The following is a 72089-nucleotide window of genomic DNA, read 5'->3' on the forward strand; positions in this document are numbered from 1 at the left end:
GTGAGAGGAAACTGGAGCACCTGAAGGAAACGCACGCAGACACGGGGAGAACGTACAAACTCCACACAGACAGTGTCCCGAGGTGGGAATTGAACTCGGCTCCCTGGCACTGTGAGACAGCAGTGCTAACCACTGTGCCACCGTGCTGCCCACTGGTTCACTTAAATGTATTAATGGATATGGCAGATGGACTCAAGGAGCCAAATGACCTACTCCCATTTCAATATTCCTCTGCATGTTGTGTATATGTACAACACATGTATACACGTATTGCATGCATCTGTAGGTGTGTTTGCTGTGTTGGATGGTGCATGATTGGGGTTTGCTGTCTTTCATACACTTAGCAGACGTGACAGCTTAGCGCTTTTTGATGGGAACCCAAAATAATTTGTGCTAGCAACAAATTAAAAATCAAAAGGTGACTGATATGTTTGAGATGCTGTCAATGCCTAATATTTATCTTCAACCTGCTGGAGTAAATCTGACGTGTTCTGAGAGTAATGGCCATCCGTGCCACAAAACAACAGTAATCTATTTTTAAAATTCATTCATGGGACATGGGCATTGCTGGCTGGCCAGAATTAACTGCCCATCCCTAGTTGCCCTTGTTCAGAGTCAACCACATTGCTGTGGCTCTGAAGTCATATGTTGGCCAGACCAGGTAAGGACGGCAGATTTCCTTCGCTAAAGGAATGGGTTTTTCCAACAATCGACAATGGTTTCATGGTCATCAGTAGATTTTTAATTCTAGATATTTTTTATTGAATTCAAATTCCACCATCTGCCGTGGCGGGATTCGAACCAGGGCCCCAAGATCATTTAGCTGAGCTTCTGGATTAAGAGTCTCATGATGATACCAGTAGGCTATCGCTTCCCTGTAAATGTGGGACATTGAAACAGAAGGAGGCCATTCAACTTCTGTTCTACTATTTAGAGAATGAGATCATGGCTTCCTATGACCTCACTCTAAGGTATGGAAGCTAGAACTGTTCACATTACTCCAGCTGTGGTCTGACCAGGGTTTGGCATCTCTAAAGCGTAACCTCTTGTATTTTATACCACTAGGCCATCACCGCCCCACAGAGATAACCATCACAGATCTAACCACCCTGAGAGAAAATCTAGGCTGATTGCTTTTCCAATACTTGTTCTTGGGATGTGGGCAACACAGATAGTCATTGCCCATCCCATGTTGCACTGAGAACATGTTTGATAAAATCTGAACGGCTTGCTAGGCCAATGGGGCGGGCAGACATGTTGGAGTGGGACTACCAGGCGTCTGTCGATCCTACCAGATAAAGGTAGCAGCTTATTTTTTCCCTATCGGACATTGGCGAGCTAGCCAGGTTTATTTTAAACAACAAACTGACAGCTGCATCAGTCACTTTTACTGAAAATGGCTTCCTAATTCCAGGCTTTGCATTGAGAATCAAATTCAAATTCTGAAAACCCATCTTCATCTGAACTCACCTTCATTGCATTATGAGTTCAAAACATCTGGACTACTAATCCAGCAGCATAACTGCTAGATGACTGCATCCTAATACCGAGTACAGGGGTGAAGTGGCCACTCCCTCTGCCACACTGTCAGCTAATTCAGCATAGTCCTGGATCCTTAATATCCAGATAGCTCAACACCATATAGCATATCAGCCAAAGTAGGTCAGGAAGCAAGGGGTGAAAATAGATATCCCTGCCTCTAATTACAACCTAGGGTTTGCTTAAAACTTACCAACTACTAATGTTCAAAAGACATTTTATTTACATGGTTGTGTAATGGCAATGGTTCACATGGTAAATTTTCTTTATCATTAATTATTTATGTACAATTAAAAACTGAAATGATGCAAAGCCTCTAAAAACCACTGGCTGGGCCTCATCTGAAGGATTGCATCCAATTCCAGGGCTTCACATGTCAGGAGGGATGTCAAACCCTTGGAAAAAGTGCAGAGAAGATTTATTAAGGTTGCACAAAGAAAGGTGGACTTCCGTCATGTGAAGAGGCGAGGGAAGCTGGGACCATCTTCCTTTTGAGCAGAGTTTTTTTCATTTTAAAAAAAAAAATCAGGTTTATGTTAACATTGCAATGAAGTTACTGTGAAAATCCCCTCATCGCCACACTCCGGGGCCTGTTCGGGTGCACTGAGGGAAAATTTAGCACGGCCAATGCATCTAACCGGCACGCCTTTCGGACTGTGGGAGGAAATCGGAGCACCCGGAGGAAACCCACACAGAGAACGTGTAGACACCGTACAGACAGTGACCCAAACCGGGAATCAAACCCAGGTCTCTGGTGCTGTGAGGCAGCAGTGCTAACCACTGTGCCACCGTGCCGCCCAACAATAGACGGGAAAAGAGGTGAACAAAACGAAAGGTTCTGGTGAAGCAAAATAAGGAGAGGCTGGTTCCAGGGATAGGTGATTTGACAACCGGAAGGGAGCAATTTAAAATGATTGGTCAAAGAAGGAGAGGAGGAGGTGGGGGAGGGGGGGGGGGGGGGGAATGTTTTAAAGCTGCTCGTTGTTACGATCTGAAATGCATTGTGTGAAAGGGCAATGGAAGCAAATTTAATCGTCACTCCCCTAAGGGAATTGGACAAATAAAAAGAAAAAGAAAATCATTGGATGGTGACAACAGAGCAGGTGAGTAGGACTAATTGGATAACTTTTTCAAAGAGCTACCGCAGGCAAGATGGGCCGAATGGCCTCCTTCTGCGCTGTATGGTTTTATGAAGCCACTTGAGAGAGGGAGATTTTTTTTCAAAATCGCTGCTTGCAATGCAAATTACCTACTTTGTAAAATCAAGTTTGGTTAGTAAAATAATTAGGATTAATAACTGTATAAAATGCATCAGTCGATATTATCTGACTCCTAAATTTGACTGTCATGTTAATATAGAAAAGGCTTCAAGTCCCATTTTCTATAGCTTACAGCTTGTTGTTAATTGCAAGAGCACCCATTGTTCACTGACGGCACCCTTGCTCTACCTATAATGATCCAGGGGTCACGGAGGAGTTCACTATGAACGGGCTCGACCACAATAGGATTCGTCGCCGAGGCAGTTTTTCACTGAACATTAGAGTCAAGATTTCTCTTTCACTTCAGGCAATGACCATTAGAGAGAGACAAATGGCATTTGCCTTTGCAGGATCCCGGGTACTGGTGAGTGGCGTGCTTTTCCTAATCTTTTCCTAACCTCCTGTCGGAGCCGGCGGTGATGGAAGGCGGCTCATTGCTTGAAACGCTCAGCGGTTATTTCCCATGGAGCACCAATCTGAAATCCACGTGCCTCCTTTTAAGACACAAGTCAACAAAGAAATGCATACTACCAATATCGAAGAGGAACTTTGGAGGGAAATCCTTCGATAGAACGTCGAAGCAATATTTTGTGCGTCCGTTTTTCCGCAATGCTTCGCAGGGTGATCTTCAAACTGGGCATTGTCCACTGCACACGGAAAGGCAGTTCCTTGGGCATTTACTGAAGAAAAAAAAACAATTTGAAGGAAATTCTCCTTTAAAAAACGTGAACATAGGTTACCTTTGAGTCGCTGCCCAGCAGGTTCTTTGCAGTGCATTTGTAGAAGCCAGTGTCTTTGTTGGTCGGGTTTTGTAAGATGAGTAACCCCTGAGGGTCGAGGTATTTGTTGCCAATCAGGCGAGGCTGGTTCACTGCAGTGAGTCGAGTCTTGTCCGGCAGCTCCCAGCTTATCTCCGCTTTCGGGATGCCCATGGACATGCAGCTCAGCTGGACCGAGACGCCGCGCCTGGTGTACGTCACGGGCGTCGGGCCGTTCGTGATGCGCGGTGGGTAGGCTATGACAATCACGGCCACGCTCATGAAACTGAGGCCCAGCTCGCTCACCGCTTTGCAGGAGTAAGTGCCTCTGTCGTACACAGAGGCGTCACGAACCACGAGGGAGCCGTTCTGCAAGAGGGAGAATCGGCCCAGGCTCTGCGGTCTGTTCATCACCACCCCACTGGGTAAGACCCAGGATAACTGAGGCTGCGGATTGCCCCCTATCATACAGTCCAGCCTCATCCTTTCCCCCGGCAGAATCCTGACCAGGTTTGTGTAGCGATTGCGTATCTCTGGTTTGTGGCCAATCTCCAAGGTGACCAGCCTCTCGGTGGAGCCCACCGTGTTCCTGGCGATGCAGCGATAGGCTCCAGCCTCTGCGGCGGAAGGGCTGGTGATGTGCAAGGTGCCGTCACTCCTGTGGTACATCTTTGACAACCGCTGGCCGCTCAGGAGCCTGCTTCCGTCCGGAAGGATCCAGGTTGTTTCCGGAGTGGGGTTCCCTCTGGAGGAGCAGTTCAGGTTCACACTGTTACCAATCACGATCGCGACGCCCGCATTGAGTGGGTTGGTAAACGAAGGCTTCTCCAGGTTGTCCAGCACTTTGAGGTGCACAGTGAGCCTGGCTTCCCCTCCGTCACTGTGAGCTATACACATTAACTGCTCTGCATCCGAGCTCCTCACGCTCCGAATGTCAAGTGTCCCATTGCGATGTACCTGAATTCTATTTCCATGATATGGGGCTGTTACAACTACATTTTCTGACAGCACCCACATGACCCGGGGAGGGGGTACCCCTTCTGCTTTGCAGTCTATTTGCTTACGGCCTTCCCTCATTGCTGTTTCCTTTATTACTGTATTTGCACCCTTCTGTCCATTAATACTCGGTGCTTCAATGTTCACCTGCACGGTGATGACTCTTTTGTTCTCTCCTGCCGTGTTTCTTGCAATGCAGGTGTAGTTTCCGCTGTCTGATCTCTGTACCTTGTGTATAAGAAGAGTTCCATCAGTCGTGACCTGGTACTTGGGTGAAGGCGGGATGAACCCGTTGGTTGGAGAATACCAGCTGATCCTGGGAGTTGGCTCTCCTTTGGCTTCACATTTTAAGGTACAGGTCTCACCGTACGCCACCTGAACAAGGGAGGGAGCATCGCTTTGGAAAGTTGGGGGTTCTGCTACCACTTTCACATTGACTTTCATCTCGTCCTTGCCGATCTGATTCACCGCATAGCAAGTGTAGTCACCCTCGTCTTTCAGCCCGACCTCGTTGAAGTACAGGGTGCCGTTATCAAACACAACATACCTCCGCGTTCGGGTCCCGCTGTCATCGGACTGCATGACACTGTTGACCATGGTGCCATCCGGCAGTCCCCACGAGATCTCTGGGTCTGGCAATCCTGATGCTATGCAGTCTACTTTGAGGTCTTTTCCATACATGACCTTATGCTTGGCATCTTGCTTGTATTCAATCTTTGCCGGCTTCATCATCACGTTGACCTTGAGCACCATGAAGTCATCGCCCATCTTGTTTCTGGCCACACAGAGGTAGTCGCCTGCGTCTTTGTCTGTCACTGATTGGACCACGAGAGTGCCATTGTTGTACACTTTGATTCTCTTGCTGTAACTGAAAAACAAAACGTAATCAGAGTTCAGCGGCCAACAGTTGAAGAGTCGCTAGAACTTATATATATATAAAGTTTATTTATTAGTCACAAGTAAGGCTTACATTAACACTGCAATGAAGTTACTGTGAAATTCCCCGAGTCGCCACATTCTGGTGCCTGTTCGGGTCAATGCATCTAACCAGCACGTCTTTCAGACTGTGGGAGGAAACCGGAGCCCTTGGTGAAAACCCACGCAGACACGGGGAGAATGTGCAAACTCCACACAGACAGTGACCCAAGCCGGGAATTGAGCCCAGGTCCCTGGCGCTGAGAGGCAGCAGTCCTAACCACTGTGCCACCCTTATGTATACATACATATCTCCATGACATTCTAAGAAGTCTCACAACACCAGGTTAAAGTCCAACAGGTTTATTTGGTATCGCAAGCTGTCGGAGCACTGCTCTTTCACCAGTGAGTGGAGACCCACTCACCTGATGAAGGGGCAGCGTTCCGAAAGCTCGTGATACCAAATAAACCTGTTAGACTTTCACCTGGTGTTGTGAGACTTCTTAGTGTGCCCACCCCAGTCCAATGCAACTGTACCTGAAAACATTAAAGGCTTGACCAATAATTTGCTCTTGTGACTCTTCTTGAGGTAGCAGATCTCAGCTGGCCCATTTGAGCATGTGTGAGCAATGTGGCACACAGTCGTTACCACTGCTGCCTCACAGCACCGGAGACCCGGGTTCAATTCCCGGCTTGGGTCACTGTCTGTGCACAGTCTGAATGTTCTCCCCATATCTGCATGGGTTTCCTCTGGGTGTTCCGGTTTTCTCCCACAGTCCGAAAGACATGCTGGTTAGGTGCATTGGCCATGCTAAATTCTCCCTCAGTGTACCCGAATAGAAATCATAGAAAGCCTACAGTGCAGAAGGAGGCCATTCGGCCCATCGAGTCTGCACCGACCACAATCCCACCCAGGCCCTACCCCCACATATTTTACCCGCTAATCCCTCTAACCTACACATCCCAGGACTCTAAGGGGCAATTTTTAACCTGGCCAATCAACCTAACCCGCACATCTTTGGACTGTGGGAGGAAACCGGAGCACCCGGAGGAAACCCACGCAGACACGAGGAGAATGTGCAAACTCCACACAGACAGTGACCCGATCCAGGAATCGAACCCGGGACCCTGGAGCTGTGAAGCAGCAGTGCTAACCACTGTGCTACCGTGGCGCCAGGGTGTGGCGACTTGGGGATTTTCACTGTAACTTCATTGCAATGTTAATGTAAGTCTACTTGTGACACTAATAAATAAACTTTATGAGGGGTGGGCTTGGAATTGGAGATGTTAGAGCCGGCATAAGTGAGTCTCAATAGTAAGCTTTGCTACTTGAATGTGCTGCAACCTAGTTCGTGCCTTGGACCAAAAGAGAAAATGCTGGAAAATCTCAGCAGGTCTGGCAGCATCTGTAAGGAGAGAAAAGACCTGACGTTTCGAGTCCAGATGACTCTTTGTCAAAGCATTTTGGGAGTACAGTACTTGTGGAACTGTACTCCCAAAATGCATCACGACTTCCAAGAGAGGAAGGAGGAAAATCAGAACATGAGAAATGAATAAAAACCTTTTAATAACAGGCTGAGTTTTGCTATTCCTCTGATTCAACATTAGGACAAAATAAAACTTGGTTCAGGATGTAGCCAAATACTAAGGGCGCGATCTTGCCTCCTGTTCATGCCATGCTCGTAGCGAGGTCAAAGAATTTGGTGGGACTTAGGAGGGCAAAAGATACTTGTAGAAAAGGACAGAAGTAGTCTCAGAATGAAAGTACTACAGGGGGGGAAGGCTAACTACGACAGAATTAGGCAGGAGCTAGGGAATGCGGACTGGGGGTGACTGAGGGTAAATCCACATCCAAATTGTGGAGTCTTTTAAAAGTCAGCTGTTAACAATTCAGGACAAGTATGTCCCTGTAAAAATGAAGGATAAAGATGGCAAGATTCGGGAACCTTGGATGAAAAGAGAGATTGTGGGCTGTGAGAAAAAGAAGAAGGAGGCATACATGAATTTCAGGAAATTGAAAACTGATACGGCTCTTGAGGAATACAAAGATAGCAGGAAAGAGCTTAAACAGGGACTTAGGAGGGAAAAAAGGGTCCATGAAATGTCCTTTGTAGGCAGGATTAAAGAGAATCCCAAGGCTCTTTATGCATATACAAGGAGGAAGAGGATAGCTAAGGAAAGGGTAGGTCCATTCAAGGACAGTAGAGGGAATTTGTGTGTGGAGCCAGATGAGGTGGTGAGGTCCTTAATGAGTACTTTGCATCAGTATTCACAAAGGAGAAAGATGTGGAGTGTAGAAAGGAGGATGTTGACATTCTTGGACATGTTGAGATAAAAAGGGTGGAGGTAGTGGGGGTTTTGAAAAACATTAAGGTGGACAAGTCCCCAGGGCCAGATAGGGTCTATCCCAGAATACTGAGGGAGGCAAGGGAAGAAATTGCTGATGCTATGGCCAAATCTTTGTATCCTCTTTAGGCATGGGTGAGGTACCAGAGGATTGGAGTGTAGCTAACATTGTTCCTCTGTTTTAGAAGGGCAGAAGAGATAATTGGGGAATTGCTCTGCCCAAGACCGCAAGAAGCTACAAATGGTTGTGAATGTCAGCCAATCCATCTCGCAAACCAGCCTCCCATCCATTGACTCTGTCTACACTTCCCGCTGCCTCGGAAAAGCAGACAGCATAATCAAGGACCCCACACACCCCGGACATTCTTCCACCTTCTTCCATCGGGATAAAGATACAAAAGTCTGAGGGCACGTACCAACTGACTCAAGAACAGCTTCTTCCCTGCTGCTGTCAGACTTTTGAATGGACCTACCTCGCATTAAGTTGATCTTTCTCTCCACCCTAGCTATGACTGTAACACTACATTCTGCACTCTCTCCTTTTCTTCTCTATGAACGGTATGCTTTGTCTGTATAGCGCGCAAGAAACAATACTTTTCACTGTATATTAGTACATGTGGCAATAATAAATCAAATCAAAGCACATCAAAATTACAGGCCTGTGAGCCTTACATCAGTGGTGGGGAAATTATTGGAGAAGATTCTTAGGGATTGGATGCACTCACATCTGGAAGAGAATAGGCTTATTAGCGATAGGCAGCATGGTTTTGTGAAGGGGAGGTCGTGTCTCACAAACTTGATTGAGTTCTTTGAGGAAGTGACAAGAAAGATTGACAGGACAAGGCAGTGGATGTTGTGTACATGGACTTTGGTAAAGTCTTCGATAAGGTTCCTCATGGCAGGCTGAAGGTGAAGTCACATGGGATCCAAGGTGAGCTGGTAAGATGGATACAAAACTGGCTTGGCCATAAAAAGCAGAGTAGCAGTGGAAGGGTACTTTACTAACTGAAGATCTGCGACAAGCGGTGTTCCACAAGGATCAGTGCTGGGGTCTTTGTTGTTTGTAATATATATAAAAATGATTTGGAGGAAAAAGTAGGTGGTCTGATTAGTAATTTTGCAGATGATAAAGAAATTGGGGGAGTAGCAGATAGTGAGGAGGATTGTCGGAGGATACAGCAGGATATAAATCAGCTGGAGACCTGGGTCAAAAGATGGCAAATGGAATTAAACCCGAACAAATGTGAGGTGATGCAAGTTAGAAGGTCTACTGCAGCAGGAAAGTACACAGTAATTGGTAGTGCCCTTAGAAATATTAACATATAGATGGATCTAAGCGTGCAGATCCACAGTTCCCTCAAGATGGCAACTCAGGTTGACAAGGTGGTCCGGAAAGCGTATGGCATGCTGGCCTTCATCGGTCCAGGCGTTGAGTATAGGAATTGGAAAAGTATGTTGCAGCTGTATAAGACTTTGGTTAGGCCACATGTGGAGTATTGTGTACAATTCTGGTGGCCACACTAACGGAAGGATGTTGATGCATTGGAAAGGGTGCAGAAGAGATTTACCAGGATGTTGCTTGGTTTTATGAATATGGACTGTGAAGAAACTTGGATTGTTTTCACTGGAGCGTCGGAGGATGAAGGGGTACCTGATAGAGGTTTACAAGATTATGACAGGCTTGGATAGAGTGGATAGTCAGAGTCTTTTTCCCAGGGTCGAAGGGTCAATTACTCAGGGGCGTAGGTTGAGAGTGAGAGGGGGAAAGTTTAAAGGAGATGTAAGGGGCAAGTTTTTCACACAGAGGGTGGTGAATGCCTGGAACGCGCTGCCAGAGGAGGTGGTGGAAGCAGATTCTATAACAACATTCAAGAGGCATCTGGACAGATATATGAATAGTCAGGGAATAGAGGGATATGGACCACACAGAGGCAAGAAAATACTAGATTAGAGAGGCATCTGTGTCGGCACAGACTTGGTGGGCCGAAGGGCCTGTTCCTGTGCTGTACTGCTCTTTGTTCTCTTTGTTCAGAGGGGAACACTTTTGTTTATAGTCACTGACCCACTGGTATCTCCTTATTGGTTAATTCAGAAAAAGTGAAAGGAGGTTGTGGTGACATTATTATATCAGAAACAGCAGATTTAGACACTACTTAAAACAGATAACAAGTTATGCAGTATCTTACCAAAATATTATAGACATGGAGTGATCTGAGGTTTACCGCTGCAACAAGAAGGAACAGAATCCAGATCCTTCCTACCAATTCTCATAGGGAGGGAGGAAGGGAGGGAGTAAAGATTTACCTTCACATGTATCTCTGCCTATCTACTTTGTAGAATCATAGAATCCTACAGTGCAGAAGGAGGCCTTTCGGCCCACCGTGTCTGCACCGACCACAATCCCACCCGGCCCTATCTCCATAACCCCATGCATTTACCCTTCCTAGTCCCCCTGACACTAAGGGACAATTTAGCACGGCCAATCCACCTAACCTGCACATCTTTGGACTGTGGGAGGAAACCGGAGCACTCGGAGGAAACCCACGCAGACACGGGGAGAATGTGCAAACTCCACACAGACAGTGACCCAAGCCGGGAATCGAACCCGGGCTCCTGGCACTGTGAGGCAGCAGTGCTAACTCTAAGGAAGGCATAAAGGAGGACAGATAGATTCCCCGCGGACTTGGTTGCCTAATGTCATGGAGGCAGGAATTTATTTGTGAACAGCATATCAAATCATTGCAGCCGTCAGTGTGTACATCAGTTGGAGTTCCACTCATTGATCCCCAATTAATTCGCCTCTGCTCATCCAGAAATGGGGAACGGCACTTATAGGAATGAGGACAAAGTCATTTTTATCTTTTATTAGGACAATCCTTAAAACCTAACCAAGCTTTTGGTCATCTGAACTAATATTTCCTTGTGTGGCCCAGTGTCACCTTTTCTTTGATAATGCTACTGCAAAGCACCTTGGGACATTTTATTACTTTAAAGCCACTCTGATAAACCTCAACTGTTGCTGTTGCTGTACTGAAATGATCTGGTTTCAGTGTTGGAGGTCATTGCTGGGGTGATGAGAAGAGGGCTTGAGCAGTAGGCTAAGCCTGAATGGCACGGCATGGTGGCACAATGGTTAGCGCTGCTGCCTCACAGCGCCAGGGACCCGGGTTCGATTCCTGGCTTGGGTCACTGTCTGTGTGGAGTTTGCACATTCTCCCCATGTCTGCGTGGGTTTCCTCTGGGTGCTCTGGTTTCCTCCCACACGCCAAAGATGTGCAAGTTAGATGGATTGGCAATGCTAAATTGCCCCTTAGTGTCAGGGAGATTAACAGGGTAAATATGCGAAGTTACAGGGATAGGGCCTCGATGGGCTGAATGGCCTCCTCCTGCACTTTAGGGATTCTATAATTCTGAGCTGCTCGCTACTAATCGGCCTGCTGCCCTTACAGCCCAAAATGGATTTCAATCTGGGTGACGCCATGTCACACTTCAGATTAAAGTCACCTCTGCTGTCAGATTCCTAATCCCCTCACCGATCTATTCAAATGAATATGTCATGCAGTGAAGAGTTAATCCCCAGCTGAATTCACTTAATCATTATTGCAAAACAAAGCAATTCATTGTCAAATCGCAACTGCACAGTCCAGCTTCCATTGAATATACAATAGAAAGTCTTACACTTACACAGCACCTTTTAAAATGTCAGAATGTGCCTGTGAAGCATTAACAGCCATTAAACTACTGATGAATTGTTGTAATAGAAACAAAAAACTGGGCAACAAAGAGATGGCAGACCAGCTGAAAAAATACTTTGGATCTGTCTTCACTAAGGAGGACACAAATAACCTTCCAGAAATACTAGGGAACAGAGGATCTAACCTGAAGGAGGAACTGAAGGAAATCCTTATTAGTCAGGAAATCATACTGGGGAAATTGCTGTGATTAAAACCCGATAAATCCCCAGGGCCTGATTCTCTGCATCCCAGTGTACTCAAGGAAATGGCCCTAGAAATAGTGGATGCATTGGTAATCATTTTTCAGCATTCTATAGACTCTGGAAGAGTTCCAGTGGATTGGAGGGTAGCTAATGTAACCCCAATTTTCAAAAAAGAGGAAGAGAGGAAACAAGGAACTATAGACCGGTTAGACTGACTTTCATGGTGGGGAAAATGCAATTATTAAGGATGTAATAACTGAGCATTTGGAAAGTGGTGACAGGATCAGTCCAAGTCAGCACGGATTCACTAAAGGGAAATCGTGCTTGACAAATCTTCTGGAATTTATTTGAGGATGTGACCAGTAGAGTGGACAAGGGTGAACCAGTGGATGTTGTGTATTTGGACTTTCAAAAGGCTTTTGACAAGATCGCGCACAAGAGATTAGTGAGTAAAATTAAAGTTCATGGTATTGGGGGTAATGTTTTGATGTGGATAGAGAACTGGTTGGCAGACAGGAAGCAGAGAGTGGCAGGCAGTGACTATTGGTATACCGCAGGGCTCAGTGCTAGGACCCCAGTTGTTCACAATATACATTAATGATTTGGATGAAGGAATTGAAGGCAATATCTCCAAATGTGCAGATGCTACTAAGCTGGGTGACAGTGTGTGCTGTGGGGAGGACGCTAAGAGGCTGCAGGGTGACTTGGATAGGCTGACTGAATGGGTAAATACTTGGTAAATGTAACATAACATGGATAAATGTGAGGTTATCCACTTTGGTGACAAAAACAGGAAGGAAGATTATTATCTGAATGATAGTTTAGGAAAAGGGGAAGTGCAATGTGACCTGGGTGTCATGGTGAAACAGTCGCTGGAGGTTGGCATGCAGGTACAGTAGGTGGTGAGGAAAGCTAATGGCATTCTGGCATTCATAGCAAGAGGATTTGAGTATGGGGTAAGGAAGTCTTACTGCAGTTATACAGAGCCTTGAGTATTGTGTGCAGTTCTGGTATCCTAGTCTGAGGAAGGACAGTCTTGCTATTGAGGGAATTCAGCAAAGCTTCACCAGACTGATTCCTGGAATGACAGGACTGACATATGAAGAGAGACTGGATCGACTGGGCTTGTACTCGCTGGAATTTAGAAGAATGAGAGGGGATCTCATCGAAACATATACAATCCTGATGGGACAGGACAGGCTAAATATGGGAAGAATGTTCCTGATGTTGGGGAAGTCCAGAACTAGGGGTCACAGTCTAAGAATAAGGGATGTGCCATTCGGGACTGAGATGAGGAAGAACTTCTTCACTCAGAGAGTTGTGAACCTGTGGAATTCTCTACCACAGAAAGCTGTTGGGGCCAGTTCATTAGATATGTTCAAGAGGGAGCTGGACGTGGCCCTTGCAGATAAAGGGATCAAGGGGTATGGAGAGAAAGTGGGAGTGGGATACTGAAAGTGCATGATCAGCCATGATCATATTGAATGGTGGTGCAGGCTCAAAGGGCTGAATGGCCTCCTCCTGCACCTATTTTCTATGTTTCTATATTTAAGATGCATGGCAGTGAAAAATCAGATAGTCTGCCTTTTTGTTTTGTGATGTTGGTTGAGGGATAACTATATAACCATGAGATCAGGAAGAATTTCTCTCTGTCTTTAGGATGAGAAGTTGGATCAAGGTCCCATCTTCCTGCTCAGGTCTAAGTAAAAGATCCCACGGCACTATCTTGGTAAGGAGCAGAGAAGTTCTCCCCTTTGTCCTAGCCGATACTTACCCTTGAGTCAACATCATACAGCATAAATCTCATCCTACTTCCAGTTTTTTTCAGCTCTGATGAAGGGTCATCCAGACTCAAAGCGTTGGCTCTATTCTCTCTCCACAGATGCTGTTGGACCTGCTGAGATTTTCCAGCATTTGATGGGAGTTTGCCACACACATCTTGGCTGCTGCATTCCTGACATTACAACAGTGACTTCAATTTGAGAATACTTCATTGGCTGTAAAGAGCTTTGGGACATATGATGGTCATGGAAAAGGCGATGTCATCACAAGTCTTTTCATTCTTTCGAAATCATAGAATCCCTACAGTACAGAAGAGGCCATTCAGCCCATTGAGCCTGCACTGACTTTCTGACAGGGTATCTTACCCCAGGCCCTTTCCACCCCCCGCCCCATCCTTATAACCCCCACACATTTCCCATGGGTAACCTCCCTCACCTACATATTTAGGGCCACTAATGAGCAATTTATCATGGCCAATCCACCTAACCAGCACATCCTTAGACTGTGGGAGGAAACCGGAGTATCCGGAGGAAACCCACGCACCCACAGGGAGAATGTGCAAACTCCACACAGGCAGTGACCCAAACCGGGAATCGAACCTGGGTCCCTGGCGCTGTGAAGCAGCAGTGCTAATCACTGTACCACCTTGCCGTCCCCATGAATTAGTGCCATGGGATTTTACAGAGCCACACGAGAGGGCTGATGACATTTCCAGCAATGCAGGACTCCGAGGCTGATGTGTCGGCCTGGAATTCAGCATTGGTGTTGCTGGAGAGAGACTCGAACACATTCTGACGGAAAGCACAAGTGCATGTCCAACCGACCACAGCTGACCGTCACATTTGCGAGCCACTACCTTCTCAAGGGCAATTAGGGATGGGCAGTAAAAGCTGGCCAAGCCAGCAAGGCCCACATCCCCTGAATGAATAAAAAATTGAAGGAATTAGCAAAGATGCTATAATCAGTCTCAGTGTGTTGGGGACTAAGGATCGTCCAGGTTTTACAGAGTTATTATGGCACAGAAGGAGGCCATTCACCCCATCAAGTCCTGCCGGTTCTATGTAGAACAATCCAATCAGCACCAAACCCCCACTCTGGGGACAATTTTCCCATCCCGCTGCGCTAAGTGGACTGGGAGAATCCTGCAGCAGCCGATTCGCGTTCCCGCCGCGATGGCATCCCCCAGCGCCGGATTTCCGGCGGCATCTGCTCTTTGCTGGAAATTGGTGGAGAGGCAGGGTAAGGCTCAGTAACACACTTGCGCATTTACCCATCGAGCCTCTGCTGTCAAGGTCCCCTGTAAGTATTAATTACCTGTAGCGCGAATCCACCAGCAATTTTGAAGGGAGCCTCCAGAGTATTCGGGGCCCTGGGTCTCCTGCGGCAACACAGTCCAGGCGTAGAGCGCTTCCATAGCTGACGTCCACTCTCTGGGGAGATGACACGGTAATCTTGGCAGTAGCCGAATGCTTTTGAAGGTTTAGGCTCACCGTTCTCCTTGCCACACCGACTACATTGGTTGCCACGCATTCATAGTTCCCGACATATCGCTCCGACAGTTTCCGGATGTAGAGGGTCCCGTTGGGAAAAACAAACAGGTTGCCGTTGATAAATTGAGAGGGTCGGATCTGTGTCCCATCGAAAAGGACCCAGCGGATGTTTGCCGGGGGTGCAGCTTTGGCAGTGCAGTGGACGTGAGCGCCCTGCCCCAGGACGACCGAGACGCTCTCGGTCCTTGCCTGTTGGATCATAGGAGGCAGCGCCGCGATGTGCAGTCTCACCGTCACGGTGTCCGCTCCCACGGCGTTGCTGGCGATGCACTTGTAAACCCCCCTGTCCGAGAAGGCTGTCTCCCTGATGGACAGGGTCCCGTTCTGCAGCAGCGTCAGGCTGCTCCCGGTGCTGCCCGGCCTCTGCACGAGCTTCCGGCCTGGCAACAGCCACGAAACCTGGGGGCTGGGCATCCCGTCGGCCTTGCACTCCGCCAGGAAGGGCTCTCCGAGGTACACGGTGGTGTCTCTGTAGCGGGCTCCGACGATTCGCGGAGGCTGGGCCAACACAATCAGGGTGATCACCATCTTGTCCGTGCCGTGCTGGTTCCGTGCTGTGCACAGGTACTGCCCACGGTCCTGGACCTGGACATTGTGAATGCCAAAGGTTCCATTCTCAAAGACTTCAAATCGTAATGCTTTGCTACTTGCCATCATCACAGCCCCTGTATGAACAAAGAGCAAGAAGCACAATAATTGTAATGTTCATAGAATCATAGAATCCTTACAGTGCAGAAGTGGCCTTTCCGCCCATCAAGTCTGTACCGACAACAATCCCACCCAGGCCCTGTTTGACACCCACAATTCTATAGCACAGTGAGGCGGGAGAATCCTGCAATGGCCGATTCGCTGGGTTCGGGCGTGTATTCCCGCCGCAATAGCGTCTCCCAGCACCGGATATCCTGAGGCATCTGCTCCATGCCGGAAATCAGCAGGGAGACAGGGTAAGTATTTAAATCCTAATTTTAATCTAATTTAAATATGATTAGCAGGCCCGGAACTGAAGTCTCTGGGAATGATCAGGGGGGCTCGCGATTGGGCCGTCGGGGGGGACGGAGAGCCGGCGTGGTGGGGGTCGCAGAGCTGGCCAGCTATCGGGAGGTTATAAGTCTTGCTGGACTTGGAGGGAGTGCAGAAAAGGTTTACCAGGATGATGCCTGGTATGGAGGGTATTAGCTATGAGGAGAGATTGAATAAACTGGGATTGCTCTCCCTGTAAAGACAGAGGCTGAGGGGCGACCTCAGAAGTTTATAAAATTATGAGGGATATGGATAGGGTGAACAGTTGGAAGCTTTTTCCCAGGGCAGAAATGACAATTACAAGGGGACACAAGTTCAAGGTAAGGGAAGGTTCAGTGGTGATGTGCGGGGGGAGTTTTTTTTACACAGAGGATGGTGGGAGCCTGTAATGCGCTGCCAAGTGAGGTGGTTACATTACGTTAGCCACATTTAAGACTTATCTGGATAGGCACATGAACAGGCGGGGTATCGAGGGATACAGGCGGTTGGTCTCGGTGGGACAACATTATTGGCGCAGGCTTGGTGGGCCGAAGGGCCTGTTCCTGTGCTGTACTGTTCTTTATTCTTTGACTTCAAATCAAAGTTGTGTGAATACATTGTAGTTGAGTGCACAGCTGTGGAGAATGGACCCTCCCACCACCACCCACCACCACCCCCCCCCTCATGAAATTGATATCTCTCTGTCAGAGGACTTCAAAGGGGTTTGCTTTCACCTGCAGCCCCTGAGCAGGGAGAAAGGAAACTCTCTGCTGCAGGATGAAGTGCTGCAGTGATTTAAAACCCTGCCACATGACCAGGGGACATGGGGATTAAGATGTCCTGGCCACTTTAACATTTTTACAGCTGACAGGCAGGAATGAAAATGTTGATCACGTGGATGCCTGAAATCACCATGCCAGGGCTGATCTTCAGGTCTGCCATGGCTAAAAGGGGCTGTCCAACCACCAGAACACCATCCCATGCAAGAGTGGCAAGATGAACTCCTTGCCCCAGCCCGAGCCCACCCAACCCCCCAAGACCCTTGAGGGCCTCTTCCTCTGCAGCCTGGCAGTGGCAGAGGGGCAAGTGGTCACTGGGACCTACCTCTTTGACCACCTCGGGCCAAAGGCGCCAGGCCAGGGTGTCAGTGCCAGGATGCCAGGGGCAATGCATCATTGGCATTGCCAAGGTGCGTGGCCTGAAAGGGAACCTAAAGGGGGCACAGGCTGAGCGTCGTCTGAGGGGGAGGAGGGTTGAGTGGTGGTCTGAGGGGGGAGGAGGGAGAGGGCTGTGGGGGTACTGAGAGGGGAGGGGTCTCAGGGGTGGTTAGGTCACTCCCATACCGGCATGGCGTAGGGAGGGAGGGGGTTACCCTGATTTGCAGGGTAGGGGTGAGGACCTCCCTTGTTTCTGAGTAGTAGGTGGTCCTCCCTGATCCCTCAGGGTCCAGCATACCATGTCCACGCTGGTGATTACCATTGCCAAGGCCTGCCCAGTGCAGTTGCCGCTGGGGGTGGGGGGGTGCTGCCCAGGTGAATGGGGGGGTGGTTGGGGCGGTGAATGGGCCATTAAACCTGTTAATTGTATTACAATTATCGATTTGCCACCCGCTCTGGGCGGGGACTGGATCCGGGCCGATGGGCCGGTCCGGTGAATTCCGATAGCCACTGGATTTACTTTGCCATTGAAATGGGCCAATGTCTATTGGTTCCGAAACACCAACCCCAAGTTGTCATCCCTTACCACTGACTTGGATCCCACGGACCAGGGAAGTGATGCCATGGCCACTTCAAACACAGCCCCAAAATCAAAATAGAGGGACAACACTCTGCCGGAGCGTTGATAAGTCATCATGGCTCCAGGGCTCACCGAAGCATTTAGTTGGGCATTCCAAGAGGAGAATGAGGCCAAGAAAATTCCCAACAGCCATAGTCCTCCTACATTAATGTTGTTCCTTTTTCAGAAATCATGGGCAGCACGGTGGCATAGTGGTTAGCACTGCTGCCTCACAGCGCCAGGGACCCGGGTTCAATCCTGGCCTCGGGTGACTGTGTGATGTCTGCACGTTTTCCCTGTAACTGCGTGGGTTTCCTCCGGGTGCTCCGGTTTCCTCCCACAGTCCTCCAAAGATGTGCAGGTTAGGTGCGGGTTGGCCATGTTAAATTGTCCCTTAGCGTCATGGGGATTAGCAGGGTGAATACCTGGGGTTACGGGGATCGGGCCTGGGTGGGATTGTTATCTGAGCAGGGTCGATAGACCGAATGGCCTTCTTCTATAGTTAGGGATTCTATGATTCATATGGACACTGCTGCCCCCTATTGGTTTTAGAGAGATAAGGAGCAATTTCTTCAGCCAGAGGGTGATAATCTGTGTAATTCATTGCCACAGAAGGCCTTTGAGGCCAGGTTATTGAGTGTATTTAAGACAGAGATAGATAGGTTCTTGATTGGTAAGGGGATCAAAGGTTACAGGAAAAAAGTGGGATAATGGGGTTGAGAAACTTACCAGACATGATTGAATGGCGAAGCAGACTTGATGGGTCGAATGGCCTAATTCTGCTCCTAAATCTTATGGTCTTATACTCATTATCCCTACTCTCTGTCATTGGTCACTAAGGCAAAGTCCAAACCAGGTTAATAGTTTGTTAAGAATTCCATGAGTTTCAATTTTAGCAAACAGACATTCATAAGAAACTTCAACAAATGTTTAGAAATCCACACAAATAATGTACATAGAGATAGAATCAGAGAATCATACAGTGCAGAGGAGGTCCTTCGGTCCATTGAGTACCTGACCTCCCACCTAATCCCATTTACCAGCACTTGGCTCGTAGCCTTGAATGTTGATACCGGAGATGAGGGGTTTGGATTATGAGGAGAGGCTGAGGAGATTGGGTTTGTACTCGTTGGAGTTTAGAAGGATGAGGGGGGATCTTATGGAGACTTATAAGATAATGCGGGGGCTGGATAGAGTGGAGGCGGAGAGATTCTTTCCACTTAGTAAGGAAGTTAAAACTAGAGGACACAGCCTCAAAATAAAGGGGGGTCGGTTTAAGACAGAGTTGAGGAGGAACTTCTTCTCCCAGAGGGTGGTGAATCTCTGGAATTCTCTGCCCACTGAGGTGGTGGAGGCTACCTCACTGAATATGTTTAAGGCGCGGATGGATGGATTCCTGATCGGTAAGGGAATTAAGGGTTATGGGGATCAGGCGGGTAAGTGGTACTGATCCACGTCAGATCAGCCATGATCTTATTGAATGGCGGGGCAGGCTCGAGGGGCTAGATGGCCTACTCCTGTTCCTATTTCTTATGTTCTTATGTTCTTAATGTTATGATATGCCAAGTGCTCATCCAGGTACTTTTTAAAGGATGCGAGGCAGCTTCCCTCCACTACCATGTGCGATATTAAGATAGAAATCACTTTAAGTAGCACTTTGGACAGCCCAATGTGCTTCATGTACAATGAACAGCAATTTAAAGGTTATAATTGGGTTACTCCAAATTTTGCCTCAGGATCTTTTAAACCTGCTTAAGTTTCTCACCAAGGAGCCAACAGATTTTATAGCGCAACACTCCTTTAATCCCACACAGATGTATCAATCTTGATCCATAGTGGGACTTGAATCTAGACCCTTCTGCCTCACAGCTTTGTGTAAAACCATGTAGCCAGCATTGCACCTGTTCAAGAATTGCCCCAGAGTACCCCAGGAAGTAAGGACTAATCCCCAGGACATGGCTATGAGCGATCCTGGAAGAAAACCATCGGGATAATTTTTTAAAAAGCTCTTTCGTCATTTTTGTTTGCTCGTTGTAAAGTTATTGGACATGCAATAATGGACTGACCAATGGTCATGAACCAAAGTTAAAGTTTATTGATTAGTCACAAGTAAGGCTTGCATTAACACTGCAATGAAGTTATTGTGAAATTCCCCTAGTTGTCACAGTCTGGCCAACGCCTGTTCGGGTCAATGCACCCAACCAGCACGTCTTTCAGAATGTGGGAGGAAACCAGAGCACCCGGAGGAAATCCATGCAGACACAGGGAGAATGTCCAAACTCCACACAGACAGTGACCCAGGCCGGGAATCGAACCTGGGTCCCTGGCGCTGTGAAGCAGCAATGCTAACCACTGTGCTACCATCCGATCGTTTAATGAAGGATCCATTAATTTCATTTCACTCCAAAGACATGTGGGTTAGGTTGATTAGCCATGCTAAATTGACCCTTAGTGTCAGGGGTATTAGCAGGGTAAATACGTGGGGTTACGGGGATAGGGCCTAGGTGGGATTGTTATCGGTGCAGACTCGATGGGCCAAATAACCTCCTGCTGCACTGTAGGGATTCTATGATATTTCCAATTTGCTTGGGAAGGCGATGCACCACTAGTATGGACACCTTTGTCGAAATTTTACCAGCACACCCACTCCGGAATCGGGGCGGGTGAGGCTCACACAACACCATTCTCCGTTGGCCTCGGGCGGGATCTTACGAGCTTCGGGCGGGCAAGGCGGTAAAATTCCAGCACTTGTGTATTCGGATAATTGCGAGACTGTGAGAGTGAGGTAGTTGAAAGCAGGAGGTCAGGTGATGACACCTCCAAGAACATGTCCAATCAGAGTTGGCAACCCAACACTGAGCTAATGTAACACTTGTACCAAAGAAATGTGACATCTGATTGAGTGGGTACCTTGACTAACTCATATGGAATAAATGTTCATGTTGACATTTAGTATTGCTGCCCATTACTGAAACCATCACAATTTTCCTTCTAATTGATAAAACACTTCATTTCTTTTTAGTTTACTGACAATAAGGCTCTCAAGCAGATGTTGTCAATGGATCACTTACCTGTTGACACCTTTGTCCAAAACACAAAAGGCTTGGGGTCCCCGACTGTGTCACAAGGTAGATAAACATCCATCTCTGCTTTTACTGACATCGTCAGAGGATTCCTAGTAACTATTCTTGGCTTTCCTTTGGTTGCCCTGATATTGGGCCAGAGTTGTGCAGTATCGGATGAATTCCCTCCTCGCTTTGGAAAGATTGGGGTATGAGGTAACCTTTTGTTCAATGAGGTATTGCCAAGCAATTGAGCAGCGCGAGTTGTTGTGGGTAGAGTTGGAGGGGTATTCGTGGGCACTGTCACTGCGGGCACGGTCGTCTTGGGGATAGTTGTTGAGGTTTTCTCTTTAGTAAATAGGATTGGGGTCTGTGCCTGAGGTCGCCATTGATTACCTTGATTTGCGGTAGGCGTTTGGACAACGGAATGTCTCGGTGATGGTATGTAATTTGTTTTAGCTGTTTTTGAATTTGCATCTAAATCAGCATTGACTACTTTGTTGACTATCACTGGGCTTGTTCTGAATGGGGTTGCTGATATTGCAGTAGACGACTTGATGAAAGGTTCATCAGGTTTTGCTATGGTTTGCATTGTCCTAGTTGGAAATGCTCCCCATTCAGGCTTGGCAGTATCTCCTGACCATACTCCAGCTGCAAAACTGTGGGGCCAAACCCTTGTTGTAGGTGTCAGCGGCTTTTCCGTTACTCCTACAGGAATATATTTGGGAGATTTCGGCCTAGAGCCTTGGTGTGGAATGGATATTCTGCTGAGATTTGCATCTGGCTTCCATTTGTGCTTTGAAATCCAAGTTAAGTTGTTCGACAGTTCCGTGTACGTTTCTTTAACTTGTTGTCTGACTCGTGTAGTTACTGAGTGCTTCCTCGAATGGACGCTATCTGGTTTATTATTACTTTCAGATGTTGTCTTGCTTTCCAGTCGATCTTGATTCTTTGCTCCCATTCCAGCAGCTTTCGGAGTGGGCAAAGCACCTTGTGGAGAAAGAAGTGCAGGCAGGTTTGCTTTGCCCACTGAAACTGTGGCTTGAGAAGGCAAAAGAGGGACATGTGTGAAGGTTACATTGGTCATTTGGGCTTCTGGCACATTTTCTTCTGTTGCTTCACTAGATGGGGCAATGTCCTGGTTGGGAAATTGTGAAGGAGCTATCGTTACGTCAGGAGAAGAAGCTAGTTTTGACGGACTATCACTTCTATTTTGTTGAAGTGTGGAAATTCTGTCAGAAGTTTCGACCTCTGGTGATTTAGTCTCTATTTCCAAAGGTGGCACAGTGTTTGATTCTGGAGTTTCCCTAGATCCCTGTACATTAGAAGCAGTGCTTGTGGTTAATATTTCTAAGTAATTCACTGCAGATTTTGATGTCAAAGTAATTGTTGTGGGAATGGGAAGTGCAGTAATTGGGACAAGTGGATTTAAGATCATATCTGCCGTTTTTCCGCTGTCCTGTACTCCCTTCAATTTCCCAGATCCCATTGGAATAACTGAAGCTGTGGTTGAAACGTGTCTATCACTTGACTCCAGAGATTGTGAGTGAGTAGTGAGATCTGGAGGTTTACCAAAGGTATTGGATGTCAGAGGTGATACAGTTGTAGCGTCAAGTTTTGTACCATTGTGCAATTTATAATCCCTTTGAACATATGGAGCTTCTGTAGTTTCAAGTATTGTCTGAGTTGTAGCTAATGGTTTTGGTTGATGTGACTTCGGAGGCTGTGGCCCTTGAGTGGTAGGTGTACCTGAAGGTTTGGTTGTGGATGGAGAATGTATCAAGACATCCACTGATATTAATTTTGCTTCCTTCGTTGTGAGTTGCTCTAAAGGAGGCAAATTTAATTGGCTAGAAGCTATGGTTGCTAACTTTGAATCTGGCTCTTTTTCTGATATAATGTTGACTTTGATTTGGCCAGCTTCAGAATGGCTCATGTCTATTGGAACAGACGTCACAGTTGACTGGGTGGCTGGCGTCACATTTACCCTGGTTGGTTTTATTTCTTTGGCCCTGGCTATTGGGTATAAATGTTGCCTTTGTCTGTACCTATTAGGCCGAAACCTCCTTCTGCCAGGGAGCCTTCTCCTTGGATGATTTCGCGAAGCAACAACAGACGTATTTTTGCTTTGGCCAGCCCTTGCATTAACATTCACAACAGTGGCCACTTTTGCCATGGTTATGGGTACCGTGGCTTCCGTTGTAGTAGATTTGGCTGCAGGGGTGGGAGGACTGGTAGCAGTAGTTGTGATAATAGTTGGTCTAGTTATGGTGTTGGGGACCAACGTTGTAAGGGTAGCTGCTTCAGTGGCGGAGGCCAAGGCAGTGGTCGTTCTAGTTTTCTTTGACGAGGTAGGGGGGCTAGTGGTGGTTGAAGTTGCTTCAGTTGCGGCCAAAGTGGGGACTGTTTCGCTCGCTAAGACTGGACCTCCTCTGATAAACGCGCTGTCTGTTTCATTGTTAGAATTTGTATCTGCAATATCAATGACGGAGTCCTTTCCAAGAGGCTTCCTTGCTGGATCTATAACAGCTTTAGTCATCCAAGGTTCTGCTAACTCCTGACGTGCAACGGTTTTTGGAGCATTAATTTTGCTTCCAATGACAGATACATCATCATCATCTCCTGGTTCCCCCGGAGTTGGCTGTATCTTAATCATTTCTCTTCTTGGCTCAGTACTGACCTGTTCCGAGGCTGTTGGCAATTCCCAAATCTCTGACTCATGCCTTGGTTTTGAAAGGAACTTGGCCACAGTGCTGGACTCAGTAGCGCTTTGGAGAATGGGGTCAGTATGAGAAGCACTAGAGATTTGGTTTTTGGCAGGATTAGTATCACCTCTCACTCTTTGCTGCAAAAAATGTTCCCGGTGTTTGAGAACAAGAGGTTTGTTAAGTGTAGTGTTCTCCGGCATATCGTATTCTTTCGTTATTGTACTATGAGGTGAGGTTACATGTATTAATTCATCCTCTGAAAAGTTTACATCACTAGTACCTGATGATTCCTCCACGCCAGACTCTTCTTCTGAGGCTGGATTGAGCCCATTGGGCATTTGGCTTTCATTCCTTGCTGGAGATATGGTGGTGGGTTTATAGATTTGGAACAAGGGGTTTGCCGTCACTTTAGGAATAGTTTTGGCTCTCACCTTTGCCAAGATGTCCGCCCACTTTTGTGGGTCAATCTTTTTATTGGACATATTAACTCTTCTGCGAGAATCCCATCTTCTCCTGCCTTCTGTGGCTGTCTTCCCCCTGCCCCGCTGTGGCCCTGGTCTCAGCTTGACGTTCCTGTTCGATCCTACTTGGGAACCGTCATGGGTGTCATCAGCATGAAGACGTTTTCGCCCAATGGATGCGCTGCCAGTGTATTTATTGTAGGTGACCTGCTTCTGACTTTCATATGCTGTGTCTCTCCCTGAGCCCTCCTGTTCCTGAGTCACTGGATCCTCTTTTCTTATAAAGAGGTTGGGGATTGGCGCTCTACTGCCTTTCCCCTTTTTGGCTGATTGGCCGTGCAGCTTCTTAATGACGGCCACGTTAACCGTCAGCGAATCGATGCCGTACTGGTTGATGGCGAGGCATCTGTAATGCCCACTGTTGCGAACGTGACTAGATTTGATGACCAAAGTTCCATTCTCCATAACAAATCCACCAGTGGTGTTTGATGGGGCCCTGAGCACATTGTTACTTGGAAGGATCCAGTTCAGCTGGGCGCTCGGTACTGCGGAGGCAGTGCACAGCAGAGAGATGGTATCTCCAGAATGCACAGTGACGCCACTTTCTTCCACTTGACTTGCATGGACTCTGGTGGGTTGCACAGCAACCCGATAGGTCATTGTATCAGAGTCATCCTTAATAGTCGCGATGCACTGATATGGGCCTGAATCATAATAACCTACAGCCTTCACTATTAATTTCCCAGTGCTAGAGACAGAAATACGGTTATCCTCACTCGTGTACGGAGCTTCCAAACGGGAGCCATTGGGTAAGACCCATTGTACTGACGGACTCGCTGAGGCAAGAATTGGACAGTTTAGCTGCAGCATAGTCCCCGTAACTAAAACATGGTCCGTCCTTGCCCCCTCCTCTTCTTTTATTAATACCCAGCTGGTCTTGGTTTTTGGGGCATTGCTGATTGGAAAGTGCTGTGACAGGTACATTGAGAACAGAAGGATGACATGGCTCGCTGTAGTTTGCCTTCTGTCAAGCTGTATGTTGATGTAATGTTGCATTAACCATGAGGGCTCAGCCATAACATTTGCTTTCACACCGGTGTAATAGTAAGCATCATTATCGACAGCTTGTTTATATCGATAGCTAAGTTTGGGTTCTTTGGACAACATCAAGCCTCTTTCTAACCTTACAGGTGTCTCACTGTAGTAGGCAATGAGTTTCCAAAGCCTCTCCATCTTTTTTTGATCCATGTGGCACATAAGAGTTGCTGAAAGGGTCAGATTGACTGCAATTTCTTGCTCGCTTGGACGATGCCATTGAATCGTCGTATCGTTCCTCAGTTTGTTGAGGTGGCAGACTAAGTGGTTGTGGTTCCCTTGCTGGTCAGTTAAGTTCAAAGTCATGCTTCCAAATGGCTTTTGATGATTTTGATTGGACAGATCTTCACCTTCGTCATCTTCCCATCCACTAACGTTACTCTTCTTCAATGGGGATACAATTGTTGGCTTTGTACAGGTGAGGGCATTGGAATCCAACTTAAAAAGCTCCTTCTTGGTGAATTGTTCGGGTTGGGAGCACAGTGAGCACAGCCGCCCTCCTGGATATGTTCTGTCCTTTTTACATTTTACGACACCTGCGAAAGGTAAGAAAAGAACCATCAAAGTATTTGACAGAGATCTCTTTCTTTTACTCAATCCTTCTCTTTTTTTCTCCACGTTTCTTCTGAGTATGCTGCGAGCTGTTAGGGTACAGTTAAAAAGGATTAATCAAGTAAACGTAGACCAAATGTTTTCTCGTATGGGGCAATCTCAAACAAGAGGTCACAGGTCGAGGTTGCAAGGCAGTAGATTTAAAACTGAGATGAGGAGGAACTACTTCTCACAGAGGGTGGTGAATTTGTGGAACTTGCTGCCCCATAGCGCGGTGAAGTCTGAATCATTGAAGGGTTTCAAAAAGGAGATAGATATATTTCTGATACAAAATGTGATAATGGGACATGGGGAAAAGGTGGGGAGGTGGACTTGAGACCAGGGAGAGATTAGCCATGATCTGATTGAATGGTGGAGCAGGCTCGTAGGGCTGAATTTGCCTACTTCTGCTCCTAATTCCTATGTTCCTACAGCTCTGTTGGCACATGATGCCATATCATATTTCTCCCAAGAGATGGCTGATTCCAGGACAGTTGCTGGATCATAGATTGTAGAAACCCTACAGTGCAGATGGAGGCCATTCGGCCCATCGAGTCTGCACCGACCACATCTTTGCCAGTGAGAGTGAAGTCTCGCTGCCAGAACCAGAAGTGGGATCCTAACCCATGGGGACTCCCTCAACAGCAGCAGAATCCCAATGGGGGTGCAAAGTGGCTCGCCACTGAATTGAATTAATTGGCCATCCCAACTCCTGTCGGAAGGGCGGTTGCACTACCGTCATTCCCACTCTGGTAATATCTCATGATAAAGTTTAAAGTTTATCGGTTATTCGAACCAGGGTCCCTGGCACAGTGAGGTAGCAGTGCTAACCATTGTGCCACCATGCCTAGTTTTGAAGGAAGTTTCTGATTCCTGTTACACGTCACTTGAAGATGTGTTTTCTGGCCTCAACATTGATTTGGTTTGCAATGATGTTGCACTCCTGTCATTGTGAGGCCAGTGCAATCCTTGCATTGAAGAATGTGGTTGTCAACACAACTCACATTCCTTTATTTGTAAGATAACCATGAAAGCCACAAGAAATGTGCCACTTCAAGTGGTTGCATGACTATATATTGATTAATTTTAGAGTCATACTCCAGAATTTTACCGTCCCGCCCACCACAGAAATCAGACTGGGCGAGGGGCGGAGCATGGGAAGGTCCGTCAACCTCGGGTGGGTTTTATAGTTTCAGGATGAGCAAGGCCGTAAAATCCTGTCCATAGGGTGGCACGGTGGCACAGTGGTTAGCACTGCTGCCTCACAGCGCCAGGGACCCGGGTTCAATTCCAGCCTCGGGTCACTGTCTTTGTGGAACAGACAAAGAACAATACAGCACAGGAACAGGCCCTTCGGCCCTCCAAGCCCGCGCCGCTCCCTGGTCCAAACTAGACCATTCTTTTGTATCCCTCCATTCCCACTCCGTTCATATGGCTGTCTAGATAAGTCTTAAACATTCCCAGTGTGTCCGCCTCCACCACCTTGCCTGGCAGTGCATTCCAGGCCCCCACCACCCTCTGTGTAAAATATGTCCTTCTGATATCTGTGTTAAACCTCCCCCCCTTCACCTTGAACCTATGACTCCTCGTGAACGTCACCACTGACCTGGGGAAAAACTTCCCACCATTCGCCCTATCTATGCCTTTCATAATTTTATACACCTCTATTAAGTCTCCGCTCATCCTCCGTCTTTCCAAGGAGAACAACCTCAGTTTACCCAATCTCTCCTCATAACTAAGCCCCTCCATACCAGGCAACATCCTGGTAAACCTCCTCTGTACTCTCTCCAAAGCCTCCACGTCCTTCTGGTAGTGTGGCGACCAGAACTGGACGCAGTATTCCAAATGCGGCCGAACCAACGTTCTATACATCTGCAACATCAGACCCCAAACTTTCATACTCTATGCCCCGTCCTATAAAGGCAAGCATGCCATATGCCTTCTTCACCACCTTCTCCACCTGTGACGTCACCTTCAAGGATCTGTGGACTTGCACACCCAGGTCCCTCTGCGTATCTACACCCTTTATGGTTCTGCCATTTATCGTATAGCTCCTCCCTACATTATTTCTACCAAAATGCATCACTTCACATTTATCAGGATTGAACTCCATCTGCCATTTCTTTGCCCAAATTTCCAGCCTATCTATATCCTTCTGTAGCTTCTGACAATGCTCCTCACTATCTGCAAGTCCTGCCAATTTTGTGTCATCCGCAAACTTACTGATCACCCCAGTTACACCTTCTTCCAGATCATTTATATAAATCACAAACAGCAGAGGTCCCAATACAGAGCCCTGCGGAACACCACTAGTCACAGGCCTCCAGCCGGAAAAAGACCCTTCCACTACCACCCTCTGTCTTCTGTGACCAAGCCAGTTCTCCACCCATCTAGCCACCTCCCCCTTTATCCCATGAGACCCAACCTTTTTCACCAGCCTACCATGAGGGACTTTGTCAAACGCTTTACTAAAGTCCATATAGACGACATCCACGGCCCTTCCCTCGTCAACCATTCTGGTCACTTCTTCAAAAAACTCCACCAGGTTAGTGAGGCATGACCTCCCTCTCGCAAAACCATGCTGACTATCGTTAATGAGTTTATTCCTTTCTAAATGCGCATACATCCTATCTCTAAGGAGTTTGCACGTTCTCCCCGTGTCTGCGTGGGTTTCGTCCGGGTGCTCCAGTTTCCTCCCACAGTCCAAAGATGTGCAGGTTAGGTGCATTGGTCAGGGTATAAGCAGGGTAAATGGTTAGCACTGCTACCTCACAGCACCAGGGACCTGTGTTCAATTCCGGCCCCGTTCTCCCCGTGTCTGTGTGGGCTTCCTCCGGGTGCTCCAGTTTCCTCCCACAGTCCAAAGAAGTGCTTGTTAGGCTGATTGACCATGCTAAATTGACCCTTAGAGTCAGGGAGATTCGCAATGTAAATACATGGGATTAAGGCGATAGGGTCTGGTTCGGATTATTGTCGGTGCAGGCTCAATGGGCTGAATGGCCTCCTTCTGCACTGTAGGGATTCTGTGAACATTTAACTTATCCAACTTCCCCTTAAAACCATTTCCATTGATGACAGATCTCACATTCTCGCCACACTATCAGTAAGGATATTTCTCCAAAATTCCTTGTGGATTTATTTTAAAGATATTTTCGACGTCTTTATTTCAGACTCTTCACAAATGGCAACATCTTTTCTACACCTACCCTATCAAACCACTTCATCACATTAAAGAATTTGATCAGGGTAAATCTCAACAGAGAGGAGAACCTGAGGAGTCTGCACGTTCTCCCTGTGTCTGCCTGGGTTTCCTCCGGGTGCTCCGGTTTCCTCCCACACTCCGAAAGACGTGCTGGTTCGGTGCATTGGCCATGCTAAATTCTCCCTCAGTGTACCCGAACAGGCGCCGGAGTGCGTCGACTAGGGGATTTTCACAGTAGCTTCAGTGCAGTGTTAATGTAAGCCAACTTGTGACACTAATAAAATAAACTTTTAAAAAAAACCTCAGGCTGTACAGAGGGGAAGGGGAATTCACTGTGTATCTTAGCAGACTGGTGGCATGTTGGCAGAGTGCTTAGCACTGCTGCCTCACAGCGCCAGGAATCCGGGTTTGATTCCCGGCTTGGGTCACTGTCTGTGTGGAGACTGTAGGTTCTCCCCATGTCTGCGTGGGTTTCCTCCAGGTGCTCCGGTTTCCTCCCACAGTGCGAAAGGCGCGGCTGGGGGATTTTCACAGAAAATTCATTGCAGTGTTGATGTAAGCTTACTTGTGGCACAAATAAAAAAACTTTAAAAAAAACCTCAGCCTGTACAGAGGGGAAGGGAGATTCACCGTGCGTTTTAGCAGACCCCAGCTGGGACTAACTGCTGTTGGAATTACAAGTGGAAAACACTCCATTTCCAACACACATTCCTTGTCTTGATCAGCGTGTTCAATCATAGAATCCCTACAGGGCAGAAGGAGGTCATTCGGCCCATTGAGTCTGCACCGACCACATTCCCACCCAGGCCCTATTCCCACAACCCTCATTTACCCTGCTAATCCCCCAACACGAGGGCCAATTTAGTATGGCCAATCAACCTAACCCATCTTTGACTGTGGGGGGAAACCGGAGCACCCGGAGGAAACCCATGCAGAGACAGGGGGAAAATGTGCAGACTGCACACCGACAGTGACCCAAGTCGGGAATTGAACCCGGGGCCCCTGGCACTGTGAGGCAGCAGTGCTAACCACTGTGCCACCGTGCCCCCCACCCCACCTTTTTCCAAAAAAAAACTTAGATAACAAGTGCGTTACCACTTGATGCTAAGTCGCTGATTTACCTGCAGCCTCTCTTTCCCAGTCCAGGAGCCATTTTAACCTACAGTCACATGACCATGGATTCCCATGCAGGTAGATGTTTTCCAGTTGCGGCATGGAATGCAGCATCTCCCGGGGCAGCGTCCTGATGGAATTATCAGAGAGGTAGAGGTGCTTCACCGACGAAACTTTGAAATGCCGTAGAAATGAAAAGGTCACGAAGGTACTGGGATGGATTTGCTGCAACAGGTTCCCTTCGAGGTGGACCAACTTCAGGGAGGTCAGTCCGTAGAAGGCGCCCGGCTGAATGAACTCAATCTTATTGTGGTCAATGTGCAGGCGTAATAAATTCACCAGGCCCTGAAAGGTCTGCCCCATTACGACACTCACTTTGTTGTAACTCAGTTTAAGGACCTGCGAGAGGAGGATAATTAAGTTGAAACTTAACGGGCAATCCCAAAACAAAGCTAAATCAGTTCAGCATGCAGAATGATTTACACCAAAAAACACCGTGGCATTATATTAACAAGAAGCACGTGCATCTCTTTCACAGATCATTGGGGCGGTTATACTTGCGCTGCCCACACAGAGATTTGCTGAAATTTATTGGATCTTCTTGGGAGGTTTGATGAGGGATGGAGGAAAGAAAATATTAAAGAGAAAAAGCTATGGCACTAATAAGGATCTGGGACAAGTTAACTGCAAGAAGCTAACTCGGCAGAATGCAGGGGATAAAGAAAAGTTTTTGTTGTTCATTCGTGGGACATGCCCATCGCTGGTTGGCCAGCATTTATTGCCCATCCCTAGTTGCCCTTGGAGGGTAGTTGAGAGTCAACCACATTGCTGTATATGGCATTCTTCTGTTTAAAATCTATCTTTGCCTGACAATTGAAATATTTTAGTCTATTGCATCCTATGGCAGCACAGTGGTTAGCACTGCTGTTTCACAGTGCCAGGGACCCGGGTTCGATTCCCAGCTTGGGTCACTGTCTGTGTGGAGTGTGCTCGGTCTCCCCGTGTCTGCGTGTGTTTCCTCCGGGTGCTCCAGTTTCCTCCCTAGTCCAAAGATGTGCTGGTTAGGTGCATTGGCCGTGCTAAATTCTCCCCCAGTGTACCTGAACAGACGCCGGAGTGTGGCAACTAGGGTATTTTCACAGTAACTTAATTGCAGTGTTAATGTTAGCCTACCTGTGACACGAATAAATAAACCTTTAAACTTCCCTAGATTCTACAACAGTGATGTATGTAAACTTGCCAAATAAGAAAAGAAGAAACAGAATTCCCTAAAAGTGACGTCACAGGTGGATAGGGTCGTAAAGAGTGCCTTTGGTACATTGGCCTTTATAAATCGGAGTATCGAGTATAAAGGTTGGAGTGTTATGTAAGGTTATATAAGGCATTGGTGAGGCCGAATTTGGAGTATTGTGTACAGTTTTGGTCACCTAGTTACAGGAAGGATGTAAATAAGATTGAAAGAGTGCAGAGAAGGTTCACAAGGATGTTGCCGGGACTTGAGAAGCTGAGTTACAGAGAGAGATTGAATAGGTTGGGACTTTATTCCCTGGAGCGTAGAAGATTGAGGGGAGATTTGATAGAGGTGTATAAGATTTTGATAGGTATAGATAGAGTGAATGCAAGCAGGCTTTTTCCGCTGAGGCTAGGGGAGAAAAAAACCAGAGGGCATGGGTTAAGGGTGAAAGGAGAAAAGTTTAAAGGGAATATTAGGGGGGGCTTCTTCACGCAGAGAGTGGTGGGAGTGTGGAATGAGCTGCCGGATAAAGTGGTAAATGCGGGGTCACTTTTAACATTTAAGAAAAACTTGGACGGGTTCATGGATGAGAGGGGTGTGGAGGGATATGGTCCAAGTGCAGGTCAGTGGGACTAGGCATAAAATGGTTCGGCACAGACAAGAAGGGCCAAAAGGCCTGTTTCTGAGCTGTAATTTTCTATGGTTCTATGGTTCTAACTACATGTCAGTTACTCTGATATCAGTAGTGGAAAAATTGTTTGACTCTATCCTTAGGGATGCGATAAGGGATACAAGAAAATCTTGATAAGCTTGGCCAAAGTTAACATTGGGCAGAGTGAACACAGATCTATGAAAAGGAAACTGTGCTTGACAAATCTATTGGAGTTTGGCCATGCTAAATTCTCCCTCAGTGTACCTGAACAGGCGTCAGAGTGTGGCGACTAGGGGATTTTCACACTAACTTCATTGCAGTGTGAATGTAAGCCTACTTGTGACACTGATAAATAAACTAAATAAACTTAAACTTAAATGCATGCTGTGATTTAAATATTTACATCCAGGCACCAAGTACTACCTGCAATGATTGCAAATCATTGAAAGCTCCATCCGGAAGCCTTTGGATTTCATTTCCGTGTAGCATCAGAAGCTCCAGCTTTTGAAGTCCGTGGAAGGAGAGTTTGCTCACGGATTGTATATTGTTAAAGCTGTGAGAATAGGGAAGAAGCAAATCATCGTCCTGTACCTTGGTCAAAATGTTTTTTAAAAAACCAATGCGACACAATCTCTAGAGCAAACGTCTCAACTTTCCAAACTAGGTATTGCACCCACCAGCTCAAATATTCGGATGACTCAGTTTTTCCAGTTGTCAATGGATCTTTGTGGTAGATTTGTGTGTGCTGAATTACCAGCACAGATAAAGAAAGAACTTCATTTATATAGCGCCTTTTCTGGCATCAGGGCATCCCAAAAAATGAAGTACTTTTGAAGGTTCTTTAGTGTAAGAAATCGAGCAGCCAACTTGCACACAGCAAGGTCTCTCAAATGGCAATTAAATATCTGCCTTACTTAAGACATATAACCTGCCTTAGTTAGGTTGGCTATTGGCCAGGACACTAGGAGGAGCTCCTCTGCTCTCATTCAAATAATATCGTGGGACCTTTGACATCCATCTCAGAGGGCTGATTTCCCATGCGAAGAACAGTACTGCTGACAGTGCAACACCACCACTGCCCCCAAACGCCCCCCCCCCCCCCCCCCCCCCGCCCCCCTCAACCCCTGTTACTATTGCACTGCGGCTGTCAGGCCAGACTTTGTGTTCAAGTCTCCGGAATGGGGCTTGAAGCCTTCAACTCTCTACCTTGGGGGTGAGGGAGATGCCAACGGAGCTATGGCCAATGCCTTACCTGTCAAACATACAGCTGACTGACTGTGGAGAATTTTAACCTCTTAAAACAGGTCGGTTTGGGTTGGGTGGGATATCAAGATTTTAAAAATCTCAATCCCAAACCCAACACACTCCTGCTTTTAATGGAGGAAGAGTAAGTAGTCCCACAACACCAGGTTAAAGTCCAACAGGTTTATTTGGTAGCACGAGCTTTCGGAGCGCAGCTCCTTCATTAGACTCACCTGATGAAAGACCATTAGGAAATAGTGATCATAATAACATTGAATTCCATGGTAATTTTGAAAGTGACATATTCCAATCACAAACAAGATGATTGAACTTAAACAAAGGCAATTACATAGGTATGAGGGGAGAACTTGCTGTGGCTGATTGGGAAAATAGACTTAACTGTGTGGCAATGAATAAACAGTTGGAAATATAAAGATATTTTGAACAAAACACATTCCATTCAAAACCAAAACCTCAGTGGGAAAGATCCCTCCGCGGCTTTCTAAGGACGTTGAGGAGCATTAAGTTCAAAGAAGAGGCTTAATATATTGGGATGGCACAGTGGTTAGCACTGCTGCCTCACAGTGCCAGGGGCCCAAGTTCGATTCCTGGCTTGGGTCACTGTCTGTATGGAGTTTGCACATTCTCCCCTGTCTGCATGGGTTTTCTCCGGGTGCTCCGGTTTCCTCCCACAGTCCAAAGATATGCGAGTTGGGTGGATTAGCCATGCTAAATTGCCCCTTAGTGTCAGACGGACTAGCTAGGGTAAATGCATGGGGTTATGGGGATAGGGTCTGGGTGGGATTGTGGTCGGTGCAGACTTGATGGGCCAAATGGCCTCCTTCTGCACTGTAGGATGCTGTGATTCTATGTTGAAACGATTAAAGAGGTTAAAGAGGCTTATAAATATTGCCCATCCCTAACCGCCCTTCTCAAGGGATAGGCAATAAATGCTAGCCTAGCCAGTGACACCCACATCCTGTGAAATCATAAAATAGCAAGTATGAGGTTGGGAATATTTTAGAAACCGACAAAGAGCCACCAAAAAATTGATAAAAAGGGAAAAATGGAATGAGAGTAAACTAGACAAATACCTTAAAACAGATTGCAAAAAATACCATACCTGTATACAAAAGGGGAAGTTAAGAATAGGCAGTAAAGTCTGTCCCTGCTAGTACTGTCCAGATTCCATGAACGAATAAAGTAAGAAAAAGGAAGAGAATAGCTAAAGTATTTCCTGATAGAAGTCTACAAGATTATGAGGGGCATGGACAGAGTAGATAGTCAGAAGCTTTTTCCCAGGGTGGAAGAGTCAATTACTTGGGGGCACAGGTTTAAGGTGCAAGGGGCAACATTTAAAGGAGATGTACGAAGCAAGTTTTTTACACAGAGGGTGGTGGCTGCCTGGAACTCGCTGCCAGGGGAGATAGTGGAAGCGGATCCGATAGTGAGTTTTAAGGGGTGTCTTGGCAAATACATGAATAGGATAGGAATAGAGGTATATGGTCCCTGGAAGGGTAGGGGGTTTTAGTTAAGTCGGACAGCATGGTCGGTGCAGTCTTGGAGGGTCGAAGGGCCTGTTCCTGTGCTGTAATTTTCTTTGTTCTTTGTTCTAAACTTTGGTCCCTTAAAAACAGAGACGTGGAAATTATCACTGGGAATGAGGAAGAGGCAAAAACATTGAACAATATTTTGTGCCTGTCTTCACGGAAGATGACACAAACCTAGGGCTAAGAGTGAGGAAGTTAAGGTCTATATTGTCAGTGGAAAAATAAATGAGATGAAACTCAAGGAATTAAAATCAATCAAATTCCCAGGATCTGATTTGCCTACATCCAAGAGTCCTATACAAGATAGCTGCAGAGATAGTGGATATGCTGGTTCTGATTTTGAAAATTCTTTATATTTTAAAATGATCCCGGAAGATTTCCGTGAATTCAGAATGAAAGTGAGGAGGTGTGGGATAGAGGGAAAGTTGGCCGATTGGATAGGTAACTGGCTGTCTGATCGAAGACAGAGGGTGGTGGTGGATGGAAAATTTTCGGACTGGAGGCAGGTTGCTAGCGGAGTGCCACAGGGATCAGTGCTTGGTCCTCTGCTCTTTGTGATTTTTATTAATGACTTAGAGGAGGGGGCTGAAGGGTGGATCAGTAAATTTGCTGATGACACCAAGATTGGTGGAGTAGTGGATGAGGTGGAGGGCTGTTGTAGGCTGCAAAGAGACATAGATAGGATGCAAAGCTGAGCTGAAAAATGGCAAATGGAGTTTAACCCTGATAAATGTGAGGTGATTCATTTTGGTAGGACTAATTTAAATGTGGATTACAGGGTCAAAGGTAGGGTTCTGAAGACTGTGGAGGAACAGAGAGATCTTGGGGTTCATATCCACAGACCTCTAAAGGTTGCCACTCAAGTGGATAGAGCTGTGAAGAAGGCCTATAGTGTGTTAGCTTTTATTAACAGGGGGTTGGAGTTTAAGAGCCGTGGGGTTATGCTGCAACTGTACAGGACCTTGGTGAGACCACATTTGGAATATTGTGTGCAGTTCTGGTCACCTCACTATAAGAAGGATGTGGAAGCGCTGAAAAGAGTGCAGAGGAGATTTACCAGGATGCTGCCTGGTTTGGAGGGTAGGTCTTATGAGGAAAGGTTGAGGGAGCTAGGGCTGTTCTCTCTGGAGCGGAGGAGGCTGAGGGGAGACTTAATAGAGGTTTATAAAATGACGAAGGGGATAGATAGAGTGAACGTTCAAAGACTATTTCCTCGGGTGGATGGAGCTATTACAAGGGGGCATAACTATAGGGTTCATGGTGGGAGATACAGGAAGGATATCAGAGGTAGGTTCTTTATGCAGAGAGTGGTTGGGGTGTGGAATGGACTGCCTGCAGTGATAGTGGAGTCAGACACTTTAGGAACATTTAAGCGGTTATTGGATAGGCACATGGAGCACACCAGGATGATAGGGAGTGGGATAGCTTGATCTTGGTTTCAGATAAAGCTCGGCACAACATCGTGGGCCGAAGGGCCTGTTCTGTGCTGTACTGTTCTATGTTCTATGTTCAGTCACCGGGAAAGTGTTGGAATCTATTGTTCAGTAATTCTTAAAAACGCTCTTCAAAAAGCATGCTATGATGAGAAAAAATCAACACGGCTTTACAAAAGGGAAATCCTGTTTGACAAATCTATTCAAGTCTTTAAGGATATAACTATTTGAGTCAATAAAGGGGAACCCCAGAAAACTTGGATTTCCAAAAGACATTTGAAAAGGTGCCACACAAAATGTTAATACATAAGGTAAGGTGGAGTTGGGAGTGATTTATTAGCATGGACAGAGGATTGCTTAACAGGTGGGGAGCAGAGGGCAGGGAAAAATGAGACATCTCCAAGTTGACAGGCAGTGACTAGCGGAATGCTGCAAGGATCAGTGAGTGCCTCAGCTATTTGTAGACGATATTAATGGCTTAGTCAAAGAGACAGAGAGTAATGTATTTAAGTGTGCTGATAGTATAAACTTTTTAGGGCAGCACAGTGGCACAGTGGTTAGCACTGTTGCCTCACAGCACCAGGAACTGGGTTCGATTCCCAGCTTGGGTCACTGTCTGTGCGGAGTCTGCACATTCTCTCCCCGTGTCTGCGTGGGTTTCCTCCGGATGCTCCGGTTTCCTCCCACAGTCCAAAAGACGTGCTGGTTAGGTGCATTGACCATACTAAATTCTCCCTCAGTGAACCTGAACAGGCGCCGGAGTGTGGCGACTAGGGGATTTTTACAGTAACTTTATTGGAGTGTTAATGTAAGCCTACTTGTGACATTAATAAATAAACTTTCAAAACCTTTAGGTGGGAATATAAGCTGTGAGGAGGACACGAAAAGGCTGCAAAGAGATCGAGACAAGTTAAGTGAGTGAGCAGTGAGGATAGCAGATGGAGAGGCATGGGGAATGTGAGGTTTTTCACTCTGCTTGGAAGACTAGAATTGCAGAATATTTTAAAAAGGCATGGAACTTGTAAATGTTGATGTTCAAAGGGACTTGGGTGTGCTTGCCAAAGCAACACAAAAAGTTTGCATGCAAGTGCAACAAGTAATTAATAAAGCAAATGGCATGTTGGCCTTTATTACACAGAGATTGGAGTGCAGGGATAAAGAAGCCTTGCTCCAATTGTACGGGCCTTGGTGAAAAATATCATTTGGCTTTGATATTTAAAGTCATTGGAGTCAATATGGGGAAGGTTCATTAGATTGGTCCTTGGGATGAGAGGTCTGTCCTTTGATGAGACGCTGAGTAAACTGGGTCGATATTCATTCGAGTTTAGAAGAATGAGAAGCGAGCCCATTGAAACATTCAAGCTTCTGGAGGGGCTTGACAGGGTAGATATCAGGGGGTTGCGCCCTCTGGCTGGGGAGCCGAGAACAAGGAGACGCTAGCTGGAATTTTATCACCTTGCCCGCCCCGGAATGGGGGCGGATTAGGCTCACAAAACGGAATTGCCCGTTGGCCTTGGGCAGGATTTTACGAGCCTCGTCCGAGCGAGGTCGTAAAATCCCGCATTCAGTCTCAGGTAAAGAGGCTGATCATTTAGGATTGAGACAAGCAGAAATTTCTTCACTCAGAGGGTGGCGAATCTTTGGAATTCTCTACATCAGAGGGTTGTGGATGCTCCTTCGTTGAATACAGTTAAGGCTGAGATAGACAGATTTTTGAGGGAATCAAGGGATATGGGACGCAGACAGGAAAGTGAAGTTGAATCTGCAGATCTGCCATGATCATACTGAACGTTGGATCAGCTTCAACAGATTATTTGGTCCTATCCTGTTCCTATTTCATATGTCCATATGAAATACTATCGGGAACAGTGGCATAGTGGTTATGTTCACAGCACTAGTAATCCAGCATCCAGTGACATGAGTTCAAATCCCACCACAGCAACTGGGCAACTTAAATGCAGTAAATTAAATAAACCTGAATTAAATCTGGCATCAATAGTGATGACTGTATAACTAGGGGATTATTACACAAACCTATCTGATTGAAACTCCTCCCCTCAGTTTGGAGAGTCAGCCCAGTAAAGATTGGGCAACTAAATTTCACATCCAAAGGTCTGCAGGTTAGGTGGATTGGCCATGCTAAATCACCCCTTAGTGTCCCAAGATGTGAAGGTTAGGGGGATTAGCGAGGTAAATACATGGGGTTACAGGAAAGGACCTGAGTGGGCTGCTCTATCGGAGAGTCGGTGCAGACATGATGGGCCAAATGGCCTTCTTCTGCACTGGACAGGATACTAAGTTGAAATAAAGATCAATCTATTCGCCCTTAGAATTCATCTTTGTCAGCTGGTATGCAAATATACCCTTTGTAGACATTGCAACCACACAATTATACTTCACAGTTCCAAGAGATCAGGCACCACGTGCAGAAGTCTACAAACCCTAAATTCATTCTTTCCACCTCCTTTGGTATTCTGGTCGGCACTGCTGTTAGTGATCGGAAAGTGCAGTGGACTTCGGTTGAGAAATAACAGACGCAGGTATGGGGACATGAGAGTGTCAGACGTGGCAATCCCAGAAACAGAATCAGCACCATGGAGAGGGTCTCCACATTAACCACGTTGCGTAACACCTCAAGCATCTTCGCCATTCTGCTGTAAGAGATGCTGGAACTTCCACACAGTCTGCGGCAGAGTGCAGGACGATGGCGTTTGCTTTTAAGCTCACGGGTGGCACAGATTCTACCGTCGCGCTGTCAGGAAATATCAAAATGTTGCCATCTTTCCAATCTTGAGTGATCCATCAAAAAAGGACAGCTGCTTAAAGGTGTAAGCCATGCCCTGGGAGGAGCGTAAAGTTCCAATTCGTCCTGCAGAAAAAGAAATAAACCATTCAGGTATTGGTCAATAGGTATCCAAAGCATTACGTGTGGCGGTGTGAGAAGACAAGGGCATCTACCTCATCAAGTCCTTTCCTTTTACCAACCCAGGCACAATCCACTCTGTTATAGATTCAACCCAACACATCTTTATTCCTGGGTTCGATTCCGGTTTAGGTGACTGTGTGGAGTCTACATGTTTTATTATTATTATTTATTATTATTATTGTCACAAGTAGGCGTACATTAACACTGCAATGAAGTTACTGTGAAAATCCCCTGGTTGCCACGTTCTGGCGCCTGTTCGGGTACACTGAGGGAGAATTTAGCATGGCCAATCCACCCTAGTAAGAAGTCTCACAACACCAGGTTAAAGTCCAACAGGTTTATTTGGTAGCAAATACCATAAGCTCTCAGAGCGCTGCTCCTTCGTCAGATGGAGTGGAAATGTGCTCTCAAACAGTGCACAGAGACACAAAATCAAGTTACAGAATACTGATTAGAATGCGAATCCCTACAACCAGCCAGGTCTTAAAGGTACAGACAATGTGGGTGGAGGGAGCATTAAACACAGGTTAAAGAGATGTGTATTGTCTCCAGACAGAACAGCTAGTGAGATTCTGCAAGTCCTTTCTGCATCCTTTCTGCAGGAAAGGATGTCCCGAGGCATGGTACATTGGGGAAACCATGCAGAAGCTACGACAATGGATGAATGAACACCGCTCGACAATCACCAGGCAAGACTGTTCTCTTCCTGTGGGGGAGCACTTCAGCAGTCACGGGCATTCAGCCTTGGATCTTCAGGTAAGCGTTCTCCAAGGTGGCCTTCACGACACACGACAGCGCAGAGTCGCTGAGCAGAAACTGATAGCCAAGTTCCGCACACATGAGGACGGCCTAAACCGGGATGTTGGATTTATGTCACATTATCAGTAACCCCCACAGCTTGCCTCCTGGACTTGCAGAATCTCACTAGCTGTTCTGTCTGGAGACAATACACATCTCTTTAACCTGTGTTTAATGCTCCCTCCACCCACATTGTCTGTACCTTTAAGACCTGGCTGGTTGTAGGGAGTCGCATTCTAATCAGTATTCTGTAACTTGATTTTGTGTCTCTGTGCACTGTTTGAGAGCACATTTCCACTCCATCTGATGAAGGAGCAGCGCTCCGAAAGCTTATGGTATTTGATACCAAATAAACCTATTGGACTTTAACCTGGTGTTGTGAGACTTCTTACTGTGTTCACCCCAGTCTAACGCCAGCATCTCCACATCATGGCAATCCACCCTAACCAGCACTTCTTTTGGACTGTGGGAGGAGACTGGAGCACCCGGAGGAAACCCACGCAGACGCGGGGAAAACATGCAGACTGCGCACAGACAGTGATCTAAGCCGGAGATCAAACCTGAGTCCCTGGCGCCGTGAGGCAGCAGTGCTAACCAATGTGCCACCATGCCACCGTGCCACCCCGTGCCAGCCCACATTCTCCCCATGTCTGAGTGGGTTTCCTCCAGGTGCTCCGGTTTCCTCCCACACTCCAAAGATGTGCTGTTGAGGTGGGCTGTCTATGCTAAATTGCCCCTTAGTGTCCCAGGATGTGTGGGTTAAGGGGATTTGCCATTCTAAATGCATAGGGGAGTGGACCTGAGTAAGATGTGTAATAACTCCACAGAGGCGAAAGTCCCATGACTAAGTTACTTTATTTACACCATACACCTGTACACAGCCAGCTCTCCAGTTGCTCCCTGCTGAATGCAGGCTGAGAGTCTGACACACCTGCTTTAAATAGTGAGCATGAGGCTCCCTGATTTAACCATCGATTAGGACTCATCAGATAGTTCATACTCTAGCAAGCCAACCTCATTAGCCTGGCTGAAGTCATCACAAGACGCTCTTTCAGAAAGTCGGTGCAGATGCGATGGGCCGAATGGCCTCCTTCAGCACTGGATTCGGGACTCTGTGGATAAAACTCCACAGCTGGCAGGAGGATTTCTCGGGCTTTACCAGCCATCCCAATTCCTGTGGGGTGGGGGCTCAAAAAGGTTAAAGAAAAAACCCTCCCCTGCTGTAACAGTTCCATTATAAATACATAACTAGGAAAAAATGGGATTGAAAGTAAGTCTGAGGCAGCTAACCAGACTGAAGGGAAGTTTCCATCTTTTATTCCTTGCACTCTAGCCAGTTTAGCAATAAGGTAGCAAAATATTTCTAAGAATAATATTTCCAGTAAGGATTTGGCAGAAGCTTCAGGCTAGAAAGTTGATTTGAAGATTAGTACATTGAAAACATGAAGGATCACAATTGCATGCTGTACGTACAATTGAATAAGTCTTTAATCCAGATCTGCATATCTAAATGCCTTGATTAGATTATTATACCGTGATCACTCCAGGCTATCCAAGCTTCTAGATAAATGAGCCATTTTACTGTGGAATTACTGGTATTAAATTACTGCGGAATAACCATAAGCAGATTTCCATTATTCTCAACTTCACTGATGTCTCGTTTTTTTCCCAAATTGTCTCCTTTTTTTGGACCTCTATCGTTTTTACCCTTTGCCATTCTGTAAGGGAGGGCAAGTGAGGGACGGAAAGTTGCTCACATCACCGCACTTCAAGGCAGACATCATAGAATCATAGAATCCAACAGTATAGAAGGAGGCCATTCGGCCCATCGAGTCTGCACTGACCAAAATCCCACCCAGGCCCGATTCCCGTAACCCCACATATTCACCTTGCTAATCCCCCTGACACTAGGGTCAATTCAGCATGGCCAATCAACTTAACCCGCACATCTTTGGAGTGTGGGAGGAAACCGGAACACCCGGAGGAAACCCACGCACACACGGGGAGAATGTGCAAACTTCACACGGACTAGTGACCCAAGTCGGGAATCGAACCCGGGTCCCTAGCGCTGTGAGACAGCAGTGCTAGCCGCTGTGCCACCGTGCTGCGCCTAGGTCATTTTCTCAGTGTCAGGCTATGCCACAGGCCCAATTCTGCTCAGCTTGCATAACCTTCTCCATTATGATCACTGAACAGCCATGAACAGGTTGCAAACTGCCACCAGGTGTATGTACATTTTTATATTTAATTTATTAGTGTCACAAGTAGGCTTACATTAACACTGCAATGTAATTGCTGTGAAAATCCCCTAGTCGCCACACTCCGGCGCCTGTTCGGGTACACTGAGGGAGAATTTAGCATGGCCAATGCACCTAACCAGCACGTCTTTTGGACTGTGGGAGGAAACCGGAGGACCCAGAGGAAACCCACGCAGATACGAGGAGAACGTGCAGGTTCTGCACAGACAGTGACCCAAGCCGGGAACTGAACCGGGGTCCCTGACACTGTGAGGCAGCAGTGCTAACCACCGTGCCACCATGCTGCCCTGCAGACGTTCGCCGTGAGGTGTAACGGCAATTTGCGCATAACAGTCCCAGTGTCCTGCCTGCATTCACTCGTAGAGATATGGTTAAAAAAACAACCTTATCCCACATTGCTTTTGTAGCTCTTTACTCTTTGACTCCAAGTGATATCACATTAGATGGATGCCCTATACTTCAATTCCTTAACCCTTGAGAATAAGGACTCTGGAGTTGAATCCTTCGTGATGTCTGAGTCACAAGCTCCTGGGTATAAGTCCCAGTCTAGGGCGTGAGTACAAAGATTGACAATCCAGTGCAGTACAATCCAGTGGTTGACAATCCAGTGCAGTACAATCCAGTGGTTGACAATCCAGTGCAGTACAATCCAGTGGTTGACAATCCAGTGCAGTACAATCCAGTGGTTGACAATCCAGTGCAGTACAATCCAGTGGTTGACAATCCAGTGCAGTACAATCCAGTGGTTGACAATCCAGTGCAGTACAATCCAGTGGTTGACAATCCAGTGCAGTACAATCCAGTGGTTGACAATCCAGTGCAGTACAATCCAGTGGTTGACAATCCAGTGCAGTACATAGGGGTTGCACTGATGGTGCTGCCTTCTTTTGGTTGAGACATTGAACCGATGCCCCTTCTTTGGAGGGGAAACCTGGAAGACTTAAACCCACAGCATGCATCTTGTGACCCTGACAGATTCCTCGCCCAGAGCTTAACCTGACTTCCCACTTTCAGTGAGGTTGGGAGCGTTCCAGGGCAGACCAAAGAACTAAGTCCTGGAGGGGTGGGGAGTGGTTGGGTGGTTGGAGGTTTGAAACTGGATTAGGCAGAGGGGTCTGACTACTGACCCCAAAGGGTCTTTGTATGGGAAAGTATTCTGAGTTGTGTGTTGGGAAGGACAGTCATTAGAGAGTCAAACGGAAGTGCCCCGGCTCCTCCTGGCCCACAAGCAGTGCTGCAAAAACACTTACCTTCTCCCCAAAGCTATACCAGCCTTGTTTCAGATATTGGATTTCTGTCCACCCCGTTGTAAATCCCACAAAGCCGGTTAAGTTAACGCCAGCCTCATTAACATGTTTAAAATGACAACTTTCCATTGTCGATTGTCGGAGAAACCCATCTGGTTCACTAATGTCCTTTAGGGAAGGAAATCTGCCGTCCTTACCTGGTCTGGCCTACATGTGACTCCAGAGCCACAGCAATGTGGTTGACTTTCAACTGCCCTCGGGCAACTAGGGATGGGCAATAAATGCTGGCCAGCCAATAATGCCCACATCCCCCCATGAATGAATAAAAAAAAAACCTTGCCTCTGAAAGTGGGTCTCATCTCAGTAAAACCCTTGTCGGTGGGTTGAAGCCGACTTCCTGACACCCTTGGAATTTTTTTCCTGATTTAATTTCCCACTTGCACCCACACGCTCACTCATGTTAAAATCCTCTCCTACGTTTCCGTACACTGTAGCCTCTGCAATATTGACTGTGAATTAATGGTTCTCTGCGAATGATTGATGGGTTGAACTGCACCTCCCATATGTCTGATAAAGGCTACGTCTTACTCTAGATTTTTCTATGACACACTCCATAGAATTTCTCAATCAAACAACCGCACCCTTATTCACTTTGACTCTGTCAAGCACTTGGCAGTAGACAGTGTCTATTGACAGTCGCTCGGGGCAGGAATGCAGTCAATGAAGATAGATAGATTTCCAGTGAAGAGGAGCAGCTTCTCATGTCAGTGAGAACAGAAAAAGAACACACTGCTCAAGCAATGTTCCCACAGAGTTCAATACAGTGTCATTTATAGCCCAGCCTTATAGAGTGTGCAGCAGAGGGGACTCAACTGATGGTCGAGTTGAATTACTGTAATTCTAGTCAAAACCCGCTGGAAATGCAACTATTTACATCTGAATGAGAAAGGTTTACACTCTGCAGCTCATTTAACAATTCGGTTGAAGATTTACACCCAAGCCACGAACAATCAGTCAGAGACTGAGGTACTGTACATCTTCTGTTCCTCAGAGAAACCCAAGCACAAAACCCAGCGGGCAAACGAGGAGAGGTTTCTAACACAGAAAACCGATATGATCTGGACTGGACTGCCTGAAAAGTGTTGGAAACAAATTAAATCGTACTTATCGAAAGAAAAGATACAGAAAAGGAAGCAATAGTTGAAAAGCTGATGGAGTAGGACTAATTGAATGGATCTTTCAAAGAGCTGGCACAGGCATGCTGGGCCGAATGGCCTTGTTTTGTGCTTCTTGATTCGATACATACATAAGTTGATAGTGAGTCAAAACGTGTTAAAATGGTATTATCAGAATGAGAATGAAATCCTGATCCAAAGCAATGTTTGATTTCATTAATTGCCACCGGATATTGTGTTGGCCAGAGGAGGAGGTTCAGATTGGAGGCATTTCCTGAACACTGCCTCAATAATACCATAGAAAAGTTACAGCACAGAAATAGGCCATTCGGCCCATCTTGTCCCTGCCAGCCTGAAGACACCCAAGTTCCCTTTCTAATCCCACCTTCCTGCACCCAGCCCATAGCCCTGTATCTTACAGCACTTAGGGTGCAGATCCAGGTCCTTTTTAAAAGAGGTTAGGGTTTCTGCTTCCACCACCAACTCAGGCAATGAATTCCAGACACCCACCACCCTCTGAGTAAAAATGTTCTTCCTCATGTCCCCTCTACATTTGTGTCCTACACTCAAATATTTAAAAATGTTTTTTAAAAAGTTTTTAGGCATCCAGATCACCAACAACTTGTCCTGGTCCCCCATGCTGACACGGATAGAATTCCCACCAATGCCTCTACTTTCTCAGAAGACTAAGGAAATTTGGCATGTCAGCTACGACTCTCACCAACTTTTACAGATGCACCATAGAAAGCATTATTTCTGGTTGTATCACAGCTTGGTATGGCTCCTGCTCTGCGCAAGACCCCCAGAAACTACAATAGGTTGTCAATGAAGCCCAGTCCACGCAAATCAGCCTCCCATCCATTGACTCGGTCTACACTTCCCGCAGCCTCGAAAAGCAGCCAGCATATTTAAGGACCCCACGCACCCCGGACATACTCTCTCCCGCCTTCTTCCGGCAGGAAGAAGATACAAAAGTCTGAAGACACGTACCAACTGACTCAAGAACAGCTTCTTCCCTGCTGCCATCAGACTTTTGAATGAACCCTACCTCGCACTAAAGTTGGTCTTTCTCTACACCCTAGCTATGACTGTAACTCTACATTCTGCACTCTCTCCTTTCCTTTTCTACATATGGTATGCCTTGTATAGCATGCAAGAAACGATACTTTTCACTGTACACTCATATATTGTGTCTGGAACAGGCTGCCAGAGGTAGTAGTAGAGGCGAGTACAATTTTGTCTTTTAAAAAACATTTAGACAGTTACATGGGTAAGATGGGATATGGGCCAAATGTGGGCAATTGGGACTAGCTTCGGGGTTTAAAAAATAAAGAGCACCATGGGCCGAAGGACCTTTTTTTATGCTGCAAACCTCTATGACTCTATGTGACAATAATAAATCATATCAAATCAAAATGCATTTGCTTTGGTGCAATTCCTATCAAATATAAAGGACATCTTGATTGAAAGGTTCTGCGCAGTGGAGAAACGGGCTCAACAAAGCAGGAAGGTAACACATCCGATTCACAGTCTCTGCTAAGTTACTTAACCCGAAGTGAACAGCAGGAGGTGGGGAAAGCTGCAGCTGTCCAAGGAGTGTGTGTGTGTGTGTGCGTGAGGAAACCAGCCAGGTTTCCAACTGATCACAATCCCATGTGTGTGTGCTCAAGTGTCCTATATGTGTGTGTGTCTGTCTATGTACATATTTGTGTGTGGGTGTGTATCCTATATCAGTGTGTCCTGTGTCTATCTGTGGGTTTGTGTCCTGTATCTGTATGTGTATGTGCTGTGTTTGTGTGTGGCTATAGGTGATTCGCTCTTTAAGTTTACGTGGACACACACAAGTGCCATCAGTTACCACATACGCGTGGGTGCACAAAAAGTGTAAAAGGAGTCACAGGGACCTAAATAAAATGCCCAAACAGAATTCAACAGTATGTTTTATATGTGTGTCTGTGTGTGTGTGCTGTGTGTGTCTTTGGGGGTTGGGGGGGAGGGGGGGTATATGTGTCCTTGTTTTGTATGTGTGTTTGGATCTGTGGCATGTGTGTGTGTGTGTGTGTGTGTGTGTGTGTGTGTGCCCTGTATCTGTGCGTGTGAGGATCTGTGGAGTGTGTGTATGTGTGTCTGTGTGCGCCCTGTATCCGTGTGTGTGGATCTGTGGAGTGTGTGTATACGTGTGTGTGTTTGTGTGTGCCCTGTATCTATGTGTGTGGATCTGTGGAGTGTGTGCGTGTGCCCTGTATCTGTGTGTGTGGATCTGTGGATGTCTGTGTGCCCTGTATCTGTGTGTGTGCCTGTTTGGGTCCTGCAGCTCTGTGTATAGGATATCTTGTGTCCATCCGTGTGTGCTGGTGTGTGCAAGGGAATTATCATCTGAAAAGGCAAAATGGACAGGGCGAGGGGCAAACGGTGGGGGTGGGGTACTAAGGTGAGGTGCTCCCTCCTGCAGACTGCCAGCATGGGTACAGCAGAGATAGCAGCATTGTAATAATGTCACCCGACTAGTAATCCAGAGGCCCAGGCTAACACCACGGTGGAACTTAAATTCAATTAGTTAAAATCTAGTCTCCGTAATAGTGACCATGAGTCAAAAAACCATCTGGTTCACGAACATCCTTTCGAGAATTAAATCTGCCACCCCTTCTGGCCGATATGTGACCCAGGGGTTGATTAGCTCAGTTGGCTGGACGGCTGGTTTGTGATGCAGAGCAACGCCAGCAGTGTTGGTTCAATTCCCGTACTGGCTGAGATTATTCATGAAGACCCCGCCTTCTCAACCCTATCCCTCCCCTGAGGTGTGGAGGTGCTCAGGTTAAATCACCACCTGTCAGCTCTCCCCCTCGAAGGAGACGGCAGCCTTTGGTTATCTGGGACCATGGCGAATTCGTTTTATATCTGACTCCAGACCCACAGCAAAATGATTGACTCTTAACTACCCTCCTAAATGTTCCAGCAGCCGTATCAAACTGCGACAAAGTCGGAAAGGAATGAACTCCCTCCCACATGGTTCAAGAAGTCAGCGTCCCTTCTCAAGGGGCAATTAGGGATGGGCAATAAATGCTGGGCTTAGCCAGCGACACCCACATCCTGTGAATGAATAAAAACCAAAATGATCTCTGTGCCATCCTGCACAGATGGGTCAGGGTGCAGAAGTAGGCCATTTGGCCCATCATGCCTGCACCGGCTCTCCAATGAGCATGACTCTGGATATGCTGTGTCTATTTCAGTATTGTATCAGTGTTGAGTGGGTGCCCTGTGTCTGCGGTGGTGCCTGTTCTTTTTTTGTTCAGTATCCGTGCGTGTTTCTTGGGGCAAAGGCAGAATGGTGTTTAATATACAGCAGCCATGATGTGGAGATGCCGGCGTTGGACTGGGGTGGGCACAGTAAGAAGTCTCACAACACCAGGTTAAAGTCCAACAGGTTTATTTGGAATCACGAGCTTTTGGAACGCTGCTCCTTCATCAGGTACAATATACAGTAACACATTGGTATTAATTACCCGCGGGTTCCCCCATTCAGGAATCTGTGAGCCACTGTGGGGGGGAGGATGAGCAGGGTGCCTGTGGAATGCACAAGCAGACAGGCACAAGAGAAAAGTTATCTTTTACAACTAGAGGGCGGCACGGTGGTTAGCACTGCTAGGGACCCGGGTTCAATCCTGGCCTTAGGTGACTGTCTGTGTGGAGTCTGCATGTTCTCCCTGTGTCTGCGTGGGTTTCTTCTAGGTGCTCCGGTTTCCTCCCACAGTCCAAAGATTTGCGGGTTAGGTTGATTAGACATACTAAATTGCTCCTTAGTGTCAGGGGCACTAGAATCATAGAATCAGAGAACCTACAGTGCAGAAGGAGGCCATTTGGCTCATCGAGCCTGCACTGACAACAATCCCACCCAGGTCCTATCCCCGTAACCCCACATATTTACCCTAAGGGGGTGGCACTAACACTAAGGGGCAATTTATCATGGCCAATCAACCTAACCCACACATCTTTTGGACTGTGGGAGGAAACAGGAGCACCCGGAGGAAACCCACGCAGACACGGGGAGAACGTGCAAACTCCACACAGTGACCCGAGGTCGGAATCAAACCTGGGTCCCTGGTGCTGTGAGGCAGCAGCGCTAACCATTGAACCACCAAAAGTAGGATAAATACACGGGATTACGGGGATGGGGTCTGGGTGGGATTACTGTCTGTGCAGGTTCGATGGGCCGAATGGCTTCTTTCTGCACTGTAGGGATTCTATGATACCCAGTGAGAAGGGAATTGATCTGTTGCCTTTTGGGGGAGGGGGAGGGGGGGGGGGGAAGATGTGTTAGGGAGGTGTCCCACTCGCTGCTTCATTCATCCATCAATCAATCAGTGCTCAGACTGCGCTGTGCAACACGGTTTTGACACAGAAAGCACACTCCCAACTACAGGAACTGTGCAAACTGAGCCAGCTCTGCACCTCAGCCACTGAGAGACAGCAGCGTTTGATTCAGGAAGGGCAATAAAAGAGCTATTTAACCAGATAGACGCTGCCTGGTCCTCTTCCCCCTCTTGTCTCTTTTCCCTGTGAATTTTCCCAAGCTAAATTCATGCATTTTGCTTTTCCTGGATAGACTGGCCCCGTCAAAATCTGTTCGGGATGTACAGTTGAGGAGGGAAAGTTGCTTTTAAAATGGGAACTCACCGCGGCAGGGAGGGTTTTCACTCAATTCTGCAAAAGTTGGGAGGCATGGATGCGAAACTCAAGGCAAGAATTGTTGCTGAAAAGTGTAAGGGCAAACAGTCGAGGTGGAAGGGAGAGAGGGAGAGAAACACTGGCGGACTAGAGAGAAAATTAGGGAGCTGCAACTGACCCTATGAGAAATGCAACAATTTCTGTTTCAATTCTGTCAGCACAGACACGCCGCCTCTCGCCGACTTTCTAAATACAGATGATTCCGATTAAATACTAACACACACACACACACATATGGGAATGAGGCATTCTCTGACAGAGCCCCAAGCGCCAGCTGTTAGATAACGCGTGATATTTTCAGAGCCTTCTCTGAAAAATAATATCACTCCCTTGTCAACAGCTCCAGATTGACGGCTGTCCTGATGTCTCCTTTGCACTGGAGAGAAATATCTGTAACATTTTGACAATGCGTCTCACTTGTCGAAATTAGATACTTTTGAGCCCCGCTCAACATGCAGCCCACTGAAATGTGGTTAATATGGGACCATCAATACTTAGGTCAAAATGTATTCGACAGCCTTTATACAGTCTAGGGGCTTTACACAGAAACTTCATTGCAGTTGTCCCATTGCAAATCAATACTTGGATCCAAATGTATTCGACAGCCTTTATGCAGTCCAGGGGATTTTCATTGCAGTGTTAATCTAAGTTTACTTGTGACACTAATAAATAAACTTTAAACTTTTTATTTTAGAACCACATAAATTTAGGCATTGTCTTGCTAATTTAAAAAAAAGATATTTAACATATTAAGGAGTCAATTAAACGGCATAATTCCGCAGGCTACAGTACAAAAAGTTAAAATGTATATATATATATATATATTTGTGTGTGTGTGTGTGTATATTTTATTATTTACCTTGCTTTCTTAGAAGTCCATATTGGTTATCTGACAGCCTCCTGATCCGCAGAGTTGTTTGGTGAGTGCCAGTCTTGTCTGGCTGAGGGTGGGTCTCGCCTGAGCTCTTTTGGAAGAGCTGTATCCCCCACTTTGGATCAGTGTGTGTGAGAGAGAGAGAGAGATTCCCAATCACACTGCACAGCGCCGTCCCGTTAGAAAGTTAAACAACAGGCAAACTGCAGAACAGAAACCCACCTATAATGTCACACTGTTTGCTCTCTCTCTCTTTCTAAGTCCACTAATCATACAAAGTGCAGGGGTGGAATCTTAACTTGCAGGCTCAATTAGGTTTTGCACTTTAAAAACAAAATGTCAATTTCAGATTCCTTGTTGCAATGAAATCGCCAGTCAGAATCCAGCCCAGGCAGAATAAATTATTTTCTTTTTCCCTTGCAGTTTTTTTTTTGTAAATCCGGATTTAAATCGTGATGTTGAAGTTTCTGTCCGAAGGGTGAAAGTGCTCTAAGCCCCTCTCGGTTGGAGATGGAAGGATACAGTGCACGCTGAGGTCTCTCACAGGGAGCCCCGCTCTAAGGGGAGGGAGCACTACCTTTCTATGTGTCATATATTCACCTCTCTGCACATGACATGTGGACTCATTGGTTCAGCATTACACAGCAGAGGCCGTCCCATTGCTCCATCAGATCATTCACTCCAGAAAGAGACTCCAGTCCTGAACCCTCACAATGCGTCAGGCAGAAGATATGGAGAGAGAAAAGTTTAAGAAGTTGGAAGGTCTTAGGGTAGCAGATTTAAAACAAGCCGAGGCAGAGAAATGAAGTGAGGGAGGGTGGAGTGGCAAGAACAACAGAAGCAGGTTAATGGGAACAGACTCTCTCCAGCAGCTGAGTGTTCGTTTTTTATCACAGAGTTCATAGAATCCCTACAGTGCAGAAGGAGGCCATTCAGCCCATCGAGCCCGCACTGACTCCCTGAAGAATATCGTACACAGGCCCTCTCCCCTGCGCTATCCCTGTAACCCCACACATTTCCCATGGACAATCCACCTGACCTGCACCTTTTTGGACTGCGAGAGCAAACCGGAGCACCCGGAGGAAACCCATGCAGACATGGAGAGAACGTGCAGTCTCCACACAGACAATCACCCGAGGCAGGTATTGAACCCGGGTCCCCTCTCTGGAGCTGTGAGGCAGCAGTGCTAACCAATGTACCACCATGATGCCCATGCACATACACCATTTTGCCTTTGTTTGCCTCTAGTTCTGTGCCAGTCTATACATGTGAACATTCTGTGCCAGTCTGTACATGTGAACATTCTGTGCCAGTCTATACATGTGGGCATTCAGTGTCAATCTGAACATGTGAGCATTCTGTGTGTCTTTCCAGCGCCTCCAATTGTATATCTTTCTGTTCCAAAGTAGTTTAGCACTTCCTTTGTTTGTTCTGGATCTTCATCATTCTCTTTTGCACACTCTTGTCAAAGACACACAGCAGGTTGTCTTTCTTAGTGTCACTGTTTCACCCATGGTTTTAGCAGTCATTGTGGCAGATATGCTGCTGCAAAAACCATTATAATTCACTTGAACATCAGCTGTGAACAGTACTGTTTCTTTGGGCATCCCATGGTTGTGCAAGCTGTATAGATTCAATATCGTAAGAAGTTTAACAACATCATGTTAAAGTCCAACAGGTTTATTTGGTAGCAAATGCCACTAGCTTTCGGAGCGCTGCCCCTTCGTCAGGTGGAGTGTTTAAAAAAGGAAGGAGACAAAAGGCGGGTAACTATAGGCCGGTCAGCTTAACGTCTGTAGTAGGGAAAATGCTGGAATCCATTATTAAAGAGGAGATAGCAGGGCATCTGGATAGAAATGGTTCGATCAATCAGACGCAGCATGGATTCATGAGGGGAAAGTCGTGCTTGACGAACATGTTGGATTTTTATGAAGATGTGACTAGGGCGGTTGATGGAGGAGAACCGGTGGATGCGGTGTTTTTGGATTTCCAAAAGGCGTTTGATAAGGTGCCCCATAAAAGGCTGCTGAAGAAGATTAGGGCACACGGAGTTGGGGGTAGTGTGTTAAAGTGGATTGGGGACTGGCTATCCGACAGGAAGCAAAGAGTCGGAATAAATGGGTGTTTTTCCGGTTGGAGGAAGGTAACTAGTGGCGTGCCGCAGGGATCGGTACTCGGGCCGCAACTGTTTACCATTTATATAGATGATCTGGAGGAGGGGACGGAGTGTAGGGCAACGAAGTTTGCAGACGACACAAAGATAAGTGGAAAAGTGAATCGTGTGGAGGACGGAGAAGATCTGCAGAGAGATTTGGACAGGCTGAGTGAGTGGGCGAGGATATGGCAAATGGAGTATAACGTTGAGAAATGCGAGGTTATACACTTTGGAGGAAATAATAACAAATGGGATTACTATCTCAATGGAAACAAATTAAAACATGCTACCGTGCAAAGGGACCTGGGGGTCCTTGTGCATGAGACGCAAAAGCCCAGTCTGCAGGTACAACAGGTGATCAAGAAGGCAAATGGGATGTTGGCCTATATTGCGAAGGGCATAGAATATAAAAGCAGGGATGTCTTGATGCACCTGTACAGGGCATTGGTGAGGCCGCAGCTGGAATACTGTGTGCAGTATTGGTCCCCTTATATGAGGAAGGATGTATTGGCATTGGAGGGAGTGCAGAGAAGGTTCACCAGGTTGATACCGGAGATGAGGGGTTTGGATTATGAGGAGAGGCTGAGGAGATTGGGTTTGTACTCGTTGGAGTTTAGAAGGATGAGGGGGAACTTATGGAGACTTATAAGATAATGCGGGGGCTGGATAGGGTGGAGGCGGAGAGATTCTTTCCACTTAGTAAGGAAGTTAAAACTAGAGGACACAGCCTCAAAATAAAGGGGGGTCGGTTTAAGACAGAGTTGAGGAGGAACTTCTTCTCCCAGAGGGTGGTGAATCTCTGGAATTCTCTGCCCACTGAGGTGGTGGAGGCTACCTCGCTGAATATGTTTAAAGCACGGATGGATGGATTCCTGATTGGTAAGGGAATTAAGGGTTATGGGGATCAGGCGGGTAAGTGGTACTGATCCACGTCAGATCAGCCATGATCTTATTGAATGGCGGGGCAGGCTCGAGGGGCTAGATGGCCTACTCCTGCTCCTATTTCTTATGTTCTCTTATGTTCTTATGAGTGGAGGATTGCTTACAAACAGGGCACAATACAGAGACACAAACTCAATTTACAGAATAATGATTGGAATGCAGCATTGATTCAATATCCCAGCAGTTCATTTTGAATGGCAGTTTAGTTTCATCAAACAATCTCACTTCACGTCATTGTCCTTTTCTTTTGTCTACTGTAGTAAAATACTTCTGCTCCTCAATCTCCATCTTGAGATCACATATGACTGCTGATTGATCTACATTTTTCCTCTTATAGAGGATAGGTTTTGGTGACAATCCTGCGGGTTAGATTTAGGTGGTTTCAACAAATCAAAAACATGTTCCAAATCAATAAACTTTTCTTGCATTTGTCTCTGCACCTGCTCACTTTCCTTATTCACACCAGTGTCCAGTAACTGGTTCTCCTTTTCCACCTTCACCAGTTTTACATTGCACTCATCTGCCTATATTCATGTCTTCATTATCTGAGATTTGTAACTATCCACCAGCCCTTTGTAGTGTTTGATCGAGACTTTTGGCTTTGACATCTCAGACTGAGTAAACTTCAACTTTTCCTTCTGAACCTGTGCCAACTTGATTGGATGAAGCCTATGCAGATATTGCTCAATTGGAACAGCACTTTCTACAGCTATATCCTGCAAAAATATTTCCGTACTTCCCAGTTTATTCCCACGTATGTCTCCACATGATTGTAATAACTCTTTCAGGTCATTTTGATTTTCTCTGGAAGGTAACTCGGTAATTTATCCCAATTTCTGATTACTTCCTCATTATCCAATTTGAAGAATTCAAATTCAGAATAATCTTTATTTGTTTCTTCAATCTGAGGAGTTGTAACAACAAACACATCCCACTTCTGCTTTCCTTCCCTATCAAAATACCATTTGAGCATATAAATATGACTCACTCTGTGAGTTTTCCTTCTATCTGACATTCTTATCAAATAATTCAGCTCACTCAATTTTCTTTTGATTTGATGGGCCCTATTTTACCATTTTGATTCTAAGTGCTGGGCGGACTTGAAACTGGGAGTGTTTCAGATCCGGCTTTCAGACCCGTTCTCAGGCGCCCCCATACACACTCTGCCTGCAAAAATATCAGCGATTCCGAAACGCGCTGCACAAGCCTGTGGGCGGGGCTTAACACGCGCAAAATCCTGCAGCTCCGATTGGCACCTCCAACTGCGCGGGCGCAGAAAGAAAAATGAAAGAATGCTGCTCCCCTGCCACATCGCTCCCGGGCCGGATAATGCCTCCCCCTGGCCCCCACAGACATTGTCCCCACCCCCACAACATTACTGATCCCCTTGTCTCCCCATCCCCGCCACCCAGACTGATCGCAGATCCCTTCCCCCCTTACCCCCACCGATCTCAGGTAGAGTGGCAGAGGATCCCCCCTTCCCCCCCACTGACCTCAGGCAGAATGGCAGCAGACCTCCCCTTTCCTTCCACTGATCTCAGGCAGAGTGGCAGCAGACCTCCTCCCCCCCCCCCCACTGATCTCAGGCAGAGTGGCAGCGGACCCACTTTCCCCTCCTCATCGATCTCAAGCAGAGAGCCATCGGACTCTAGGCACCTACCTCCTCACTAACTGGAGCACCCGAATCAGACTTCTATGGAGCATGTCTGTTTCGCGCCGATTCTGGATGGGCGAACACAGTGGTAAAGGGGGAAGTGCCGGTAAGGTTGGGCGTGCAGCCCATTAAGTCAATTTAAATGCATGCAAATGCATTGAAATGGCCGTCACACCCGTTTCAGGCGCGGTCCCACTTGCGGGCCTTGGTAAGGGGGGAACCGGCGCGGAGGCGGGCACGGATCGCGCTACTTGCCTCACGCCCGACTTTACCAAGTTTTCACGCCCAAAGATGGGTGCAACGTGATGGTAAAATTGGGCCTGATAAGCCCCACTGAACCTTGTTTTTAAAAATTAATCTACCACTGATAATAATACTAATATTTTATCCCTGACAGCAAACCTACAAATTCCTGATTTCTGATCTGCTTCTTTTTTCATCACATGCTGCATCACTTTTAAATGCTGTCTGGCCAATTCACCAGCCCTAGTTAATCTCTCCCTAGAGTTTGAAATGTAGTCTAACAATGTAGTCACAGAATACTAACTCGCCAATTTCTCCTTGATCAATTTAAATGGTCCTCTTACCTCATGATCAAAAATCATTCGATGGCACTGAATCAAGTGCTTCCTTAATTACAAAAGTACAAATGGAATTCCTTTACCCCAATCCTCTGGACAATAGGCTCTCCACAGTGTCTTTAAAGTTCTAATGCTCCCTACGATTTTGAATATTGCCCAGTTGATTAAAATTGCTTTACTCCTAAGCAATCCGTAACTTCCCTGAATAACTTCAACATTAAATTTTATCCTTGATCTGACTGTATTCCTCTGGGCAATCCACATCTTGTAAACAAATTAAATAACTCCTCTACAATCCTTTCAGCTGTATTATTACATCATGGATTGGCTTCCGGAAATCTAGTGGACACATGCAAAGGGGAGGTGATGGCCTAGTGGTGTTATTGCCAGACTATGAATCCAGGAAACTCAACTAATATTCTGGGGACCTGGGTTTGAATCCTACCATGGCAGCTGGTGGAATTTGAATTCAATAAACAATACCTGGAATTAACAATCTACTGATGACTATGAAGCCAAAGAAACAATACTTTTCACTGTGACAACAATAAATCAAATCATTGTCGATTGTCGGAAAAACTCATCTGGCTCACTAATGCCCTTTAGGGAAGGAAATCTACCATTCTTACCCTGTCTGGCCTACATGTGACTCCAGAGCCACAGCAATGTGGTTGACTCTCAAGGGCAACTAGGGATGGGCAATAAATGCTGGTCAGCCAGCGATGCCAATGTCCTACAAATGAATAAAATAAAAACATTTCCAAACTAAAGATATTCGTTCCATCCTTCACCTGCTCTTGTTCTTTCTCAACCGTCTGGTAAAAAATTGTTTCTGATAATTGAACTTCAGTCTCCTTATCTTAGCTCTTTGCTTTCTCATCCTGCCTCAACCTGTGGCTTTGTGACATTGTTACCACGCAGTCAGGAAAAATCCCAGGATATGCTTTCTGCATCACCTCAGTTGTTTGATTTTCCATTGGCTCTTCAACCGCAGTAGTGTTATGATCCAGCCAGAAACTCCAAATGTATTTTAATCCTGTTTCTTTGTAGGTTTTCTCAAGCAGTTCCTTTGCAAGATTTTATTGGTGCAGTAATGTCTCTAACCGGTGTCCTCTAATTGTTACTGGATCAATATAATGGGCGTCATGTTCATTTTTAATCTGGCCTAATTCAGTGTCCTGAGGTTTTATGAGCCTTTTGGAATTGCTGGGTGCAGCATGATTGACAGGTCAGGTGCTGCCTGGGGACACTTTTCTTTTCACAGAAAAGCCCAAGGTTTTAGTTTCAGTTGAGTTGCTCGCTAGAAGTTTTATGAAGAGAGCCTCGATCCTAAGTTTTTACCTTAGAATTTGGCATGGGTAAGTATAAGGTGTTTCACTCCAGGTATGATTCAATTGACCCATTAGGGAGCTTTTATCAAACAAAGTTTATTTAAGAACACAGTTAAAATATAACAAAAAGAATTAGCTTAACTTTTACCATTTACATGAATCATCCATAATAAGGATAAACCTTGATGTTCCAAATCAAACAACATCTTGCAAACATACACCTCTTTCTAGATTTGGCACAAAGCAAGTATGCTCACGTGATGTTGGATTTTGCTGCTTTTTTACACTGCATTGAATTAGTCCTTTGATTGTTGGATTGAATCTCTGAGACTTCCCAATGCTGGAACTTTCAGCATGCCTCTGGAGAGAGAGGGAGACAAACAGACAGAGACACTGCCTGCTGCCACCAACTTCTAGCTAGCAACTCAACTGAAACTAAAACCTTGGACTTTTCTGTGGAAAGAAAACTGTCTCCAGGCAGTACCTGACATGTCAATCATGCTGCACCCAGCAATTCCAAAAGATTCATAAAACCCCAGAACACTGTATTTGGCCAGATTAAAAATAAACATAGCATTCATGATATTCATAAGTTCATAAGATATAGGAGCAGAATTAGGCTATTTTGCCCATCGAGTCCGCTCCGCCATTCGATCATGGCTGATATGCTCCTCATCCCCATTTTCCTGCCTTCTCCCCATAACCCTTCAACCCATTACCAATTAAAAATCAGTCCAACACCTCCTTAAATTTACTCACTGTTCCAGCATCCACCACACATTGGGGTAGCGAATTCCACAGATTCACAACCCTTTGGGAGAAGTAGTTTCTCCTCAACTCTGTTTAAATTTGCTACCCCTTATCCTAAGACTATGACCTCTCATCCGAGAATGCCCTACAGGAGGAAGCACCCGCTCCACGTCCATTTTATCCATACCTTTTATTATCTTGTATACCTCAATTTGATCTCCCCTCATTCTTCTAACGTCCACAGAGTATTGGCCTAAACTGTTCAATCTCTCTTCATACGACAAACACCTCATCTCTGGAATCAAACATATTACAGAATATTGCTTCAGTAACAATTTGAGGACACCGGTTTCAGACATTACTGCACCAATAAAATCTTGCAAAGGAACTGATTGAAAAAACCTGCAAAGAAACAGAATTAAAACACATTTCTTAAAGGCACAGTATTGTCACACTTCCCACTTAAGAAAAAGATGAACCATCAGCATTCAAAGATGGCTTCATTTATCAAAACCTTTTAGTTTTCCACGACTAGGACTATACAATAGATATACATAAATTTTATAAAATCAAAACATGGAAACATAACAATATTATAATCCATTTCAGTCCTTGTCTTCCATGATCGAACACTCCTCCTTTCTTTTCTCAACATACTGCTTCCTTGTTCCTCTCCAAAATTCTCCTTCAGTCCTTAATCCTGCGTTGGTTCCAAGCTCAAGCTCACTTTTGTCATTGCGGTGATAAATTAGCTGTGGTAATGTCCTCAGAGAGATAGGCAGGATCAGGAGGATAAAACTTTACATGTGTGTAGTCACGGTCACTCAGAACCGTCACTTTACCTCTGTCCCCTTTCTTGTTAATTGGCCTTAGCTCCTCCTCTGTCAGGCAGTCCAACTCCTTTGTTTGCTCTAGTTTTGGCTGAGAGCCAAATTCTTCATTCTCGCTGTAGCGGGGGTGGGGCAAATGAGATCAGGGAGAATGAGCCCAATGAGCAACAAACCAAAGTTTTAGCAGACGAGGAAAAATCATTTTTACATGAGTGGTTTCGGTTGTAACCTTCAAAAGGGTAAATATCTGAAGGTGACAGAAAGCACTGGGATATGGGGAAAGAGAAGGGAGAATGTGGGTGCGATAACCTCCCTGAGTTACAAGGGGAATCTCCACTTGATCTCCTGGCAGGGGAGAGTCAATGATCAGGCAGATTGATCTCCCAGGCCAGGCTAGAGTCAATGGGGCGGCACGGTAGCACAGTGGTTAGCACTGCTGCTTCACAGCTCCAGGGTCCCGGGTTCGATTCCCGGCTCGGGTCACTGGCTGTGTGGAGTTTGCACATTCTCCTCGTGTCTGCGTGGGTTTCCTCCGGGTGCTCCGGTTTCCTCCCACAGTCCAAAGATGTGCAGGTTAGGTTGATTAGCCAGGTTAAAAATTGCCCCTTAGAGTCCTGAGGTGCGTAGGTTGGAGGGATTAGCGGGTAAATATGTGGGGGTAGGGCCTGGGTGGGATTGTGGTCGGTGCAGACTCGATGGGCCGAATGGCCTCCTTCTGCACTGTAGGGTTTCTATTCTATTTCTAATGATCAGGGTAGCCGATGAGGTTTGACTGAGGCAGCTTCTGGTGCAATTTTTCAAAACCATCTCGGCCTTATGGCTAAGATGAAGTGGTAGATCTAAGCCCGGGAGGGGGTGCAATGTCTCATCCTGTCAGTTTGAATCATGTTTTCCTCTGTTGTGGGGACCATGAATTGGATTCAATTGGAATTTGGATTGAATAAATCATAGAAGCCCTACAGTACAGAAGGAGGCCATTCGGCCCATTGAGTCTGCACCGACCACAATCCCACCCAGGCCCTATTCCCTTAACCCCACACATTTACCTCACTAATCCCCCTGACACTAGGGTCAATTTAGCATGGCCAATCAACCTAACCCACACATCTTTGGACTGTGGGAGGAAACCGGAGCACCCGGAGGAAACCCACGCAAACACGGGGAGAACGTGCAAACTCCACACAGACAGTGACCCGAAGGCTGGAATTGAACCCGGGTCCCTGGCACTATGAGGCAGCAGTGCTAACCACTGTGCCACCGTGAAAAAAGCAATCTCCATGTGGGGCTCGTGGAATACAAGCTCCCTTGGTAACAGGCAATGCCCACATGGAAGTCGACACTTGAGCCTTTATAGGCCAGACACCGGGAAGTTGTGCAGAACTGTTTTGTGTATATACACCACGGAGCAGTGGCTTACTGTTGTGTTTAGCATTAAATACCATTCCTTTCCGGTCGGGCTCCCTGAGTTATTACAGTGACTAATAATTCCTCTTCAAAAGAACTGAACAGACTCGGTAGGCTGAATAGCTACCTTCCATATGACGCAGTGATTCTGTAGTGGGGCAGCAATGTAAAAGGGCATACTCCTATCTCATAGATCATTGTTGCTTACAGCATAATGCCATGTTTTCCATCTCTCTGGCATGCATTTTCTCAATTCTTTCCATCACGCTACAAGATATCACAAAACTGCCTCAATCAAATTGTAGCAGAGTTTAAGTTTGGGGACTTGAGGAAACATTCCATTAGGCAACCACTATGTACATAAACATAAGGAATTATTTATTTTTGCAAATTAAGTACAAATATTTGCGTCAGTTGGGTTGACTGCTTGGAAACAGGCCCTTCGACCCAAATTGTCCATGCCGCCCAGTTTTTACCATTAAGCTAGTCCCAATTGCCTGTGTTTGGCCCATATCGCTCTATACCCATCTTATACTGTAAGATGTCTAAATGCTTTTCAAAAGACAAAATTGTACCCACCTCTACTACTACCTCTGTCAGCTCGTTGCAGACACTCACCACCCTCTGGACCCTTTGGTATCTCTCCCCGCTCACCTTAAACCTATGCCCTCTGGTTTTAGACTCCCCTACCTTTGGAAAGGATGTTTTCTCCTTACCTTATCTATGCCCCTCATTATTTTATAGACCTCTATAAGATCATCCCTTAGCCTCCTGTGCTCCAGGAAAATAAATCCCAATCTGTCCAGCCTCTCCTTATTACCCAAAGCATCAAGTTCTGGTTGCATCTTAGTAAATTTTTTCTGCACACTTTCTAGTTTAATAATATCCTTTCTATAATAGGGTGACCAGAACTGTGCACAGTGTGGCCTCACCAATGCCTTGTACAACTTCAACAAGACATCCAACTCCTATATTCAACGTTCTGACCAATGAACCCAAGCATGCTGAATGCCTTCTTCACCACCCTGTCCACCTGTGACTCCACTTTCAAGGAGCTATGAAACTGTACCCCTAAAACTCTTTGTTCCATAACTCTCCCCAACGTCCCACCATTAACTGAGTAAGTCCTGCCCTAGTTCGATCGACCAAAATGCATCACCTCGCATTTATCTAAATTAAGCTTCATCTGCCAATCATCGGCCCACTGGCCCAATTAATTAAGATCCCGTTGCAATCCTAGATAACCTTCACTGTCCACTATGCCACCCACCTTGGTGTCATCTGCAAACTTTCTAACCATGCCTCCTAAATTCTCATCCAAATCATTAATATAAATGACAAATAACAGTGGACCCAGCACCGATCCTGATGCACACCACTGGTCACAGGCCTCCAGTTTGAAGAACAACCCTCCACAACCACCTTCTGTCATCAAGTCAATTTTGTATCCAATTGGCTACCTCACCCTGGATCCCGTGAGATTTAACCTTATGCAACAACCCATCATGTGGTACCTTATCAAAGGACTTGCTAAAGTCAATGTCGACAACATCGAGTGCACTGCCCTCATCTACCTTCTTCATTACCCATCAAAAAACTCAGTCAAATTCATAAGACATGATTTTCCACTCACAAACCTATGCTGACTGTCCCTAATCAGTCCTTGCCTCTCTAAATGTCTGTAGATTCTGTTTCTCAGAATACCTTCCAACAATTTACCCACCACAGACGTTAGGCTCACTGGCCTGAAGTTCCCAGGCTGTTCCCTGCAGCCCTTCTTAAACAAAGGCACAACATTTATCACCCTCCAATCTTCAGGCACCTCACCAGTGGCTGTCGATGATTCAAATATCCCTGCTAGGGGACCCACAATTTCCTCCCTATCGCCCCACATTGTCCTGGGATACACTTCATCAGGTCCCAGGGATTTATCTACCTTGATGCGCTTTAAGACTTCCAGCACCTCCTTCGCTATAATATGTACACTCCTCAAGACATCGCTTTTTATTTCCCCAAATTCCCTAACATCCATGTCTTTCTCAACAGTAAATACTGAAATATTCATTTAGGATCTCACCTATCTCTTGTGGTTCCACATATAGATGTCCTTGTTGATCCTTAAGAGGCCCTATTCTCTCCATAGTTACTCTTTTGCCCTTTATGTATTTGTAGAAGCTCCTTGGATTCTCCTTTGCTTTATCTGCCAAAGGAATTTTGTGCCCCCTTTTTGCCCTCCTGATTTCTTTCTTAACTCTACTCCGATACTCTCTATACTCTTCAAGGGATCCACTTGATCCCAGCTGCCTACACATGTCACATGCCTCCTTCGTCCTGTTGACCAGGGCCTCAATATCCCGAGTCATCCAGGGTTCCTTACTTCTACCAATCTTGCCCTTCACTCTAAAAGGAATGTGCTTACCCTGAATCCTGGTGATGTGGAGATGCCGGCGTTGGACTGGGGTAAACACAGTAAGAAGTTTAACAACACCAGGTTAAAGTCCAACAGGTTTATTTGGTAGCAAAAGCCACACAAGCTTTCGGAGCTCCAAGCCCCTTCTTCAGGTGAGTGGGAATTCTGTTCACAAACAGAGCATATAAAGACACAAACTCAATTTACATGAATAATGGTTGGAATGCGAATACTTACAACTAATCAAGTCTTTAAGAAACAAAACAAAACAAAACACGTTGTTTTGTTTCTTAAAGACTTGATTAGTTGTAAGTATTCGCATTCCAACCATTATTCATGTAAATTGAGTTTGTGTCTTTATATGCTCTGTTTGTGAACAGAATTCCCACTCACCTGAAGAAGGGGCTTGGAGCTCCGAAAGCTTGTGTGGCTTTTGCTACCAAATAAACCTGTTGGACTTTAACCTGGTGTTGTTAAACTTCTTACTGTGAGCACACTTTTACCAGCCATCCCTTTGCCTGCCAACAGACTCCCCCAATTAACTTTTGAAAGTTCCTGTCTAATACTATCAAAATTGGCCTTGCCCCAATTTTGAATTTTAACTTTTGAGCCAGACCTATCAGTAGCTATCTTAAAACTAATGGAATTATGCTCACTGGTCCCAAAATAAATCCCTCACTATCACTTCTGTCACCTGCCCTTCCTTATTTCCCAAGAGGAGGTCAGGTTTTGCCCCCTCTCTAGTCGGGCCATCCAATACTGAATGAGAAATTCCTCCTGAATACACTCAACAAATTTCTCTCCATCCATTCTATTGCAATGTAATGTTCTGGACATTGCAATAGAATACATTTTTCTCCCTCTTCGAGGATTGGATGTCTGGACCAAGGGGTTGACATGTTATGATGAATTACAACACACAAAGCCATTTATGTTTTCAGAATAATAATAAACTGTTGATTGTTTTTCAACTAACGTTTAGTGTAAAATATAAACAGAAAACTTATGGCACAGAAAGAGGCCATTCAGCACATTTCCCATGCATTGGCCAAAAAAGAGCTATCCAGACTAACCCCACAGACCTTCAAACTCTTGTTCCATAACCCTGTTGGCTAAGGCGTTTCGAGTGCATGTCCAAATTTATTTTTCAATGCAGTGCATTTTCCAGCCCTTTCCACCAGCGGGGTATTCCAGTCCTGCCTATGGCAACTATCTGCAGTTGGTTCCCCAGCGGTGGAATGGGCGAGCCATGGAAAACATTGTAGACATCAGCGGGACTGGAAGATCCCACCAGCCACCAATGGCGAGCTGCCTCTACCGCTGGAAAACATGACGCGGGGAGACCGGAAGATCCTGCCCACAATGGGGACTTCTGCCTTTGCTATATTTTCAGGTAGTGAGTTCCAGATCCCCACAACCCTCTAGTTGAAGAAATTAATGGTCCTATCACATCTAGTTTCTAAGTTTCTATCGCGGGAAATGGAGGGAAGGGGAGGAATCAGGATATTGAATTCAATGATCAGCCATGATCAAAATGAATGGCAGAGCAGGCTTGAAAGGCCGAATGGCCTCCTCCTGCTTCTAGTTTCTATGTTTCTATATTCAGCTGATCTTTCTCCTCACCCTATCGGTAATTGTAACACTATATTCTGCATCCTCTCTTTTCCTTCTCCCCTATGTACTCTATGAACGGTGTGCTTTGTCTGTATAGCACACAAGAAACAAAACTTTTCACTGTACCCCAATACATGTGACAATAATAAATCAATTCAATTCAATTATTTTAAATCTAGGCCTACTGGTTATTGACTTCTCTGCTAAGGAAAGTCGATCCTTCCTACCCACTCAATCCAGATCCCTCACTTAAATATCTCACTTATGACTCCACTCAACCTCCTCTTTCCCAAGGAAAACAACCACACCCTCTCCAATCATTCCTTGCAGCTAAAATTCTCCAATCTTGCTAACATCCTCTTAAGTCACCTCTGTATCCTTTCTAATGGGATCACCTTCCTCCTGTAATGTGGTGACCAGAACTGTATGCAGTACTTTAGCTGAGGTCTAAAGGGTGATCTGTACATGTAAAAATAGAACATGCCAAAAAATCTCAGCAGGCCTGGCTGCTTCTGTGGAGAGAGAAGTCCAAACTCCTTCTCTCTCCACAGATGCTGGCAGACCGGCAGGGTATTTCCAGCACTTTCTGTTTTTATTTCAGATCCCCAGCATCTGCAGCATTTTGCTTTTATTGTACTGCTCTGTACAGTTCTAAGGGTTGTGAACGTAGCCCAGTCCATCACGCAAACCAGCCTCCCATCCATTCACTCCATCTACACTTCCCGCTGCCTCGGAAAAGCAGCCAGCATAATCAAGGACCCAACGCATCCAGGACATTCCCTCTTCCACCTTCTTCCATCAGGAAAAAGATACAAAAGCCTGAGGTCACGTACCACCGACTCAAGAACAGCTTCTTCCCTGCTGCTGTCAGACTTTTGAATGAACCCACCTTATAAAGGTTTTATTTATTAGTGTCACAAGTAGGCTTACATTGACACTGCAAAGAAGTTACTGTGAAAATCCCCAAGTCGCCACACTCTAGCACCTGTTTGGGTACACTGAGGGAGAATTTAGCATGGCCAATCCACCTAACCAGCACATCTTTGGACCATGAGAGGAAACCGGAGCACCCGGAGGAAACCCACGCAGACATGAGGAGAATGTGCAGACTCCGTACAGACAGTGACCCAAGCCAGGAATTGAACCCAGGACCCTGGCCCTGTGAGGCAGCAGTGCTAACCACCAAACTGATCTTTCTCTTCACCATATCTGTAACTGCAACACTACATTCTGCACCCTCTCCCTTCCTTTTTCCCTATGTACTCGGTAGGATTTTTAAAATATAGCACGCAAGAAACAATACTTTTCACTGTATCCCAATACATGTGACAATAATAAATCAAGTCAAATCAATTCAAATGACCTCCGGACATCCCAAAGCACTTCATAGCCAGTCACATGCTTTAGGAATACAGTCACTATTATAATGTAGGAAACATAGCAGCCAGTATGCCCACAGCAAGATGATGCTGACCAGACAATCTGTTTAAGCGAAGCTGGGTGAAGGATTTGGATTGACCAGAAAATGTGACAGTTACTCACTTATTCTTCAAATCGCGCTGTGGAATTCTTCACGTCCAGTTACCCGGGCAAGGGACGGGGCAGTGGTTTAATGGCTTATCAGAGAGATGGTTCCTCAGACAGTGCAGCACTCCCTCAGCGCAGCTGCAGAGTCTCCAACTTGTCCGGTACTTTTCTGATAGATTATTTTCTTAAGTGTCAAAGTTTTCCAGTTCATCAGTTGTGATTTATTTCCCTGCCTATAGTTTTTCAGTCCTTTTTTTCCCTTCATTGCTGAAATGACTTTCATCAATTTCCTTTGCTAGTTAGATTTATTTCATATATTTTCCCCTCTTTGACCTTTTCTCTCCTCGCTGTGTTCCATTGTCAAGTCTCTCATTCCTCTTAAGAGATGACAATAAGGGTAATAAATGGATAATAAATGTCTCAGTGGCTGTTATAAATGGTAGCCTAACAGAGTATGTGCATATTCAGGGAGAGAGGAGTGACAGAAGGAAATTTTAATTTTGCCTCTGGGATGTAATATTTTAATCTACTGCAGTGATCTGTCTTGCGGTTCGGTACTTTAAGTGAAGGACAATGCGCATGGATATTATTGGAGTCTGGAAACTTGAACTCGTGAACCTGTGGGCTGGGGGTTCCAACTCGCTGCCAGTGAAACTTGCTCAGAAGCTTATGTCTCAGAGGTTAATGTTTAATATATGACCACCACCAACCACATCCTGAAACTGCCCCATTTAAGCTACTAAATCTCACGGTGGAGCAAGACTGCGATGAAATGAATTATGTCGGGGACTCAAAGCAAGATTGAATAAATCCATTGTTGCCATACAGGCATAGAGAGAACTTCTAATTATTCACCTTGTTCCCCAGACGCAGGCAGGGGATATCAAAACTAAAGTCTCCCCAGTGTGTGTCTGAAAACTCATTTAATCCTATTTAGTATTTACATTGACATTCCTGTGCTTCATCATGTTTGAGTTTTCCAATGATTGACTTGTTGTTAATTTTTCTATTTTTTTTGCTTCAAGTATTTGTATGCATTTCCAATTGGTCTTAAAACCTGGTAACCCAGAGATACAGAAATAGTGGCTGGTGAGTTAGTGAAGTGACTGGGGGTTAAGGCAGCATGACAAATGGGTAGAAAAACACGGAAAAGATGCTGGGCCTCCTTGAGGAAGGAATATGAAAAGATATGGTGGGTACTATTAAGACAAAGGTGGAAACAGCTGGACCAGAATGGAAGATGTTACGATCTGCCTGGGGGAAACGTAAACCAAACTAACAAAAGTTTTTTTTTAAGTAAAGTTTACCTATTAGTCACAAGTAGACTTATATTAATACTGCAATGAAGTTACTGTGAAAATCCCCCAGTCGCCACACCTTTCTGCCTGTTTGGGTACACTGAGAGGCAATTCAGCATGGCCAATCCACCTGATCAGCACATTTTCCAGATTGTGGGAGGAAACCGGAGCAGATACAGGGAGCATGTGCAAACTCCACACAGACAGTGACCCAAGCCGGGAATTGAACCTGGGGTCCTGGTGCTGTGAAGCAGCAGTGCTAACCACTGCGCCGCCCAGTTACCAGACGAAAGTTACAAGGTGACCTGTTAATGAAGAAATTGCGAACAAGAATTCACTTTCTGCAACTTTTAATTTAACACAAATCAGAACAAATGCAAATCAAACATGAATTAATCGACGAAAGATAATTCAAATGAAAAGATAAATTTCACTTTGGATTGTTGAAACACGTCTTACACAACCACAATCACAGAATTCCTACAGTGAAGAAGGAGACCATTCAGCCCATCGAGCCTGCACTGACAACAATCCCACTCTATTCCGGTGACACCACATATTTATCCTGTTAATCCCCCCGACACTCAGGAGCAACTTAGCATGGCCAATCCACCTAACCCACACACCTTTGGACTATGGGAGGAAACCGGAGTACCCGGAGGAAACCCAAGCAGACACAGACAGGACTCCACCTGACAGTCACCCAAGCTGGGAATTGAACTGGGGTCCCTGGCACTGTGAGGTAGCAGTGCTAACCACTGTGCCACCGTGTCACCCCAAGCACATGCATCATTTCTCGCACAAATACAGCACCGAATGTAATCTTCCAATCTTCGCACTCCATTGATTTGGCCCTCGAGTTGTATTCACTGGCAAGGATATTTCACCAGATGTTCCTGGATATGGGTAGCACTGACACAACACATGTCCACCAAACCTCTCTTCCTCAGGTCACATCAGTCTTGATGATGCAGCATTCCAGAGAACTCCTTTTCAACTGACTCATCTACAACAACCCATTCACAGTCTAGTCCTGACACCAACTCTTTGCTCATTTGTGCCTGAGCGACTTATAATGGTTTTTGGGGTTCAGTCCCCTTTACCTCCCTCGTATGTCTCTTCCCCAAGAGTTTCTATTTTTCTACTTAATGCCAATCAGAAAACTGGCTTCTGCGTCGAGAGCTGTGCTGGCTTCTGCTCACCTGAATTCTGTGTTCCTCTTTCTGCCTCTGCTTTCTCTTTATGTCTGTACTTGTGTGTTGATTGTCTTCACCCTCCAGCTCTCCTACTTGTAGCTCTCCATTGTGTCTGCAGCTCTCCTTTGAGTCTGCCAGCCACATTGCTTCTTTCTTAATTTCCTTCCTGTTGGTACTGCTTCCAGGTCACATGGAGTAGTATTTCTCACTATACAAATTAATCAATTCCTTTACAATTGATACAAACTTAAGTCCTTCCCAAACAGTTCAAAGAAAATTACAGATTCCACAAACCTTAAAAAAAACCTCAACTAAAGTTTATTTATTAGTAACAAATAAGGCTTACATTAACACTGCAATGAAGTTGCTGTGAAATTCCCCTAGTCACCACAGTCCGGCACCTGTTCGGGTAACTGAGGGAGAATCTAACATGGCCAATGTACCTAACCAGCATGTCTTTCAGAATGTGGGAGGAAACCGGAGCACCCGGAGGAAACCCACGCAGACACGGGGAGAGCGTGCAAACTCCACACAGACAGTGACCCAAGCTGGGAATTGAACCCGGGTCCCTGGCACTATGAAGCAGCAGTGCTAAGCACTGTGCCACCGTGCCGCGGAATGTCTTGTATTCAGATCAAAAGCCATCACAATTAACTGAATCATTAATTTCAATGAGTGGTTAATGCCTACCCTAGTAGAATCGTACAGCACAGGAGCAGGCCATTCAGCCCAAGTCCAGGGAGCCACCGTGCCACCGCACCACCCACATGGAGATTAGCAAGGAGACAGTTATTAATTATCATTAAATATTGAGTCTAATGAAAGTCATCAACATCAGTCAGAAATGCCTGCCTGGCTCTATTCAGAATGTTATGTGGCTTCTACTGGCTTCTTGCATATTTTATTCCTGTACCTTCTCTTGTTGAACATCAGCTAACCACATCTGCAATTAATGCCAACATCCCGAACAAGATACCTCTTGCTCACCTTCTGCGTGTTTCTGTTCCTCAGTAGCAGAAAGATATCTTTGGCAACTCGAATCTGCTCAGGCTGCAAGGCACAGGAACAGTTTCGCTTTGAAGATGAATCCCAAGGACGCCGCCTTCAGATTTCATGTCTTCTTAAGATCAGAGTCCAATTTTCACAATGACTGATCTTCCTTGTCCCCTGAAACCAAAAGAGAAAATGCTGGAAAGTCTCAGCAAGTCTGGCAGCATCTGTAAGGAGAGAAAAGTTTCGAGTCCAGATGACCTTTTGTCAAAGCCGTTTCAGATTGGTTTCAGATTCCAGCATCCGCAGTAATTTGCTTTTATTCCTAGTCTTCTGTTTTCACTTTATCAATGGCATCAGGAGGCAATATACCATGAGCATGATTATTTGATCAACTTTGCCATTTGTACAGTGTGTTCCAGCTGGGTATTTACCACATACAACCCCACCACCCCTGCCCTATTTCTTGTATTCAATTGCAAACAGGACTCATGGAATTTAAGCAACTTAGGTGATGCAGTACAGATCCATCAGAATACTGGGAGGGGGGTGGGAGAGGAGGGGGGGAAAGAGGGGGGCAGTTAAGGGTGCAGAGGGTGGTGAATCTCTGGAATTCTCTGCCCCAAAGCATGGTAGAGGCTGGATCATTAGAGGGATTTAAAGTGGAGGTGGATAAATGTTTGATGAATCAAGGAATAGAGGGCGATGGGGAAATGGCACAGAAAAGGAACTGAGGCCAGAATAAATCAGCCATGATTGTCTTGAATGGCGGGGCAGGCTTGAAGGGCCTGGTGGCCTATTTCTGCTCCTATTTCTTGCGTTCTTGTGTGTAAAAGGATTACATTAAAAAAGGGGTGGCACGGTGGCACAATGGTTAGCACTGCTGCCTTACAGCGCCAGGAACCCAGGTTCAATTCCAGGCTTGGGTCACTGTCTGTGTGGAGTCTGCACATTTGCCCTGTGTCCATGGGGGTTTCCTCCGGGTGCTCCAGTTTCCTCCCACAGTCTGAAAGGTTAACACCTAACCTTCATTGCAGTGTTAATGTGAGCCTTACTTGTGACTAATAAACAAGCTCTTTTAAAAAACTTTATATTATGAGGACGGGGCTCTGAGAATACACACCCCTCATGTTCGCTTTGGGTATAGCAAAGTATGGAGTGATCGAATAAAGACGATAAATTAGATAAGGTCGATAGAGGTAAGCTACTTCTTGTGATGGGGGCTGGGGGAGAGTCCTCAAAAAGGGGCGTAAACCTAAAATTATATCTGGGGCTGAAGTCAAGAATCCCTTCTTTACAGAAGGCGACAAATTGGAAGTCTCTCTGCAAAGGTTGAGGCTAGGTCAATTGAGAATTATAAAACTGGGATTAATTCCAACAGGGTTGGACAGGGTAGATTCAGGAAGAATGTTCCCGATGGTGGGAGAGTCCAGAGCAAGGGGTCCTAGTTTCAGGACACCTTAGAACTGAGGTGAGGAGAAATTTCTTCACCCAGAGGGTGGTGAATGTGTGGAATTCACTACCACGGAAAGTAGTTGAGGCCAAAACGTTGTGTGATTTCAAGAAGAAATTAGATATAGCTCTTGGGGCTGAAGGGATCAAGGGATATGGGGGGAAGGGGGTGATCAGGATATTGAATTTGATGATCAGCCATGATCATAATGAATGGTGGAGCAGACTCGAAGGGTCGAATGGCCTACTCCTGCTTCTAGTTTCTATGTTTCAATGTTTCAGAGAGAGAGAGAGAGGCAGAGCCAATGGGTTGAGTTGAATGGCCATTAGCAGTGACTTATTCCAGCCAGTGGAAACTCTGCCAGGGCCTATCCTGGGCACCCTTATGTGACTAAAAGACATGATGTGGAGATGCCGGTGTTGGATTGGGGTGGGTGTGTTAAGAAGTCTCACAACAGCAGGTTAAAGTCCAACAGATTTATTTGGAATCATGAGCTTTCGGAGCACTGCCCCTTCCTCAGGTGAGTACTCACTTAATGAAGGAGCAGCGCTCCGAAAGCTCGTGATTCCAAATAAACCTGTTGGACTTTAACCTGATGTTGTGAGACTTCTTACCATGACTAAAAGACAAGTCACCTACCTCATTAGTGTCAGGGCTCCATAGAAACTAGAAGCAGGAGTAGGCCATTCAAGCCTGCTCCGCCATTCAGACTCAGAACAGAGTGACCCAAGCTGGGAACTGAACCCAGGTCCCTGGTGCTGTGAGGCAACAGTGCTAACCACTGCGCCACCATGCCACTCGGGCTCATCCACCCAAATCCAAAGCTCCCATTAAATAGGAGCACTGAAATAGGCCCTTCGGCTCAATTGGTCTATACCAGTGATTATGCTACACCGAAGAGCCTCCTCCTACAAGTCGAACAGCTCATTTTTTATATTCCTTTCTCCTCACATGAGTTTATCTAATTGCTCCTGAAATGCATCATTTGTCTCAGTTCAGCCTCGCGGTTGCAAGTTCCATAATCTGAAAACTCTTACTACATAATTTAACTGCGAGTGTTAATTAGTTTTTTCAGAGTTTATTGTGGGGTCTGACAAATTGCGAGTCTTGTTCTAAGTTTTGTTTTTATGGGTACCATTGCGACTGTTATTTCTGCTTTGCCTTCAAGGCCTTTGACAGCGTGTGTGTTCCATGGAAATGATCTCTCGCCATTTGAAATTCAGCTTCTCCTACTTGAACCTTTTCCACCTTTGCGTTTCTGTTCATTGTTTCCTAAATCAGGATATTATTTATAAAAACTTCCCCTCCACAGCTGTAACAGTATGCATCGGAACAGTCCTGGAGCAGGCCTGATCCCCAGGGGGGACATTCTAATATATGCATCGCTCCCAAGGGGAATTATTAACTAAACACAACTTTAATGATTCCAACTCTGCGGCCGGTGGCCACAATTTGCATCAAGCTCACTGAGGATTTTGCCATTTAATAAGCTTCACATTCTTGCAATGGATAACTGCGGCTTTATGTAAATCTTTGGGGGCAATGTTTCACTGGATCCCGGGACACAATTCGATCAGAAGAATGCGGCTCCCAACATCAGGATGGGAAGTGGCGACACTTCCATTCACTTTTTGGGAACCCCCCAGCCCACACACACATCCAGATACCCAGACACCTACATGCGCACACACACCCATACACATACTCCCACACACACAGACAGCCACACATATACGCACACACCCACACAG

General features: G+C 46.1%; 1 protein-coding gene across 1 annotated transcript; it reads right to left on the reverse strand.

Moving 5' to 3' along the window:
• Window positions 1-3415: 3415 nt before the first annotated feature.
• Window positions 3416-38850, reverse strand: mxra5a (matrix-remodelling associated 5a). The gene is made up of 6 exons (XM_078222880.1): window positions 38642-38850; window positions 32399-32528; window positions 30098-30488; window positions 20929-25719; window positions 14847-15747; window positions 3416-5420 (listed from the first exon to the last, which is right to left on the reverse strand). The coding sequence occupies exons 1-6, from the start codon at window positions 38848-38850 to the stop codon at window positions 3515-3517; spliced, it is 8328 nt and encodes a 2775-aa protein (XP_078079006.1). The 3' UTR covers window positions 3416-3514.
• Window positions 38851-72089: the final 33239 nt, after the last annotated feature.

This window comes from Mustelus asterias, chromosome 10, assembly GCF_964213995.1.
Source record: "Mustelus asterias chromosome 10, sMusAst1.hap1.1, whole genome shotgun sequence".
Classification (NCBI taxonomy): domain Eukaryota; kingdom Metazoa; phylum Chordata; class Chondrichthyes; order Carcharhiniformes; family Triakidae; genus Mustelus; species Mustelus asterias.

Bases quoted from the DNA above. Each gene is read 5' to 3' on its own strand.
- mxra5a (XM_078222880.1), bottom strand. From the start codon at position 38,850: ATGGCGAAGATGCTTGAGGTGTTACGCAACGTGGTTAATGTGGAGACC. The intron at 25,720-30,097 runs GTAAATCAGCGA...TACCTTTCGCAG, and splicing joins CTGGGAAAGAGAGGCTGCAG to GTGTCGTAAAATGTAAAAAG. The intron at 5,421-14,846 runs GTAATTAATACT...TTTGTTTTTCAG, and splicing joins CTGGTGGATTCGCGCTACAG to TTACAGCAAGAGAATCAAAG.